This window comes from Arachis ipaensis, chromosome B5, assembly GCF_059453495.1.
Source record: "Arachis ipaensis isolate K30076 ecotype BB chromosome B5, ASM5945349v1, whole genome shotgun sequence".
Taxonomy (NCBI): Eukaryota; Viridiplantae; Streptophyta; class Magnoliopsida; order Fabales; family Fabaceae; genus Arachis; species Arachis ipaensis.
In genome coordinates, this window is record NC_142440.1 from 37,409,746 (window position 1) to 37,481,834 (window position 72,089).

At 40.0% G+C, this 72,089-nt stretch overlaps 2 non-coding genes across 2 annotated transcripts; one reads left to right on the forward strand and one right to left on the reverse strand.

The window, feature by feature from the left end:
* The first annotated feature begins 3,045 nt into the window (after nucleotides 1-3,045).
* LOC148563877 (small nucleolar RNA R71) lies at nucleotides 3,046-3,149 on the forward strand. The gene has a single exon (XR_015885384.1). It is a non-coding gene; the product is annotated as a small nucleolar RNA R71 (small nucleolar RNA).
* Nucleotides 3,150-28,903: 25,754 nt separating this feature from the next.
* On the reverse strand, nucleotides 28,904-29,011 carry LOC148563878 (small nucleolar RNA R71). The gene has a single exon (XR_015885066.1). It is a non-coding gene; the product is annotated as a small nucleolar RNA R71 (small nucleolar RNA).
* Between the last annotated feature and the right edge of the window lie 43,078 nt (nucleotides 29,012-72,089).

Genomic DNA, 72,089 nt, shown 5'->3' on the forward strand with positions numbered 1-72,089 from the left:
GAGTTGTGAAAAGTGTGATTCGCAATTTGTGCTACCAGGCCCCTTCCTCTTTTGCCTCTTTGAGCTTGATGATGCCATGACTTGAATTGTTGTTTGAGGGGGTTTGAGGCTTCGGATAGATGAAGAGAGGGTTGGTTAAAGCAATTTGTGATGAAGGGTTTAATGTGCCAATTGAAGTGTGGAGAGTGGGGATTTGAATGTGAGGAGTGAGCATGCACTACGGTTCACTTATATAAGAAAATCATGAGTGGATGAAGGGTGTGGATTGCATGAATGTTTACTAGATGAACGGATGGGGTTGTTTATGAAGGGAAGACAAGGATCATCACTTTAATGAGAGTGATTGGTTCGGTCTCCAAGGTTCTTCTTTCTCCAATGTTGCATGGCAGCGTTTCCCCATGCGTTCCCTCTTGAGACATGTGTGTAGTGCTCTTCATTAAGTGGCAAAATCTCCCTCATTTAATTGTCCAATCAATCCCTTTTCATGCTTCTTTTCTTTTCTTATAAAGATTTGAAATAAGGGAATTAATATATAAGAAAATTAAAACTCTACGGCTAGAATAAATTGAAAGAAAGGATTTGATTGTTTGTTTATGAATTTCAACTAACTAACTAACTATTGGTGGTTCCTTATATGCATTTTGGTGGCACCATGGGGTGACACCAAACTTAGTTTGAGGCACTGTGATGAAGGTTTTGTGTTCAAAGCTTCCAAGGCTAGCATGCAACTTGGTTTGCTTTGAACACCAAACTTGTTCCTCACTATATTCTGCATAAGAGGATTTTCACCAATTGTTTGTTAAGTTTGGATTGAAGCTCATAAAGATTGACTTATTCATTATCATCTGAAAGCATATAAAACATGGGTTGCCTCCCATGAAGCGCTTCTTTAGCGTCACTAGCTTGACGTTTTTCCTTCATCATGGTGGTTGGTAGTGCTTAAAGTCTTCCCCTCTTGCTGTGGACTTGTATCCATTGGTTGGATCAATGATCTCCATATGTTCCAGAGAAAGAACTCTGTTGATAGTGAAGACCTTGGGTAATTGAGATGGTACAGTAGGGAGATTAGGGGGAATATCTGGGAAGTAAGCTGAGACAACTCTATCCCCTGGAGAGAAATCTTCCGTAGGGATCTTCTTGTTCCTCCATCTCCTTGGTACCTTCTTTTTTTTTTCTTTTGAGGTTGCCTTCCCCTTGGTGACCTCTTTTCTCCAAGGAATTGTGATGCTGTCTTCACCTGCCTCTAGAGGTTTTGGTTCCTCCAACTTCTCCTTGAGCTGTGGCAATTGCTGTTTTCCTTGTTTGTCAGTTAAGGGGGTCTCAGAGTGAACTGACTGTGCTTCAGTGCTTGTTTCATCCTTCAGTGTCTCATTGTCATTTGTGCTTGGTTCCTTGTCCTCTTGGTCTGTTTCTTGTGAGAGTTTGAAAACATTGAAGCTGAGTCGTTCATCATGGATTCTCAATATTAGCTCCCCTTTCTCTACATCGATAAGTGCTCTGGCCGTAGCTAGAAATGGTCTTCCCAATATGATTGGGTGAGTGTGACTTTCTTCCATGTCCAGAATGACAAAGTCTGTTGGGAGAAAGTACTTCCCAACCTTTAGCAACACATTTTCTACCACTCCTATTGCTTGCTTTTGAGTTTTATCAGCCAGTCTGATAATGATATCTGTAGGCATTATCTCATTGATCTGCAGCCTCTTCACCAGGGATAAGGGCAGTAAGTTGATGCTGGCCCCTAGATCACATAGTGCTCTGTCGAACATAGTTTCACCTATGGCACAAGGGATATGAAAACTTCCTGGGTCTCTTCTTTTTGTAGGTAACTCAGGTTGAATAAGGGCACTACATTCCTTGTTCATCACTATAGTTTGCCCTCCCTTGAGTGAGCTTTTCCTGGGAAGAAGTTCCTTCATATATTTGATGAATGCAGGCATTTGTTGAATTGCCTTGATGAATGGTATGTTCACATGCAGAGATGCAAACAAGTCTAGGAACCTTGAGTATATTCTTTTTTCCACAGCACCATTGAGCAGTTGAGGGAATGGTGCATAGAGCTTCAGCAGCTCTTGTTGTGAGATTTCTGGTTCGTTGTGATCTCTATCCTCCTCCTTTGTTGAGTTGTCTTCAGGTTGTTTGCACATTTTGCCTCGCTTGTCTTCAATCTCTTGATCGCTTGTAGTGACCATTTTGCAATCTTCCCATCTTACTTTCTTTGCTTCTCCCTTGGGGTTTTTCTCAGTGTCACTTGGGAAGCTATCAGTAGGTTTGGGAATCTTCTCAGCTAAATATCCCACCTGGAATTCCATCTTCCTAATGGTTTCTCCCTGGTTCTTAATATTGGCTCGCACCTCCTCTTTGAACACCTTATTTTCTTGAATCTCTTGGCTTATTCCTTCAAGTAAGGCTTCAATCTTAGAGAGCCTGTCATCAATTGATGAGTGGTTCGGAGCTGATGTGCTGTTTTGGTTTTGATAAGTGTGTGGAGAGTTGTTGTTGTGGGGGTTTTGAGATGTCCTCTGGGTGAATTGTTGTTGAGCTGCATTGTTGTTGGAATTGTAACATCTCTGGTCTTGGTTTTGATCTTGCTCACTTCCCCACCCAAAGTTCGGGTGATTTCTCTATCCAGGGTTGTAAGTCTTGGAGTATGGATCATAGTTCTTCCTTGGTGAATTCCCAATGTAGTTGGCTTGCTCCTGACTCCCTTCTGCTTCTTGGTTTACTCCTTCTTGTGTTGTTGATGAAGTGGAGATTGCTGCTACTTGGTTCATCTCCATCTTCTTGGTGAGGTCAGCCAGCTGCTGAGTAATGAGCTTGTTTTGGGCCAACAGAGCATCTACATTGTTTAGCTCCATCACTCCCCTTGTGTTCCCTCTTTCGGAAGCATAGAAGTAGTCGTTTTCTACTACTGTTTCAATAACATCTATAGCTTCCTCAATGGTCTTCTTCTTGTTCAAAGACCCTCCAGATGAATGATCTACTGCCTTCTTTGACTCATAAGAGAGCCCTTCATAGAAAATGTGCAGCTGGACCCATTCGTTGAACATGTCAGGTGGACACCTCCTTGTTAAGTCTTTGAACCTCTCCCATGCTTCATACAGAGTCTCACCATCCTGTTGCCTGAAGGTTTGAACCTCAGCTCTCAGCCTATTGATTCGTTGAGGAGGGTAGAATCTTGCTAAGAATTTGTTCACCACATCCTCCCAAGTTGTCAAGCTCTCCCTTGGGAAGGATTCCAGCCACTTGGCTGCCTTGTCTCTGAGTGAGAAGGGAAATAAGAGCAATCTATAGGCGTCAGGATGAACACCATTAGATTTCATTGTGTCACATATTCTCAGGAAGGTGGTCAAATGTTGGTTGGGATCTTCTTGAACACCTCCTCCAAATGAACAGTTGTTCTAAACAAGGGTGATGAGCTGTGGTTTAAGTTCAAAGTTGTTGGCATGGATTGTGGGCTTTTGGATGCTACTTCCACAATTGCCTGGGTTTGGATTAATGTAAGAGCCCAAAACTCTTCTATCCTCCCCAGCATGATTTGTTCCACCTCCTCTGCCATGGTTGTGAGTCTCTTCTTCATGATGATTTTCCATGTTTTCTTCCACGTTTGGTTCAAAGTATTCCTCAAACTGTTCCTCCTCTTCTTCAGCACCAACTACTCGTTTTCCTCTTGCCTCCCTCCTTAGTCTAAGGAAGGTTCTCTCTGGTTCAGAATCAAAGGAAGTTGAAGCCCCGCTTCTTCTCCCTGTCATACAACCCACAAGTACAAGCAGAGAAGATAGGTGCAGACAGTATTTATGTCAGAATTGATGTTAGTTGTGGGTGATGCAATATATCAAACAGTTAGTGGGTTAGCAAACAGAATTGAAAATAACAAAGAAAAACAAAAGAGTAGATGGAGAAGGGAGGAAGTTTAACTAAAACAAAAAGCAAATCAATCAAACAGAAAATGAAATACACAAAATAAAATGCTCAATCTAGTGATCTTCCAATCTAATCATTGTTGATGCACAATCAATCTCCGGCAACGACGCCATAAACTTGATGCGTGGAAAACTTGTCTCTCAACAAATCTCCCTTCGGCAAGTGTACCGAAGTTGTCGTCAAGTAAAAACTCACAATAGAGTGAGGTCGAATCCCACAGGGATTGATTGATCAAGCAACTTTAATTAGAAGAATATTCTAGTTGAGCGAATCCAGAATTTGGGTTGAGAGTTGCAGAAAATAAAATGGTAGGAATGTAAATAACAGAAAAGTAAATGCTAGAATTAAAGGACTGGAAGTAAATGACTGAAAATAAATTGCAGAATTATAAATGGGAATGGGGGATTTGCTCATAAAAGTAAATCGCAGAAATTAAAGAGAATGGTTAAGATTAGAGATGGGGAGTTCATTGGGCTTAGGAGATGTTGCAATTCTCCGGATCAAGTTCATTTTCATCTCTTCCTCAATCAATGCACTCATTGATCTCCTTGGCAATCTTAAGTGATTGAATTACAATTCCTTGCAATTCAATCTCTCAAATCTTGATCAATAGCCAATTCCTTGGTCAATTGCTCATGAGAAGAGATGAAGTATGGTCACTGATTATACCACATGCATTTCCCAAACCGAGTATTGAGAGGGTTACAGTCACATACCCATCCAAATCCAATTTGGTCCAGCATGAGAAAGCATTTCTAGCTTGATCTCTTCATTCCTCTTCCAAGGTTCAAAAGAGATCCAAGTTTGAATAGCTTCTCTTCCAAGATAACTACTCAATTGGATGAAGATCGAAAGCTTTCAAGTAAAATCAAGAGGAAAGATAGAAGAAGAACAATGAAAATTAGTATTGATCCATCAAATTACAACAGAGCTCCCTAACCCAATGAAAGGGGTTTAGTTGTTCATAGCTCTTGAAAATGAAAACAAAGATGGAGAATACATCATAAAACTAGAAATTGCAAAGAAAGTAAATACAGAGAGTGGTTCTTCAGCCTCTAGAACTCCTTTACAATTCAAAGTTACTCCTATATATACTACTCTTCTCAGCTTCTAGTTTACTCTTCAAGTCTTGGGCCTTTGGATCTTGAGTTTGAAGCAGTTCTTTTCTTCATTTGGGCTTGGCTTTACTTGCAGAGAGAAAGTGCTAAGTGGGCAGAGACTTCAGCTCAGGATGTTAGGGGTGTTAATATTTAGTGAGAATATAAGTTCGAGAACGTTAGTGACACTTAACATTGTCACTAACGTTCCAGTGCACCCCTTTGCCTTACGTTAAAACCCACGTTAACTAGGTTAACGTGGCTTTTAACGTCGCCTTGTTAGTCCTTCGAGAACGTTAGTGACACTCAACATTGTCACTAATGTTCTAGTGTGCCCCTTCTTGTTTCACGTTAAAGCCCACGTTAACTAGGCTAATGTGGCTTCTAACGTGGTCCTTGCCAACCTTCGAGAATGTTAGTGACACTCAACATTGTCACTAATGTTCCAATGTGCCCCTGGGTCTCACGTTAGAGTCCACGTTAACTAGGTTAACGTGGCCATCTTTTAGCCATCCCAACGTTAGTGACAATGTTGAGTGTCACTAGCGTTGGCTCATCTTTCATTTCTCATCGTTAGCTTCCACGTTAACCAAGTTAACGTGGAGGTTAACGTGACTCTTGGGGGTTGTGTGGTTGCTTCAACGTTAGTGACAATGTTGAGTGTCACTAACGTTGTCGACAATTCTTCATCCTCTACGTTAATTCCCACGTTAACCAAGTTAACGTGGGAGTTAACGTGGTACTTAGCACCATAGGCCAACGTTAGTGACAATGTTGAGTGTCACTAACGTTGGCTTCTCTCCCTCCCCCTTAACGTTAGAGGCCACGTTAACGTTAACTAGGTTAACGTGGCTTCTAACGTGGCCACTTATGAGTGATTGCCAACGTTAGTGACAATGTTGAGTGTCACTAACGTTGGCTCATCTTCTCTTCTCCACGTTAGAGTTCACGTTAACTTGGTTAACGTGACTCTCTAACGTGGGCATTGATGGCTTTCTTTGAGAGTGTTATTGGCAATCACTTTTCTCATTAATCCTTGTAAGTTACCTCCCCTTTCTTGCTCCTTTTTGGTCCTGAAATCAAGCAACAAAGTGCATCAAAGCTCCAGTCCAAGTCATGAGTAATGCAACATAATATTTGTCACTAAACTTATGCAAAATCCTCATGAAATCATGTAAAATGCACAATGTGTGCTTGAGTCAAGGCATATGTGAATAATTACCCAAAACTAGCTTATTTCCTAAAGAAATGCATGAAACTAACCTAAAAATAGTAAAGAAAAGATCAGTGAAACTGGCTAAGATGCCCTCGCATCACAACACCAAACTTAAAGCTTGCTTGTCCCTAAGCAAGTACTAGAACAAGAGAATGATGAATGGAATATCCAGGGGAATGAGTCATTCTTGTGGAAGTCATATTACTGATTTTATTGTGGTTTCATGCATAGCAACTTAGGTTCATTCCATTACTGGCTTTCAGACCTTTATCATGTCCCTAAATACTTACTTTGTTTATATCTCATGAGACTTTTATTCATTGATCCTTTTATTGTTGTTTCAAGGGTTATTTGTGTTATTTAGGCTAAGTGCTCTGTAAGGGGGCAACTCTTTAAGATAAGCTTTCAGCCAACACTCCCGAACCAGTTGGTTCAAGGTGCTAGGTGTTGAAGCACCCCTAATGACTTACTCCCTCAAGTCTCTCCCCCATACATACACACCACAGGCATATAGTTTATTTATTTTCTTTTCTTGAGACCTTGGTGTCCAGCACCTCTTTGGGTTACTAAATGCTTTGTAGTGAGGGTGACTCTTGATAGTAGATTTTCAGCTGATAATCCCGGGTTAGTTAACCCAAGTTTCCAAGTGATAAAGCACCCCTAAGAGCTTATTCATCCAAGTAGATCCCTCACACAGGGGCACCACAGACACTTGCCTCAAGCTTAAAACCATTGATGCCTAGCCTTATTGCTTACTCTTTTTCTTTTGTTTTCCACTTCCATTGTTCTTTCCCTTTTCTTTTATTAGGATCTTGTTATTAACTTAGTCTCATGAGTGTATCCAAAGCAAAGTATTCATGATAGATAGTTGTCCTCCTAGCCTTGTGGTTGAACCAACTTAACTAACTTATGACTACCCCAAGGATTCATGAATGCACTTCCACAATATAAACTCCACTCTGGTCTTTTACAACTATACTCATTCTCTTTTTATTTGATTTAAAGGGACAAGCTTACAAGTAGGTTAAGTGATGGTGCAGTGACATTTAAACCAGAAATCATGGACCTCTTCAGAAGGAAAAACTTAAAAGACAGAATTAAAAACAAAATTTAAACATAACATGGAAGCATGTTCTATTTCATACAAGATCTTCCTTATTTAAAGCATAGAAAAGATGGACTAAAAAGAACTCCACCACCTTTCATTCATGTGGATGTCCATGCTCCCATCCTTGTTTATCCTCATTGTGTCTCTCTTGAGTACTTGTACTTCCACTTCCTTTGCCTTTTCCAAGCAGCTTTCTCTAGAAACCACTATCTTCCATCTTCTTCTTGAGTGCCTCCTTTTGTTGTTTCACTTTTCTCTCTTCTTGTTCTACAAATTCTTTTTGAACTTCATCATATGCAGGGATGGCATAGTGTAGATGATGCATATTACTGGTCATGTAGTTCAACTCGGCTTGAGTGTTTACATAGAACTCCTCCCTATGTAGCTGCCTTCCTTCATTGAGTACACTGAATTCATTGAAAGTTTTCATTTGGGCTATCTGCCGCTGGTTGAGCTCTTGCAAGTGCTTCTCTTGAAGCTCTTGTCTTTCATTCACTTGGTTGATGGCTTGAGTGAGCTGAGAGTAGTGTTCCTGCTGCTGCTCCATTTGTTGTTTTTGCCATGCTTCCTGTTGGTTTAGCCGGTTCAGTAATTGCTCTTGTCCTTCCATATGTCTCTGTCTTAAATCCTCAATGGCTCTTAGAAGGTGAGTCATATTCAAGTTGGCTGGGTCATGATACTCTTCTTGTTGATGTTCTTCCTGATGGTATTCCTCTTTATGAGCTTCTTCCTGGGTCCTTTGCCTTCCTATATGTGGCCTTCTTAGTTGCTGAGCCGGTGTGGTATAGACCATTCGCTCGAGTGTGACTGGCCTCCCTGGGTTTACCCAGTCTGGGCTGCTGTCCTCAAATACTACCTTGGCCACTTATGAGTGATTGCCAACGTTAGTGACAATGTTGAGTGTCACTAACGTTGGCTCATCTTCTCTTCTCCACGTTAGAGTTCACGTTAACTTGGTTAACGTGACTCTCTAACGTAGGCATTGATGGCTTTCTTTGAGAGTGTTATTGGCAATCACTTTTCTCATTAATCCTTGCAAGTTACCTCCCCTTTCTTGCTCCTTTTTGGTCCTGAAATCAAGCAACAAAGTGCATCAAAGCTCCAGTCCAAGTCATGAGTAATGCAACATAATATTTGTCACTAAACTTATGCAAAATCCTCATGAAATCATGTAAAATGCACAATGTGTGCTTGAGTCAAGGCATATGTGAATAATTACCCAAAACTAGCTTATTTCCTAAAGAAATGCATGAAACTAACCTAAAAATAGTAAAGAAAAGATCAGTGAAACTGGCTAAGATGCCCTGGCATCACAACACCAAACTTAAAGCTTGCTTGTCCCTAAGCAAGTACTAGAACAAGAGAATGATGAATGGAATATCCAGGGGAATGAGTCATTCTTGTGGAAGTCATATTACTGATTTTATTGTGGTTTCATGCACAGCAACTTAGGTTCATTCCATTACTGGCTTTCAGACCTTTATCATGTCCCTAAATACTTACTTTGTTTATATCTCATGAGACTTTTATTCATTGATCCTTTTATTGTTGTTTCAAGGGTTATTTGTGTTATTTAGGCTAAGTGCTCTGTAAGGGGGCAACTCTTTAAGATAAGCTTTCAGCCAACACTCCCGAACCAGTTGGTTCAAGGTGCTAGGTGTTGAAGCACCCCTAATGACTTACTCCCTCAAGTCTCTCCCCCATACATACACACCACAGGCATATAGTTTATTTATTTTCTTTTCTTGAGACCTTGGTGTCCAGCACCTCTTTGGGTTACTAAATGCTTTGTAGTGAGGGTGACTCTTGATAGTAGATTTTCAGCTGATAATCCCGGGTTAGTTAACCCAAGTTTCCAAGTGATAAAGCACCCCTAAGAGCTTATTCATCCAAGTAGATCCCTCACACAGGGGCACCACAGACACTTGCCTCAAGCTTAAAACCATTGATGCCTAGCCTTATTGCTTACTCTTTTTCTTTTGTTTTCCACTTCCATTGTTCTTTCCCTTTTCTTTTATTAGGATCTTGTTATTAACTTAGTCTCATGAGTGTATCCAAAGCAAAGTATTCATGATAGATAGTTGTCCTCCTAGCCTTGTGGTTGAACCAACTTAACTAACTTATGACTACCCCAAGGATTCATGAATGCACTTCCACAATATAAACTCCACTCTGGTCTTTTACAACTATACTCATTCTCTTTTTATTTGATTTAAAGGGACAAGCTTACAAGTAGGTTAAGTGATGGTGCAGTGACATTTAAACCAGAAATCATGGACCTCTTCAGAAGGAAAAACTTAAAAGACAGAATTAAAAACAAAATTTAAACATAACATGGAAGCATGTTCTATTTCATACAGGATCTTCCTTATTTAAAGCATAGAAAAGATGGACTAAAAAGAACTCCACCACCTTTCATTCATGTGGATGTCCATGCTCCCATCCTTGTTTATCCTCATTGTGTCTCTCTTGAGTACTTGTACTTCCACTTCCTTTGCCTTTTCCAAGCAGCTTTCTCTAGAAACCACTATCTTCCATCTTCTTCTTGAGTGCCTCCTTTTGTTGTTTCACTTTTCTCTCTTCTTGTTCTACAAATTCTTTTTGAACTTCATCATATGCAGGGATGGCATAGTGTAGATGATGCATATTACTGGTCATGTAGTTCAACTCGGCTTGAGTGTTTACATAGAACTCCTCCCTATGTAGCTGCCTTCCTTCATTGAGTACACTGAATTCATTGAAAGTTTTCATTTGGGCTATCTGCCGCTGGTTGAGCTCTTGCAAGTGCTTCTCTTGAAGCTCTTGTCTTTCATTCACTTGGTTGATGGCTTGAGTGAGCTGAGAGTAGTGTTCCTGCTGCTGCTCCATTTGTTGTTTTTGCCATGCTTCCTGTTGGTTTAGCCGGTTCAGTAATTGCTCTTGTCCTTCCATATGTCTCTGTCCTAAATCCTCAATGGCTCTTAGAAGGTGAGTCATATTCAAGTTGGCTGGGTCATGATACTCTTCTTGTTGATGTTCTTCCTGATGGTATTCCTCTTTATGAGCTTCTTCCTGGGTCCTTTGCCTTCCTATATGTGGCCTTCTTAGTTGCTGAGCCGGTGTGGTATAGACCATTCGCTCGAGTGTGACTGGCCTCCCTGGGTTTACCCAGTCTGGGCTGCTGTCCTCAAATACTACCTTGGCCACTTATGAGTGATTGCCAACGTTAGTGACAATGTTGAGTGTCACTAACGTTGGCTCATCTTCTCTTCTCCACGTTAGAGTTCACGTTAACTTGGTTAACGTGACTCTCTAACGTAGGCATTGATGGCTTTCTTTGAGAGTGTTATTGGCAATCACTTTTCTCATTAATCCTTGCAAGTTACCTCCCCTTTCTTGCTCCTTTTTGGTCCTGAAATCAAGCAACAAAGTGCATCAAAGCTCCAGTCCAAGTCATGAGTAATGCAACATAATATTTGTCACTAAACTTATGCAAAATCCTCATGAAATCATGTAAAATTCACAATGTGTGCTTGAGTCAAGGCATAAGTGAATAATTACCCAAAACTAGCTTATTTTCTAAAGAAATGCATGAAACTAACCTAAAAACAGTAAAGAAAAAGTCAGTGAAACTGGCCAAGATGCCCTGGCATCAGTCACCACGAAGCGCTCAAGGAATGCTCAATCACAAGGCATCAACGCTCAATTCCAAGGAGTGCTACGTTAACTTTGTTAACGTTTTCGTGGGCTTGGCACAAGAAAAAGTAAAGCACGACACTAAAAAAATGGGAGCAGCCATGTTCGAAACAGGAGCCTCAAGCCAAAAAGAAAGGCGCCACACCAAGAAATGAAGCAAGCAAGGATCGAACCCATGGACCAAGAGCACGCTACAAGAAATTGGCATGAGGAATGGGCACAAAATGCACTCACCAGGAGTCGAAAGTGGAGCTTCATTCTAAGGCAAGGGGCACTAAGTTAACTTGCCCAACTGAGTGCCACTTTGATGAAGAAATTGGCCAAATTGCAATGACTAAGGCTCGAAAGTGGGAACTCACTCAAAGCATGAAGCGCTGCGTGAACTTACTTAACTGAGCGCTACTTTGCTATGCAAATGGGCTTGGTTTGAAAGCCTGGGACAAGACACTGGGCGCTCAGTTACCTTACTTAACTGAGCGCTCCCCTTGGAGCCAGCACCATGATCCATTTTTCAAGCAAAGGGCGCTACGCTTCCTTTCTTAACTGAGCGCTCCCCTAGAAGGAGCCTTGGTCCATTTTCCAACTTCAATTGCCATTTTGGATCTAATTCTTCACCAACTTGAAAAGCCCACTCAAAAGTCTGAAGATCAAAAATTAGAAAGTGTATAAATATGAGTTAGTTTGATTTGTAGAGGACCCAAAAACCTTTACTTTCACTTTTGAACCATCTTTTATTTTTAGTTTTATTTTTGAGCTCACTTTCACATTTTAGCTTTGAATTGGGGAATTGGGATTGAGAGCTGAGTTCTCTCCTCCTTGTTCTTACTTTTGCATTACTTACTTTTTGTTTCTGAATTTTGGATTGAAATTGAAGGAAGTCTATTTCAATCTATGATCTGCAATTTATTTTGTTCTTCTTCTGCATAATCTTAGTGAATTGAAAATTGAATCTGAATTTCCTTTACTGCTTTCATCTTTTTTTCTTCTGCAAATTTTTCTCTGTTGGATCAAAGAAGGAATTGAGATCTAGACTTGTTTTTTAGTCTCATTGATCCCCTGAGATCTTGAATTTCTTTTCTAGATTTCACAATTGAGCTGAATTTACTTTCTGTTTTGTTCTTCACTGCAATTTTCCATTTCTGTTTAGATCTGCTGCACTTATTTCATCTTCTACTCCTCTGCTTGATTGCTCTTTACATTCTCTTACTTCATTTTAAATCCAAACTCCCCAAATCCCTTTAATCTTCAAGCAAGTTAAGTTTCTTAGCAATTTAGATTCAAGAAATTTACATTTTTTGTACTTTAAGTTTCAGCTATTTACGTTTCTTGCAATCTAAGTTTCAGTCATTTACATTACTTTCACTTTAAGTTTCATGCAAATTTACTCTTCTGCACTTTAATTTACTGTCAATTCTTCGTCTCCCTTTTAGTTTCATGCAATTTAGCTTCTGTTGGTTACAATTTACTCAAATCATCAACTATTTGCTTAACTAAACTAACCACCTAACTAAAATTGCTCAATCCTTCAATCCTGTGGGATCGACCTCACTCATGTGAGTTATTACTACTTGATGCGACCCAGTACACTTGCCGGTGAGTTTTGTGTTGGATCGTTTTCCACCCATCATGTTTTTGGCCCCGTTGCCAGGGATTGATCTAGATTGACAATGATTAAGTAAGGTGGTGGTCTAGATTAAGCATTTTTTTTCTTTTTACTAAGTATACTAACTATTTGAATTTTTGCTTAAGCTAACACTAACTTCACTCTAGCAGTAGAGTGTTTAATTCTGGTTTCTAGTTCTGTGTTTATGTCAGGAGGAAGAAGCGATGAATCCACACCTTTTGATCCTAAAACCCTTTGGAGGTTGAGAAGAGAACCAAGAAATGGAGAAAAATTCAACAAATCCACCAGTGAGAGTGGCCAACAACAATGGTCAGCCCTAGAGGAGAGTCTTGGCTTCTTACACGTTTGCTAATCCTAGGCATTGTGGGAGTAGCATCCTTACCCCAAATGTCAATGCAAACAACTTTGAATTGAAGCCCCAACTCATCACCTTGGTGCAGAACAACTGTTCTTAAGGAGGAGGCCCCTTGGAAGATCCAAACCAGCACCTATCCACCTTTCTAAGGATATGTGACACAGTGAAGACCAATGGTGTGCATCCCGATATTTACAAGCTGCTGCTATTTCCATTTTCCCTGAGAGACAAAGCTACCCAATGGTTGGAGGCATTTCCAAGAGAAAGCATCAACAATTGGGAGGATCTAGTGAACAAGTTCCTAGCCAAGTTCTATCCTTCCCAAAGGATCATCAAGCTGAAAACAGAAGTGCAAACATTCATTCAATTGGATGGAGAGTCACTGTATGATGCCTGGGAGAGATACAAAGCTTTAATCAGGAAGTGTCCACCAGAAATGTTTAATGAATGAGATAGACTCCAAAACTTCTATGAAGGATTGACACTGAGAGCTCAAGAGGCTCTTGACTATTCAGCAAGAGGCTCAATGCAACTCATGAAGACAGCTGAAGAAGCTCAGAACCTCATAGACATGATGGCAAACAATCAATACTTCTTTGCTCATCAAAGGCAACGCCAACCAACTCTCAAGAGAGGTGTCTTGGAGCTTGAAGGTGTTGACACTATCCTGGCACAACACAAACAGATGCACCAACAACTTCAGCAACAATTGGAGATTATGGCCAAGAAAATTGATGGACTACAAAGTGTTGCAGTAAACACACAAAGCCCATCTCAAACCGTACATGGGTGGAATCAATCTGAAGAAAGTTTTGGAACATTCAATTATGAGCAACAAAGCCCTGAGCAGGTGTAATACATGAACAACACCTCAAGTTCATTCCAACACAACTTCCATGGTGATGCACACAAGACACCCTGGAGGACTCATTCTAATTTAAGGTGGGGTGAGCATCAGAATCAAGGACAAAGAGACTTCAACTCTGGCAGCTGATGAGCGGATAATTTATATGCTTTTTGACATTGTTTTTAGTATGTTTTTAGTAGGATCTAGTTACTTTTAGGGATGTTTTTAATAGATTTTGTGTTAAATTCACATTTCTGGACTTTACTATGAGTTTGTGTGTTTTTCTGTGATTTCAGGTATTTTCTGGCTGAAATTGAGGGACTTGAGCAGAAATCAGATTCAGAGGTTGAAAAAGGACTGCTGATGCTGTTGGATTCTGACCTCCCTGCACTCAAAGTGGATTTTCTGGAGATACAGAACTCGAAATGGCGCGCTTCCAATTGCGTTGGAAAGTAGACATCCAGGGCTTTCCAGCAATATATAATAGTCCATACTTTGGCCAAGCATTGACGACGTAAACTGGCGTTCAACGCCAGCCTTCTGCCCAAATCTGGCGTCCAGCGCCAGAAAAGGATCCAAAACCAGAGTTGAACGCCCAAACTGGCACAGAAACTGGCGTTCAACTCCACAAATGGCCTCTGCACGTGCAACACTTAAGCTCAGCCCAAACACACACCAAGTGGGCCCCGGAAGTGGATTTATACATCAAATACTTACTCATGTAAACCCTAGTAGCTAGTTTATTATAAATAGGACCTCTTACTATTGTATTAGGCATCTTTGGTCTCAGTTTTAATCCATTGTTCATCTTAGGAGACTATTGATCTCGTTTAGGGGTCTGGCCATCTCGGCCATGCCTGGACCTTCACTTATGTATTTTCAACGGTAGAGTTTCTACACTCCATAGATTAAGGTGTGGAGCTCTGCTGTTCCTCAAAGATTAATGCAAGTACTACTGTTTTCTATTCAATTCATCTTATTTCGCTTCTAAGATATCCATTCGCACCCAAGAACGTGATGAAGGTGATGATTATGTGTGACGCTCATCACCATCTCCCCTATGAACGCGTGCCTGACAAACACTTCTGTTCTACATGAATTAAGCTAGAATGAATATCTCTTAGATCTCCTAACAGGAATCTTCGTGGCATAAGCTAGAATGATGGCGGCATTCAAGAGAATCCGGAAGGTCTAAACCTTGTCTGTGGTATTCTGAGTAGGATTCAATGATTGAATGACTGTGACGAGCTTCAAACTCGCGAGTGCTGGGCGTTAGTGACAGACGTAAAAGGAGGGTGAATCCTATTCCAGCATGATCGGGAACCGACAGATGAATAGCCGTGCCGTGACAGGGTGCGTGAGCATATTATTCACTGAGAGGAGGGGATGTAGCCACTGACAACGGTGATGCCCTTGCATAAAGCCAGCCATGGAAAGGAGTAAGACTGATTGGATGAAGATAGCAAGAAAGCAGAGGTTTAGAGGAACGAAAAGCATCTCCATTCGCTTATCTGAAATTCCTATCAATGATTTACATAAGTACCTCTATCCCTATCTTACTATATAATATTCGAAAACACCATTATCACTTTATATCTGCCTGACTGAGATTTACAAGGTGACCATAGCTTGCTTCAAGCCAACAATCTCTGTGGGATCGACCCTTACTCACGTAAGGTTTATTACTTGGACGACCCAGTACACTTGCTGGTTAGTTGAACGGAGTTGTGTCCACACATAGTAAAGAGCCATAATAATGATTCCATACAATAACAAAGAGTACTACATTAATGTGATCACAATTTCGTGCACCAAGTTTTTGGCGCCGTTGCCGGGGATTGTTCATGTTTGAACAACTGACGGATTATTCTGTTGCTTAGATTAGGAAAAATCTTTCTTTTTTTGGTTTAGAGTCTTTTATTATTTATCCCTTATTAAAATATTTTAAACTTATAGCTCAGTTATTTAGAACGTGGTGTTTATGTTCATGATAATTGGCTATCATAATTTTTAAAACCTTTTTCAAAAAATAATTTTTCTATTAAATCCTGGGCCAAACTTTAAGTTTGGTGTTTTCAAAAATAATCTTTCTAAAAAAAATTTTTTTTTTTAAAGTCCCATAACTCATTTGGCTAGAGCGTTAATCTGTGTTCTTGGTAATTGGGTTAGAATCTTTTATACTCTTTTCAAAACCTTCTTTTTCAAAAAATATGTTTTCTATTAAATCCTGTGCCAAACTTTAAGTTTGGTGTTTTCTTGTTGATTTCCCTTTGATTTTCGAAAATTTTGGTTTGGTTTTCTAAAAATTTTAAGTTTGGTGTTCTTCCTTCATGTTCTTGTGTTCTTGTGAGTCTTCAAAGTGTTCTTGAGTTTTCCTTGTGTCTTGATCTTAAAATTTTTAAGTTTGGTGTTCCTTGGTGTTTTCCCTCCAAATTTTTCGAAAACAAGGAGCATTAGATCTAAAAATTTTAAATCTTGTACTATCTTATTGTTTTTCTCTCTCCTCACTAAATTCAAAAATATCTTTTCAAAATATCTCTTCTAACTTCCTAACTTCTTATCTTTTCAAAATTTGTTTCAACTAACCAACTAACTTTTTGTTTGTTTCTTAACTTTTTCAAAACTACCTAACTAACTCTCTCTCTCTCTAATTTTCGAAAATATCTCCCCTCTTTTTCAAAAATTTCTTTTCTAACTTCCTAACTTCTTATCTTTTCAAAATCTGTTTTAACTAACCAACTAACTTTTTGTTTGTTTCTTAACTTTTTCAAAACCACCTAATTAACTCTCTCTCTCTAATTTTCGAAAATATCTCCCCTCTTTTTCAAAAATTTCTTTTTTTAACTAATTATTTTTAATTTTTTTTACGAAAAAAAAAATTTTAATTTCAAAATTCAAATTCTTTTTAGTTATTTTATTTTATTTAAGTGTTTACTTCTTATAAAATAAAATAAATAAAAAGATAAATCAGTCCAAGTTATATCCATAGATCCATCATGGACATAAGTAGAAATGAACAGTCCAGGAGGACTCTGGGGTCATATTCTAACCCCTCTACTGCTTCATATGGGAGTAGCATATGCATACCCTCCATTGGAGTTAGTAGCTTTGAGTTGAATCCTCAGCTCATTATCATGGTGCAGCAAAGCTGCCAGTATTCCGGTCTTCCACAGGAAGAACCTACAGAGTTTCTGGCACAATTTTTACAAATTGCTGACACAGTACATGATAAGGAAATAGATCAGGATGTCTACAGACTATTACTGTTTCCATTTGCTGTAAAAGATCAAGCTATGAGGTGGTTAAATAACCAACCTAAGGCCAGCATAAGAACATGGAAACAGCTGACAGAAAAATTCCTGAATCAGTATTTCCCTCCAAAAAGGATGACACAGCTAAGGCTGGACATCCAAGGCTTTAAGCAAGGAGATAATGAATCTCTTTATGATGCCTGGGAGAGATACAGAGAGATGCTACGAAAATGCCCCTCTGAAATGTTTTCAGAGTGGGTTCAGTTAGACATCTTCTACTATGGGCTTGCAGAAGGAGCTCAGATGTCTTTAGATTACTCAGCTGGTGGATCTATCCATATGAGAAAGACAATTGAAGAAGCTCAAGAGCTCATTGATACAGTTGCCAGGAATCAGCATCTGTATCTAAGCAGCAACCCTTCCATGAATGAAGAGGTTAAAACAGTAACTGCTGAATTCAGTACTGTAAAACAAGCTGCTGAATTCAATCAGCAATTAGATTTTCTAACAAAGCAGCTAGCTGAATTCAAAGACAGGTTACAGGAAACAAGGATAGCTAATATACATATGGACGAACAGTTTAAGCAAACAAAGCAGCAGCTATCAAAGCAAATAGCAGAAGAATGCCAAGCAGTTCAATTAAGAAGTGGGAAAACATTAAATACCCCACCTCAAGGCATCAAAAATTCAAGAAATGAGCAACCCACCAAAGATTCCCCTGAGGACAGTAAGAGCCCAGGGAAAAATAATTATGGCACTAAAACGCCAGAAAATGGGTGGAAGGCTGGCGCTGAACGCCCAGACCATGCCCAAAACTGGCGTTCAGCGCCAGAAACAAGGCAGGATTGGCGTTCAATGCCAGAAATGGGCAAGAATCTGGCGTTGGACGCCCAAATGGGGCAGAATCTAGCGTTGAACGCCCAACAGGGGCACATTTCTGGCGTTCAAGCGCCAGGAACAGACAGTGAGCTGGCGTCTAACGTCACTCCAGCTTCTGACTCTGGCACTCAATCGCCAGTGAGGGATCAGACACACACAAGTGCTGATAACAACCCCTCTAAAAAGGCTTCTTTAACCACTAAGGTTGAGGAATATAAAGCCAAGATACCTTATCCTCAAAAACTCCGGAAAGAGGAGCAGGATAAGCAATTTGCTCGCTTTGCAGATTATCTAAGGACTCTTGAAATAAAGATTCCTTTTGCAGAGGCACTTGAGCAAATACCTTCTTATGCCAAGTTCATGAAAGAGATCTTGAGTCATAAAAAGGAGTGGAGAGAAACAGAAAGAGTTCTCCTCACTGAAGAATGCAGTGCAGTCATTCTGAAAAGCTTTCCTGAAAAGCTTAAAGACCCTGGGAGTTTTCTGATACCATGCATATTAGAAGGTGATTGCACCAAGACAGCTTTATGCGATCTTGGGGCAAGCATCAACCTGATACCTGCATCCACTATCAGGAAGCTTGGCTTAACTGAAGAAGTTAAACCAACCCGGATATGTCTCCAACTTGCTGATGGTTCCACTAAATACCCATCAGGCGTGATTGAGGACATGATTGTCAGAGTTGGGCCATTCGCCTTTCCCACTGACTTTGTTGTGCTGGAAATGGAGGAGCACAAGAGTGCTACTCTCATTCTAGGAAGACCCTTCCTAGCAACTGGACGATCCCTCATTGACGTCCAACAGGGGGAAATAACCCTGAGAGTCAACGATGACGAGTTCAAGTTGAACGCTGTCAAAGCCATGCAGCATCCAGACACATCAACAGACTGCATGAAAGTTGACCTTATTGACTCTTTGGTAGAAGAGATCAACATGGCTGAGAGTCTCGAATCAGAGTTGGAAGACATCTTTAAAGATGTTCAGCCTGATTTGGAGGATTCAGGGGACATGAAAGAGCCTCTGAACTTTCTTCTGAAAGAGGAAAAACCTCCTAAACCAGAGCTCAAGCCACTGCCACCATCCTTGAAATATGCATTTCTAGGAGAAGGTGACACCTTTCCAGTGATCATAAGCTCTGCTTTAAATTCACAGGAAGAGGAAGCACTTATTCAAGTGCTAAGGACACACAAGACAGCTCTTGGGTGGTCCATAGGTGACCTTAAGGGCATAAGCCCAGCTAGATGCATGCACAAAATCCTACTGGAGGATAATGCCAAACCAGTGGTTCAACCACAGAGGCGGCTGAATCCAGCCATGAAGGAAGTGGTGCAGAAAGAGGTCACCAAATTACTAGAGGCTGGGATTATTTATCCCATTTCTTATAGCCCCTGGGTGAGCCCTGTTCAAGTCGTCCCAAAAAAGGGAGGCATGACAGTGATTCATAATGAAAAAAATGAACTGGTTCCTACAAGAACAGTTACAGGGTGGCGCATGTGTATTGACTACAGAAGGCTCAATACAGCCACCAGAAAGGATCATTTTCCTTTACCATTCATAGACCAGATGCTAGAGAGACTAGCAGGTCATGATTATTACTGCTTTTTGGATGGCTACTCAGGCATAACCAGATTGCAGTAGATCCCCAGGATCAAGAGAAAACAGCATTCACATGTCCATCCGGAGTGTTTGCTTATAGAAGGATGCCGTTTGGGCTATGCAATGCACCTGCAACCTTCCAGAGATGCATGCTCTCTATTTTCTCTGATATGGTGGAAAAATTTCTGGAAGTCTTCATGGATGACTTCTCAGTATATGGAGACTCATTCAACTCCTGTCTTGATCACCTGAAACTTGTTCTGAAAAGATGCCAAGAAACCAACCTAGTTTTAAACTGGGAAAAGTGTCACTTCATGGTGACTGAAGGAATTGTTCTTGGGCATAAAATCTCAAACAAGGGAATAGAGGTGGATCAAGCAAAAATAGAGGTAATTGAAAAATTACCACCACCTGCCAATGTTAAGGCAATCAGAAGCTTTCTGGGGCATGCAGGATTCTATAGGAGGTTTATAAAGGATTTTTCAAAAATCGCAAAACCTCTAAGCAATCTGCTAGCTGCTGACACGCCATTTGTGTTTGACACAGCATGCCTGCAGGCGTTTGAAACGCTGAAAGCTAAGCTGGTCACAGCACCAGTCATTTCTGCACCAGACTGGACATTGCCATTTGAGTTAATGTGTGATGCCAGTGATCATGCCATTGGTGCAGTATTAGGACAGAGGCATGACAAGCTTCTGCATGTCATTTATTATGCCAGTCGCGTTCTAAATGATGCCCAGAAAAATTACACAACCACAGAAAAAGAACTACTTGCAGTGGTTTACGCCATTGACAAGTTCAGATCATACTTAGTAGGATCAAAAGTGATTGTGTATACTGACCATGCTGCTCTTAAATATCTACTCACAAAGCAGGATTCAAAACCCAGGCTCATCAGATGGGTATTGCTTCTGCAAGAGTTTGATATAGAAATAAGAGACAGAAAAGGGACAGAGAACCAAGTGGCTGATCATCTGTCCCGGATAGAGCCAGCGGAAGGGACGTCCCTCCCCTTTCTTGAGTTCTCTGAGACGTTCCCTGATGAGCATCTATTTGCCATTCAGGAAGCACCATGGTTTGCCGATATTGCAAACTATAAAGCTGCAAGGTTCATACCCAAGGAGTACAATAGAATACAAAAGAAGAAATTAGTTACTGATGCAAAGTACTACTTGTGGGATGAACCCTATCTCTTTAAGAGATGTGCAGACGGAATTATCCGTAGGTGTGTCCCCAGAGAGGAAGCACAGAGAATCCTATGGCATTGCCACGGATCTCAATATGGAGGCCATTTCGGAGGTGAGCGAACAGCCACCAAGGTCCTCCAATGTGGCTTCTATTGGCCCACACTCTATAAAGATTCCCGAGAGTTTGTACGTAATTGTGACAGTTGCCAAAGAGCTGGTAACCTGCCTCATGGTTACGCCATGCCTCAACAAGGGATCTTGGAAATAGAGTTGTTTGATGTATGGGGAATTGACTTCATGGGACCTTTCCCACCATCATACTCAAACACTTATATTCTGGTGGCAGTTGACTATGTATCAAAATGGGTTGAGGCTATCGCCACACCCTCCAATGATACTAAAACAGTGCTGAAATTCCTCCAGAAACATATCTTTAGCAGGTTTGGTGTCCCTAGAGTGTTAATCAGCGATGGGGGCACTCACTTCTGCAATAAACAGCTTTACTCTGCCATGGTTCGGTATGGAATTCGCCACAAAGTGGCCACTCCATATCATCCACAAACCAACGGGCAAGCTGAAGTCTCTAACAGAGAATTAAAGAGAATCCTGGAACGGACAGTAAATACCCGTAGAAAGGATTGGGCAAGGAGCTTGGATGATGCTCTGTGGGCTTACAGAACAGCATTCAAGACCCCTATAGGGACCTCTCCATACCAACTCGTGTATGGTAAGGCATGTCACTTGCCCGTGGAACTGGAACATAAGGCCTACTGGGCAACCAGATTCCTAAACCTAGATGCCAAATTAGCAGGAGAAAAATGATTGCTCCAGCTAAATGAGCTAGAGGAATTCAGATTCACAGCTTTCGAAAATGCCAAGCTTTATAAAGAAAAATCAAAAAAATGGCATGACAGAAAGCTGTCATCTAGAATCTTTGAACCAGGACAAAAAGTCCTGTTGTTTAACTCTAGACTCAGGCTATTCCCCGGGAAACTGAAATCCCGGTGGAGGGGACCATACGTGATTACAAGTGTGTCACCATATGGTTATGTGGAGCTTCAAGATATTGATTCTGATAAGAAGTTCATTGTCAATGGACAGAGAATCAAGCATTATCTTGAAGGCAACATTGAGCAAGAATGCTCAAGGCTGAAGCTAGATTAAAAGCTCAGCAAGGTCCAGCTAAAGACAATAAAGAAGCGCTTGCTGAGAGGCAACCCAGCCATGGGGCAACAATCCTCTAAGCATTTTTGCCCTATTTCTATCTTTATTTTTTTATATAGAGTTCATTGACAACAAGGTAAATAATCATTTACAGAAGACCTCGGCACACAAAACAGAGTAAAAGAGCTCAATGGCAAGAAAACGCCAGTAAAGGGGCATTTTGGGCGTTCAGCGCCCAAAATGGGCATCCACTGGGCGCTGAACGCCAGTAATGGCAGCATTTGGGCGTTCAACGCCAGAAATGGCCACCCACTGGGCGTTGAACGCCAGGAATGGCAGCAACTGGGCGCTGAACGCCCAGGAGATCAGCATTTGGGCGCTGAACGCCCAAAACAGGCAGTGTTTGGGCGTTCAAATGCCAGGAGGACAGAGAGGAGCCAAATCCAGTAATCCCACACGTATTTCCATTCTAATTTATAATTTTATGATTCAATACATGATTTTATTTACATAAACATGTCAAGAACCCTGATTTCTAAAAATCCTACCCTCAAAATATCAAATGTATCTTAATTCATAAGCACACACCCTCTTTGCAAAATCAATCCAACTCTTTTCAAATCTTTTCCAAAAACAAATCTATCTTTTTCACTCTAAAATCTTTTCAATATCTTTTTCATATTATCTTTTTCAAAAACCCAGATTTATCTTTTTCAAAAATCTATCCTATCTTTTCAAAATCAAACTATATCTTCTATCTTATCTTTTTCAACTCAATCTTTTTATCTTATCTCTACCAACTTTTCAAAAATCCACCCCCACCCCTTTAAATTGGGTTCGCCCCCCCCCCCTCCTCCATCAACAAGTGCACCTCGATCTCCTTCTACCCCTCTCCTTTCTTTTCTTTTGCTTGAGGACAAGCAAACCTCTAAGTTTGGTGTGTTTTTCCGAAATCACTAAGATCATGGCTCCCAAAGGGAAACAATACACTCCTAGAGGCAAGAAAGAGAGCGTTCCAAAACCACTTTGGAATCAAGGGAAGTTCTTATCTAAAGAACATTCAGACCATTATCTTAAAGTAATGGGTCTGAGATCAGTGATCCCGGAAGTTAGATTCGATCTGAAAGAAGATGAATATCCAGAGATCCAGGAGCAAATTCGAATCAGGAACTGGGAAGTCCTAGCTAATCCTGAAACGAAAGTAGGAAGGAACATGGTCCAGGAGTTCTATGCTAATATGTGGCAGACTGACAAGCAAAGACTATCTGGAACAGCCTGCTACGAATTTCGGACCATGGTCAGGGGAAAGATTGTTCATACCACCCCTGACAAGATCAGAGAGATATTAAAGCTACCTCAGCTAAAGGATGATCCAGACTCCTTCAACAGGAGGATGATGAGAGTAGACATTGGCCTGGATAAGATTCTAGAGGACATCTGTATCCCTGAAGCCAGGTGGACCACCAACACAAAGGGCGTTCCAAATCAACTCAAGAGGGAGGATCTCAAACCAGTTGCCAGAGGATGGCTGGACTTTATTGGGCGTTCTCTGTTGCCCACCAGCAACCGTTCTGAAGTCACAGTTAAAAGAGCAGTGATGATTCATTGCATCATGATGGGAAAGGAAGTGGAGGTTCATCAGCTGATTTCAACAGAGCTCTATAAGATCGCTAACAAAAATTCAAGAGAGGCCAGGTTGGCTTATCCAAGCGTGATTTATCTGCTCTGCAAGGACGCTGGAGTCAAGATGGGAATAACTAAATATATCCTAATGGAAAAGTCAATCACCAAAGCATCAATGGAGAGACAACAAGCACAGGAGGATCCTATCAAGAAGAGAGCACAGGAATTCCTCCCAGAGATTCCTCAAGCAGAATATTGGGAATATCTTGAGACGTCTGTCACCAAGATACAGGAAGCTATGGAGCAAATAATAAAACAACAGAAGGAACACAGTCAAATGCTGACCCATATGCTTAAAGAACAAGAGGAGCAGGGACGTGACTTACGGGAACTGAAGCGCCAAAAATCTTCTGTGATACCAAGCCTCCCAAGGATCAGAGGAACCCCCATACCCCCATAATAAAGGTTGTTAATTTCCAATTTCTGCCTTAACTCTGTGACAGTGTCCTTATAAAAAAAAAGTACCTTAGAAGTCATATAGTAGTAATTAGTATCTATTTTGATTTTATCTCCAATTAAGCTATAGTTTATTTTTCTCATCATCATTAAACATGAATAAAATAGTAGATCTTTTGAATAAGAAGCAATAAAATTTCGAGTTTAAATAAAACAAATTCTAATTGGTTAAATGTGGTGGCAATGCTTTCTGTCTTCTGAATGAATGCTTGAACAGTGCATATGTCTTTTGAATTTGTTGTTTAAGACTGTTAAATATGTTGGCTCTTGAAAGAATAATGAACATGAGACATGTTATTGATAATCTGAAAAATCATAAAAATGATTCTTGAAGCAAGAAAAAGCAGCAAAGAACAAAGCTTGCAAAAAAAAAAAAAAAAGCAGCAAGCAGAAAAAGCCAATAACCCTTAAAACCAAAAGGCAAGGGCAATTAAAAAGGATCCCAAGGCTTTGAGCATCAGTGGATAGGAGGGCCTAAAGGACTGAAATCCTGGTCTAAGCGGCTAAACCAAGCTGTCCCTAACCATGTGCTTGTGGCGTGCAGGTGTCAAGTGAAAACTTGAGACTGAGCGGTTAAAGTCAAGGTCCAAAGCAAAAAGAAGAGTGTGCTTAAGAACTCTGGACACCTCTAATTGGGGACTTTAGCAAAGCTGAGTCACAATCTGAAAAGGTTCACCCAGTTATGTGTCTGTGGCATTTATGTATCCGGTAGTAATACTGGAAAACAAAGTGCTTAGGGCCACGGCCAAGACTCATAAAGAAGCGGTGTTCAAGAATCATCACACTGAACTAAGAGAATCAATAACACTATCTGAATTCTGAGTTCCTATAGATGCCAATCACTCTGAGCTTCAATGGATAAAGTGAGATGCCAAAACTGTTCAGAAGCAAAAAGCTACTAGTCCCGCTCATCTAATTAGAATCTGAGCTTCAATCAAAAACTCTGAGATATCATTGCTTCTCAACCTATTAGTCTTCTATTTTATTTGTCTAGTTGCTTGAGGACAAGCAACAGTTTAAGTTTGGTGTTGTGATGAGCGGATATTTTATACGCTTTTTGGGGATAATTTCATATAGTTTAGAGTATGTTTTAGTTAGTTTTTAGTCTATTTCTAGTAGTTTTTAGGAAAAATTCATATTTCTGGACTTTACTATGAGTTGTGTGTTTTTCTGTAATTTCAGGTATTTTTCTGGCTGAAATTGAAGGAGCTGAGCAAAAATCTGATTCAGGCTGAAAAAGGACTGCTAATGCTGTTGGATTCTGACCTCCCTGCACTCAAATTGGATTTTCTGGAGCTACAGAACTCTAAATGGCATGCTTCCAATTTCATTGGAAAGTAGACATCCAGGGCTTTCCAGCAATATATAATAGTCCATACTTTGCACAAGGATAGACGACGTAAACTGGCGTTCAACGCCAGTTCTCTGCCCAATTCTGGCGTCCAGCGCCAGAAAAGGATCAAAAACTGGAGTTGAACGCCCAAACTGGCATAAAAACTGGCGTTCAACTCCACAAATGGCCTCTGCACGTGACTCACTTAAATCTCAGCCCCAGCACACACCAAGTGGGCCCCAGAAGTGGACCTCTGCATCATCCATCATAGTCCACTCATATTTTGTAACCCTAGGCTACTAGTTTAGTATTTAAACAACTTTTAGAGACTTATTTTGTATCTCATGACATTTCAGATCAAAACTTTGTATTCTCTGACGGCATGAGTCTCTAAACCCCATTGTTGGAGGTGAGGAGCTCTGCTGTGTCTCGATGAATTAATGCAAGTATTTCTGTTTTCCATTCAAACACGCATGTTCCTATCTAAGATGTTCATTCGCGCTTAACTGTGATGGAGGTGATGATCCGTGACATTCATCACCTTCCCCAAACCATGAACGCGTGCCTGACAACCACCTCCGTTCTATATACGATTGAATGAGTATCTCTTAGATTCCTTAATCAGAATCTTCGTGGTATAAGCTAGAACTGATGGCAGCATTCATGAGAATCCGGAAAGTCTAAACCTTGTCTGTGGTATTCCGAGTAGGATTCAAGGATTGAATGACTGTGACGAGCTTCAAACTCCTGAAGGCTGGGCGTTAGTGACAGGCGCAAAAGGATAGTAAATCCTATTCCAACCGGATCGAGAACCAACCGGTGATTAGCCGTGCTGTGACAGAGCACGTGAGCGTAGTCTTCACTGGAAGGATGGAAGGTAGCCATTGACAACGGTGATCCACCAACACACAGCTTGCCATAGGGGGACGTGCGTGCGTGAACAAGAAGACAGAGGAAAGCAGAGATTCAGAAGACAAATCATCTCCAAAACTCCAACATATTCTCCATTACTGCACAACAAGTAACTTTTAATTTATGCTCTACTGGTTACTCACAATTCAATTGATAACATAATTGACTTCCTGAATAAGATTTACAAGATAACCATAGATTGCTTCAAACCAACAATCTCCGTGGGATTCGACCCTTACTCACGTAAGGTATTACTTGGATGACCCAGTGCACTTGCTGGTTAGTGGTACGAGTTGTGAAAAGTGTGATTCACAATTCGTGCACCAAGTTTTTGGCGCCGTTGCCGGGGATTGTTCGAGTTTGGACAACTGACGGTTCATCTTGTTGCTCATATTATGTAATTTTCTTTTTGTTTTGTTTTCAAAAATTTTTCAAAAATATTTCAAAATTTTCTCCTTTGTTTTCGAAAAAAAAAATGTTTTCAAAAAAATATATTTTTCCTCAGGATTTTTAAGAATGAATTCTAGTGTTTCATGAAACATGTTGAATCCTATCTGGCTGTAAAGCCATACCCAAACTGCTTTGGGATTGGTATTTAACTAATCACTCCAGTCCATGTAATTATATGTTGAAGCTTGGCTGGCTATTAAGCCATGCCTGACCCTTTGATTGGAGCTTTAAGACTAACATGGCAAGATTCCTAGAATTCATATTAAAAATTTTGGAATCCTTATTTTTTAATTTTCACAATAATTTTCGAAAAAAAAAAACAATAAATAAAAATACAAAAAAATTAGAAAATCATAAAAATCAAAAATAATTTTGTATTTCTTGTTTGAGTCATGAGTCATGTTAAAAGTTTGGTGTCATTTGCATGTGCATCTTGCATTTTTCGAAAATTCATGCATTCATAGTGTTCTTCATGATCTTCAAGTTGTTCTTGGTAAGTCTTCTTGTTTGATCTTAATGATTTTTTGTTTTGTGTCTTTTCATGTTCATCATATGCATTTTTGAATTCTTAGTGCCTAAGCATTAAAGAATTCTAAGTTTGGTGTCTTGCATGTTTTCTTTGCATTAAAAATTTTTTCAAAAATATGTTCTTGATGTTCATCATGACATTCATAGTGTTCTTGGTGTTCATCTTGACATTCATAGCATTCTTGCATGCATTCATTGTTTTGATCTAAAAATTTCATGCATTGCATCCTTTTAGTGTTTTTCTCTTGCATCATAAAAATTCAAAAATAAAAAAAAATATCTTTCCTTTTTCTCTCCTCAAATTCGAAAATTTGGATTGACTTTTTCAAAAATTTTTAAAATCAAATTGTTTCTTATGAGTCAAATCAAATTTTCAATTTGAAAATCTTATCTTTTTCAAAAATCAAATCTTTTTCAAAATCCATAGTTATTTTCGAAAATTCCAAAAATATTTTTCAAAAAATCTTTTTCTTATTTTTATACCAAATTTTCGAAAATAACATAAACAATTAATGTTTGGATTCAAAAATTTGAAGTTTGTTACTTGCTTGTTAAGAAAGATTCAAACTTTAAGTTCTAGAATCATATCTTGTGATTTCTTATGAATCAAGTCATTAATTGTGATTTTAAAAATCAAATCTTTTTCAAAACTAATTTCAATCATATCTTTTCAAAAATATCTACTTATCTTATCTTTTTCAAAAAATATCTTCTCAAAATATCTTTTCTAACTTCCTAACTTCTTATCTTTTCAAAATTTGTTTCAACTAACTAACTAACTTTTTGTTTGTTCCTTAACTTTTTCAAAACTACCTAACTAATTCTCTCTCTCTCATTTTTCGAAAATATCTTCCCCCTTTTTCAAAATTTCTTTTTAATTTATTAATTATTTTAATTTTTAAATCTTAATTTTCAAAAATTACTAACATTTTTCAAAAACTATTTTCAAAAATCACTAACTCTTTTTCAAAAATTATTTTCGAAAATTCTCTTCTCTCTCATCTCCTTCTATTTTTTTATTTTATTCATCTACTAACATCTCTCCCTCATTCAAAAAAAAAAAAAGGATCTCTATTATTATTATTTTTCTGTGCCTTCTTCTTTGTCATATGAGCAGGAGCAAGGACAAGAATATTCTTGTTGAAGCAGATCCAGAACCTGAAAGGACTCTGAATTACAACTAACCAGTAAGCACCTGTTAGGAATTTTCAAACAAGAAGAGGAGATGGCAGCCGAAAATAATAATAATGCAAGGAGGATCCTTGGTGACTTTACTGCACCTAATTCCAATTTACATGGAAGAAGCATCTCCATTCCTGCCATTGGAGCAAACAAATTTGAGCTGAAACCTCAATTAGTTTCTCTGATGCAGCAGAACTGCAAGTTTCATGGACTTCCATCTGAAGATCCTTTTCAGTTCTTAACTGAATTCTTGCAGATATGTGATACTGTTAAGACTAATGGAGTAGATCCTGAAGTCTACAGGCTCATGCTTTTCCCTTTTGCTGTAAGAGACAGAGCTAGATTATGGTTGGATTCTCAACCCAAAGACAGCCTGAACTCTTGGGATAAGCTGGTCACGGCTTTCTTAACCAAGTACTTTCCTCCTCAAAAGCTGAGCAAGCTTAGAGCTGATGTTCAAACCTTCAGACAGAAAGAAGGTGAATCTCTCTATGAAGCTTGGGAAAGATACAAACAGTTGACCAAAAAGTGTCCTTCTGACATGCTTTCAGAATGGACCATCCTGGATATATTCTATGATGGTTTATCTGAGCTATCAAAGATGTCACTGGACACTTCTGCAGGTGGATCCATTCACCTAAAGAAAACGCCTGCAGAAGCTCAAGAACTCATTGACATGGTTGCTAATAACCAGTTCATGTACACTTCTGAAAGGAATCCTGTGAATAATGGGACGCCTATAAAGAAGGGAGTTCTTGAAGTTGATACTCTGAATGCCATATTGGCTCAGAATAAAATATTGACTCAGCAAGTCAATATGATTTCTCAGAGTCTGCATGGAATGCAAGCTGCATCCAACAGTACTCAAGAGGCATCTTCTGAAGAAGAAGCTTATGATCCTGAGAACCCTGCAATAGCAGAGGTAAATTACTTAGGTGAACCTTATGGAAACACCTATAACTCAACATGGAGAAATCATCCAAATTTCTCATGGAAGGATCAAGAGCCCCAACAAGGCTTTAATAATGGTGGAAGAAACAGGTTTAGCAATAGCAAGCCTTTTCCATCATCAACTTAGCAACAGACAGAGAACTCTGAACAAAATGCCTCTAATTTAGCAAATCTAGTCTCTGATCTATCTAAGGCCACTGTAAGTTTCATGAATGAAACAAGGTCTTCCATTAGAAATCTGGAAGCACAAGTGGGCCAGCTGAGTAAAAGGATCACTGAAATCCCTCCTAGTACTCTCCCAAGCAATACAGAAGAGAATCCAAAAGGAGAGTGCAAGGCCATTGACATAAGCGCCATGGCCGAACCTATAAGGGAAGGAGAGGACGTGAATTCCAAGGAGGAAGACCTCCTGGGACGTCTAGTGATCAATAAGGAGCTTCCCTCTGAGGAACCAAAGGACTCTGAGGCTCATCTAGAGACCATAGAGATTCCATTGAACCTCCTTATGCCCTTCATGAGCTCTGATGAGTATTCCTCTTCTGAAGAGAATGAGGATGTTACTGAAGAGCAAACTGCCAAGTTTCTTGGTGCAATCATGAAGCTGAATGCCAAATTATTTGGCATTGATGCTTGGGAAGTTGAACCTCCCTTGTTCATCAATGAACTAAGCGATCTGGATCAACTGACATTGCCTCAGAAGAGACAGGATCCTGGAAAGTTCATAATACCCTGTACCATAGGCACCATGATCTTTAAGGCTCTGTGTGACCTTGGTTCAGGAATAAACCTCATGCCCCTCTCTGTAATAGAGAAACTGGGAATCTATGGGGTGCAAGCTGCTAAAATCTCACTAGAGATGGCAGACAGCTCAAGAAAACAGGCTTATGGACAAGTAGAGGATGTATTAGTAAAGGTTGAGGGCCTTTACATCCCTGCTGATTTCATAGTCCTGGATACTGGAAAGGAAGAGGATGAATCCATCATCCTAGGAAGACCTTTCCTGGCCACAGGAAGAGCTGTGATTGATGTTGACAGAGGTGAAATAGTTCTTCAATGGAATGAGAACTCCCTTGTGTTTAAAACTCAAGGATCTCCCTCTGCAACCATGGAGAGGAAGCAGAAAAAGCTTCTCTCAAAGCAGAGTCAACCAGAGCCCCCACAGTCAAACTCTAAGTTTGGTGTTGGGAGGCCACATCCAAACTCTAAGTTTGGTGTTGGAGAGTCTCAACAAAGCTCTGCACATCTGTGAGGCTCCATGAGAGCTCACTGTCAAGCTATTGACATTAAAGAAGCGCTTGTTGGGAGGCAACCCAATGTTTATCTAATTCTTATTTTTATTGTTTTTCATGTTTTCTTAGGTTCATGATCATGTGGAGTCACAAAATAAACAAAAAAAAATCAAAAACGGAATCAAAAACAGCAGAAGAAAAATCACACCCTGGAGGAGCATCTGTCTGGCGTTCAAACGCCAGAGCATAGTTCTGGCGCTGAACGCCCAGAATGGGAGCATCCTGGCGCTGAACGCCCAGAACAAGCATGGTTCTGGCGTTCAACGCCAGAAATGGCAGCAAAGGGGCGTTGAACGCCCAAAATAGGCACCAACCTGGCGCTGAACGCCCAGAGTTGTGTGCAAGGGCATTTTACATGCCTAAATTGGTGCAGGGATGTAAATGTCTTGACACCTCAGGATCTGTGGACCCCACAGGATCATCTCAGGATCTGTGGACCCCACAGGATCCCCACCAACCTCATCATCTCTCTTTCCATTCATGATCATCCCTTCTTTTTTCCATTTACCACTCACATCCATACACCCACTACCTTCAAAAATTCAACATCTCTCTCCCACCCAATCCCACCCATATGGCCGAATACACACTCCCATCCATCTCCTCCATATCTTCTTCTTATTCTTCTATTCTTTCTTCTTTTGCTCGAGGGTGAGCAACATTCTAAGTTTGGTGTGGTAAAAGCATAGCTTTTTTGTTTTTTTTTCCATAACCATTGATGGCACCTAAGGCCAGAGAAACCTCTAGAAAGAGGAAAGGGAAGACAAAAGCTTCTATCAAGGGTCTATAGCTCAGTGGTAGAACATTTGACTGCAAATCAAGAGATCCCTGAGATACCTCAGGGGATACATTTTCTTCCACACAATTATTGGAAGCAACTAAGGGTGGAACATCAAGAGCACTCCATCATGCTCCATGAAATAAGAGAAGATCTAAAAGCAATGAAGGAGGAGCAACAAAGACAAGGAAGAGACATAGAAGAGCTCAAGGACATCATTGGTTCCTCAAGAAGGAAACGCCACCATCACTAAGGTGGACTCATTCCTTGTTCTTACTTTCTCTGTTTTTCGTTTTCTATGTTATATGCTTATCTATGTTTGTGTCTTCATTACATGATCATTAGTAGTTAGTAACTTTGTCTTAAAGTTATAAATGTCCTATGAATCCATCACCTCTCTTAAATGAAAAATGTTTTAATTCAAAAGAACAAGAAGTACATGAGTTTCGAATTTATCCTTGAACTTAGTTTAATTATATTGATGTGGTGACAATGCTTCTTGTTTTCTGAATGTATGCTTGAACAGTGCATATGTCTTTTGAAGTTGTTGTTTAAGAATGTTAAATATGTTGGCTCTTGAAAGAATGATGACTAGGAGACATGTTATTTGATAATCTGAAAAATCATAAAAATGATTCTTGAAGCAAGAAAAAGCAGCAAAGAACAAAGCTTGTAGAAAAAAAAAAGGCGAAAAAAAAATATAGAAAGAAAAAGAAAAAGCAAGCAGAAAAAGCCAAAAGCTCTTAAAACCAAGAGGCAAGAGCAAAAAGCCAATAACCCTTAAAACCAAAAGGCAAGGGAAAATAAAAAGGATCCCAAGGCTTTGAGCATCAGTGGATAGGAGGGCCTAAAGGAATAAAATCCTGGTCTAAGCGGCTAAACCAAGCTGTCCCTAACCATGTGCTTGTGGCGTGTAGGTGTCAAGTGAAAACTTGAGACTGAGCGGTTAAAGTCAAGGTCCAAAGCAAAAAAAGAGTGTGCTTAAGAACCCTGGACACCTCTAATTGGGGACTTTAGCAAAGCTGAGTCACAATTTGAAAAGGTTCACCCAATTATGCGTCTGTGGCATTTATGTATCCGGTGGTAATACTGGAAAACAAAGTGCTTAGGGCCACGGCCAAGACTCATAAAATAGCTGTGTTCAAGAATCATCATACTGAACTAAGAGAGTCAATAACACTATTCGAAATCTGAAGTTCCTATAGATGCCAATCATTCTGAACCTCAATGGATAAAGTGAGATGCCAAAACTATTCAAGAGGCAAAAAGCTATAAGTCCCGCTCATATGATTGGAGCTATGTTTCATTGATAGTTTGGAATTTATAGTATATTCTATTCTTTTTATCCTATTTTGATTTTCAGTTGCTTGGGGACAAGCAACAATTTAAGTTTGGTGTTGTGATGAGCGGATAATTTATATGCTTTTTGACATTGTTTTTAGTATGTTTTTAGTAGGATCTAGTTACTTTTAGGGATGTTTTTAATAGATTTTGTGTTAAATTCACATTTCTGGACTTTACTATGAGTTTTTGTGTTTTTCTGTGATTTCAGGTATTTTCTGGCTGAAATTGAGGGACTTGAGCAGAAATCAGATTCAGAGGTTGAAAAAGGACTGCTGATGCTGTTGGATTCTGACCTCTCTGCACTCAAAGTGGATTTTCTGGAGCTACAGAACTCGAAATGGCGCGCATCCAATTGCGTTGGAAAGTAGACATCCAGGGCTTTCCAGCAATATATAATAGTCCATACTTTGGCCAAGAATTGACGACGTAAACTGGCGTTCAACGCCAGCCTTCTGCCCAAATCTGGCGTCCAGCGCCAGAAAAGGATCCAAAACCAGAGTTGAACGCCCAAACTGGCACAGAAACTGGCGTTCAACTCCACAAATGGCCTCTGCACGTGCAACACTTAAGCTCAGCCCAAACACACACCAAGTGGGCCCCGGAAGTGGATTTATACATCAAATACTTACTCATGTAAACCCTAGTAGCTAGTTTATTATAAATAGGACCTCTTACTATTGTATTAGGCATCTTTGGTCTCAGTTTTAATCCATTGTTCATCTTAGGAGACTATTGATCTCGTTTAGGGGGCTGGCCATCTCGGCCATGCCTGGACCTTCACTTATGTATTTTCAACGGTAGAGTTTCTACACTCCATAGATTAAGGTGTGGAGCTCTGCTGTTCCTCAAAGATTAATGCAAGTACTACTGTTTTCTATTCAATTCATCTTATTTCGCTTCTAAGATATCCATTCGCACCCAAGAACGTGATGAAGGTGATGATTATGTGTGACGCTCATCACCATCTCCCCTATGAACGCGTGCCTGACAAACACTTCTGTTCTACATGAATTAAGCTAGAATGAATATCTCTTAGATCTCCTAACAGGAATCTTCGTGGCATAAGCTAGAATGATGGCGGCATTCAAGAGAATCCGGAAGGTCTAAACCTTGTCTGTGGTATTCTGAGTAGGATTCAATGATTGAATGACTGTGACGAGCTTCAAACTCGCGAGTGCTGGGCGTTAGTGACAGACGCAAAAGGAGGGTGAATCCTATTCCAGCATGATCGGGAACCGACAGATGAATAGCCGTGCCGTGACAGGGTGCGTGAGCATATTATTCACTGAGAGGAGGGGATGTAGCCACTGACAACGGTGATGCCCTTGCATAAAGCCAGCCATGGAAAGGAGTAAGACTGATTGGATGAAGATAGCAAGAAAGCAGAGGTTTAGAGGAACGAAAAGCATCTCCATTCGCTTATCTGAAATTCCTATCAATGATTTACATAAGTACCTCTATCCCTATCTTACTATATAATATTCGAAAACACCATTATCACTTTATATCTGCCTGACTGAGATTTACAAGGTGACCATAGCTTGCTTCAAGCCAACAATCTCTGTGGGATCGACCCTTACTCACGTAAGGTTTATTACTTGGATGACCCAGTACACTTGCTGGTTAGTTGAACGGAGTTGTGTCCACACATAGTAAAGAGCCATAATAATGATTCCATACAATAACAAAGAGTACTACATTAATGTGATCACAATTTCGTGCACCAGCAGCCTCAGCAACACAAACAACCAAAGCCATTCATCTAATAATACTAACCAATTCAAAAACCCACAAAACACATATCACCAACCCCATAACAACTCACAAAACCACCAGAATAACCTTTCCACATCCACATTCTACCCACAAAATATCCCCGTAGATAGTTCAAACAACTTCCAGCAACAACCATCTCATTTTACACAACCACAGCCAAATCCAGACTCCCAAAGAATCTCTAGTCTAGAGATAATGATGGAGAAACTCATGAAAAATCAAGAGATGGCAAGACAAGATCAGGAAGCAGCAAGAAAAGATCAAGCCATAATAAGTTAAAACCAAGGAGCTTCAATCAGAAATCTTGAGATGCATTTGGAACAAATAGCTAAACAAATTGCAGAGATGGATGAGAAGCAACCAAATGCATCCCCTAGTGCCACTCAAGACCACCCAAGGGACAAAGGAAAAGCTACAAAGTGGGAGGAGTGCAAAGCAATCATATTGGGAAGTGAAAAGACTGGGGAGAAGGAAGCCATCAATCAGGAAGAACACAACAGACAAGTTCCAAGACAGAAGAGAGAAGTGAAGAGGATAGAAAGACCAAGAATGCAAAAAGCTCAAAGAGAGATAAGGACATCATTGAAACACAACTACAAGAGAAGAAGGAAGGGGTGAAGCCATATATCCCCAAACTTCCATATCCTCAAAGATTCAAGAAAGAGAACGAGGATAAGCAATATTTAAAATTCCTGGACATATTCAAAACACTCAGCATCAATATTCCCTTCTTAGAAGCACTTGAACAGATGCCATTATATACCAAATTTATGAAAGAAGTGCTAACAAAGAAAAGACCCTTGAAGGAAGGACAGATTGTTGAAATGACAATGGAGTGTAGTGCTATTCTCCAAAGAGGTCTACCAGAGAAGAAAGATGATCCTGAAAGGTTTTATATACCTTGTACCATAGGAAACATAACTATTGAGAAATCATTCTGTGACCTTGGTACAAGCATAAACTTGATGCCTCTATCTCTTATGAGGAAGCTTCAAATTTTTGAGCTGAAACCCACTCGAATAGCTCTTCAAATGGCTGACAAATCCATTTAGCAAGCACTCAGAGTTGTAGAGAATGTACTGATAAAAGTGGGAAAATTCCTTCTCCCAGCTGATTTTGTCATCCTGGATATGGAGGAAGACCCTAACACTCCCATCATCCTGGGGAGGCCTTTTCTGGCTACGGGCAGAGCATTGATAGATGTTGAAAAAGGGAAATTGTTGCTGAGAGTGCATGATGAGCACCTAGCATTCTATGTTTTTAAAACCCTGCATGAGCCCACTCAAGAAGAAGATTGTATGAAGAATAAAGCCAGAGATCAAAGCTTGAAGGAGGCAGTCAATGAGTTAACTCCAATACTTCTAAATCCATGCTTGAAAGAAGTAGAGATAGTGCAACAGACCAAAGAAATTAAGGAGGAACTAGATCCAAAACCCCCATATGAGAACCTCAACACTCCAGATAAAGAACCACCAAGGCATGAATTATCTCATGAGAAAGAAGAGAAGAAGAAGAGGCCAAAAGGGTGGAGAAACAAGAAAATCCCCACTGAAGGCTTCTCACCAGGGGATAAAGTGATGTTAAACACCCAACCAATGAAGGTGTCTCCACAATTATCTGAGTATTATACTGTGAACCGGATCCTTTCACTTGAACACCTAGAGATCATCAAAGAGGAGACCGGAAGAAAGTTCATAGTAAGAGGAGAAAAGCTAAGGCACTATGATTTTCAGCCTCCATGATCAAAGAACAAGATGTCAAGCTAGTGACAATAAAGAAGCGCTTGTTGGGAGGCAACCCAACCAAAGGTAATTTCCTTTTCCCAACTATTTCAATAAACAAGGCTGAGTAGCTTTATCTGTATTGCAAGGAGCTTAGTTTGATGTTGCACACCAAAACAATATAAGGGAGAATGAAGGATGCTAAGTTTGGTGTTCCTCCAAAAATCTCATTGAAAAACACATTTTCACCTTCTGCATAGAGGGTTGCTAGCTCCAAGCAATCAGAGAAACTACTTAACCAGTGTCTGTTTTCTAGTTTTTAGTTTTATTGCCTTTAGCAAAGACAAAAGGGTTCTGCATCATCATCCAAAGGAGGAACAACAGAGAGAAATAATGACGACAGAAGGAAAAAGCGGAGAGACATTCCCAACAGGTTGTATTGATATTTAATCCTTGTTGCTTTGAAGTATTTTAACTTGGGATTCCTATATGTCTCGCTGAAGTGTTCAATTAGGTGCAAGTGTAAATGTTTGCTAAAAACGCTAGCCTGCATTATGTTTGTCATAACTCATTTGCTTGAATTCTGTTTTATTTCCCTTCTGCATAAATAAAAGAAAGATGTTTGAAACAAGAAAGTGATTGTCCAATGTTGTAGAAATTAGAATGAGAATTCAGTGGTGGTATTTATTTGATTTAATGGTTAGATCAAATAACAAAGGCTACATAATAACATATTCTTTGAAGTGTGAATTAGTTTGCTGCTATAAAGTCTGTTATCAATGAATATCCTTTGAGAATAAAGCAAAACAAGAAAGGAAGATAAAAAGAAAATCCAAGAATGGGCAAAGAAACAAACAATAAGGCTAGACACCAATAGCTTGGACCTTAGGACATATGCCTGTGGTGTTTTGTACTAGGATATGCTTGGACAAGTAGGTTCTGAGGAGTATTTTGAAACTTGGCCACTTGGATCAACTGATCTAGGATTGCCAACCGAAAATCCACTATCAAGAGCAACCTAGCTACAAAGCATTTAGTGATCCAAAGAGATGCTGGGCATCAATGTTCCTAGGAAGAAATTGTGAGCCATGTGTCTGTGGTGAAGAAGTGTTGAGAAAAATTTAGCCAAAAGGCTGCTGCAACACTTGCCACCAAGCCTTCATTAATAAATAAGCCTTCTAAAGCAAAAGAAAGAAAGAAAAAGCTCACAGGGATCAATCAAAAAGCAAGACAATATAGCAGCAACTCTAGTGAACCTTTAAGGAAACATTTCATATCTATCAGCAAAGAATAAATGAGCTACATTTGTCTGCATAAAACCCCATGAACCAAGTTCAATTATCTACTAAATAAGGATATGAATGCTCCTCTGTTTCATTTCATTTCTTCTTATGTTTAATGCTTGCTTGGGGACAAGCAAGATTTAAGTTTAGTATTGTGATGACAAGTCATCTTATACTAGCTTTTCAAGCATTTTTCACTTGTTTCATTAGGTTTTATGCACTTTCTTGCATTATAAGTAAGTGATTTGGAGTGGATTTGCATGGCTATGTCAATTTAATCAACCATCAATTATTTGCCACAAAATCATGAGGTTTAAGCTAGAATTAGTTGGTTTTTGAATGATTTAGAAACCTTGTGAATTTGGAGATGCTTTGATTGGTTGTTTTGATTACTTGTAGGTGAAGAAATGGTGAAAAAAGGAATTTTGGGCACGCTTTGAAGATTAAGCACGCTTTGGAACCTTAGGCCACGCTTTTAAAAGCGTGGCCCATGACCATGGAGTCGTGGCATTTAATGATGCCTCATGCATGCATTATTAATAATGAAAGCATGCATGAAGTGGCAACAGCATTACTTTGATTTCTAATCCAATTGGCAATGAAAACAAGCTTTACATTAATTGGCATTATGGATTAATAAAGCCAATGAAATGTATACATGATGCATTTAATTATTATGCCAATGGAGAATGAATGAATGCAACGTTAATGCATTAGTATTATTATTAAAACCATGGAAGCATGCATATAATACTAAGTTATTAATGGAAGCACTTATTAGTAATGCCATGAACACAGGACCAATGGCGCTACGTTGATTGTCACCACGAAGCGCTCAAGGAATGCTCAATCACAAGGCATCAACGCTCAATTCCAAGGAGTGCTACGTTAACTTTGTTAACGTTTTCATGGGCTTGGCACAAGAAAAAGTAAAGCGCGACACTAAAAAAATGGGAGTAGCCAGGATCGAACAGGAGCCTCAAGCCAAAAAGAAAGGCGCCACACAAGCAATGAAGCAAGCAAGGATCGAACCCATGGACCAAGAGCACGCCACAAGCAATTGGCATGAGGAATGGGCACAAAATGCACTCACCAGGATTCGAAAGTGGAGCTTCATTCTAAGGCAAGGGGTGCTAAGTTAACTTGCCCAACTGAGCGCCACTTTGATGAAGAAATTGGCCAAATTGCAATGACTAAGGCTCGAAAGTGGGAGCTCACTCAAAGCATGAAGCGCTGCGTGAACTTACTTAACTGAGCGCTACTTTGCTATGCAAATGGGCTTGGTTCGAAAGCTTGGGACAAGACATTGGGTGCTCAGTTACCTTACTTAACTGAGCACTCCCTTGGAGCCAGCACCATGATCGATTTTTCAAGCAAAGGGCGCTACGCTTCCTTTCTTAACTGAGCGCTCCCCTGGAAGGTGCCTTGATCCATTTTCCAACTTTAATTGCAATTTTGGATCCAATTCTTCACCAACTTGAAAAGCCCACTCTAAAGTCTGAAGATCAAAATTAGAAAGTGTATAAATAGGAGTTAGTTTGATTTGTAGAGGACCCAAAAACCTTTACTTTCACTTTTGAACCTTCTTTTATTTTTAGTTTTATTTTTTAGCTCACTTTTACATTTTAGCTTTGAATTGGGGAATTGGGATTGAGAGCTGAGTTCTCTCCTCCTTGTTCTTACTTTTGCATTACTTACTTTCTGTTTCTGAATTTTGGATTGAAATTGAAGGAATTCTGTTTCAATCTATGATCTGCAATTCATTTTGTTCTTCTTCTGCATAATCTTAGTGAATTCATGGAAGGAATTGAGATCTAGACTTGTTTTCTAGTCTCATTGATCCCCTGAGATCTTGAATTTCTTTTCTAGCTTTCACAATTGAGCTGAATTTACTTTCTGTTTTATTCTTCACTGCAATTTTCCATTTCTGTTTAGATCTGCTGCACTTATTTCATCTTCTACTCCACTGCTTGATTGCTCTTTACATTCTCTTGCTTCATTTTAAATCCAAACTCCCCAAATCCCTTTAATCTTCAAGCAATTTAAGTTTCTCAGCAATTTAGATTCAAGAAATTTACATTTCTTGCACTTTAAGTTTTAGCTATTTACATTTCTTGCAATCTAAATTTCAGTTATTTACATTACTTGCACTTTAAGTTTCATGCAAATTTACTCTTCTGCATTGTAATTTACTGTCAATTCTCTATCTCCCTTTTAGTTTCATGCAATTTAGCTTCTGTTGGTTACAATTCACTCAAATCATCAACTATTTGCTTAACTAAACTAACCACCTAACTAAAATTGCTCAATTCTTCAATCCCTGTGGGATCGACCTCACTCATGTGAGTTATTACTACTTGATGCGACCCGGTACACTTGCCGGTGAGTTTTGTGTTGGATCGTTTTCCACCCATCAGTGCTTAGGGTCACGGTCAACACTCAAAAAGCTGTGTTCAAGAATAAAAAAGAACTGAACTAGGAGAGTCAATAATATCATCTAGATTCTAAGTTCGTAAAAATGCCAACCAATCTAACTTTTTGATGAGCGGATATTTTATACCCTTTTTGGCACTGTTTTTACATAGTTTTTATTATATTTTAGTTAGTTTTTAGTATATTTTTATTAGTTTTAAAAAAAAATCGCATTTCTAGACTTTACTATGAGTTTGTATGTTTTTCTGTGATTTCAGGTATTTTTTGGCTGAAATTGAGGGACCTGAGCAAAAATCTGATTCAGAGGCTGAAAAAGGACTACAGATGTTGTTGGATTCTGACCTCCCTGCACTCGAAATGGATTTTCTGGAGCTACAGATAACCAATTGGCGTGCTCTCAATTGCGTTGGAAAGTAGACATCTTGGGATTTCCAATAATATATAATAGTCCATACTTTGCCCGAGTTTTGATAACGTAAACTGGCGTCTAAACTCCAACTTTTTACCCTTTTCTGGCGTTAAACGGCAGAACTGGCATAAAAGTTGGAGTTAAATGCCCAAACTGGCACAAAAGCTGGATTTTAACGCCAGGAATAGCCTATGCACGTGAAAGCTTCAATGCTCAGCCCAAACACACACCAAGTGGGCCCCGGAAGTGGATTTCTGCACTATCTATCTTAGCTTATTCATTTTTTGTAAACCTAGGTCACCAATTTAGTATAAAAAACACTTTTAGAGATTCATTTTGTACCTCATGACATTTTACATTAGAACTTGTATTTCCTACGGCATGAGTCTCTAAACTCCATGGTTGGGGGTAAGGAGCTCTGCTGTGTCTAGATGGATTAATGCAATTACTACTGTTTTCCATTCAATCACGCTTGTTTCTATTCTAAGATATTCACTCGCACTTCAACATGATGAATGTGATGATCCGTGACACTCATCACCATTCTCAACCTATGAACGCGTGCCTGATAACCACTTCCGTTCTACCTTAGATTGAGTGTGTATCTCTTTGGTTCCTGGTTCACGAGTTTGATTGCCTCTCCTGACAACAGAGCATTCAAATCTATGAGATCAGAGTCTTTGTGGTATAAGCTAGAATCAATTGGTAGAATTCTTGAGATTCGGAAAATCTAAACCTTGTCTGTGGTATTCTGAGTAGGATCCGGGAAGAGATGACTGTGACGAGCTTCAAACTGACAAATATTGGGCGCAGTGACAGTGTGCAAAAGGATCAATGGATCTTATTCCAACAATAGTGAGAACCGACAGATGATTAGCCCTACGAAACCTGTAGCTGCACCATTTTCACTGAGAGGACGGATGGTAGCCATTGACAACGGTGATCCACCAACATACAGCTTGCCATGGAAGGAGCCTTGCGTGCGTGAAGAAGAAGACAGTAGAAAAGCAGAGATTCAGAAGACAGAGCATCTCCAAAACCTCAACCTGTTCTCCATCACTGCATAACAAGTATTATTTATTCCATGTTCTTTTACTTTTTACAATTAAAACTAAGAATTATTACTGATATCCTGACTAAGAGTTACAAGATAACCATAGCTTGCTTCAAGCCGACAATCTTCGTGGGATCGACCCTTACTCACGTAAGGTATTACTTGGACGACCCAGTGCACTTGCTAGTTAGTTGTGCGGAATTGTAAAAGTGTGATTGCAATTTCGTGCACCAAGTTTTTGGCGCCGTTGCCAGGAATTGTTCGAGTTTGGACAACTGACGGTTTATCTTGTTGCTTAGATTAGGAAGAATTTACCTTTTTGGTTGGTTTAAAGTCATTAAATTTGAGTCTTTTATTTTCTTTTCAAAAATCTTTCAAAAATTTTTATTTTTCTTTATTAATCTTTGATTTTTCTTTGAGTCTTTTATTATTATTCTTGTTTAATTTTTTTTTTTAAATTCGTGTTTTCCTTTTTAGATTATTTTCGAAAATTTTAATAAAAACCAATAACCTCTTAATTTAGTCTTCTATTTGAGTTTAGTTTCATGTTTTAAGTTTGGTGTCAATTGCATGTTTTTTATTTTGTTCTTCATATTTTCGAATTACATGTTCCTTGTTCTTTCTTGATCTTTAAGTTGTTCTTGTTTATTTTCCTTGTTTGATCTTTAATTTTTCTTGTTTTGTGTCTTTCCTTGTTTTTCTTGTGCATTTTCGAATTATTAGTAGCCAAAGTATAAAAATTTTTAAGTTTGGTGTCCTTTGTGTTTTTAATTCCTTAAAAATTTTTCAAAAATTTGTCCTTGGTGTTCATCTTGATCTTCAAAGTGTTCTTGGTGTTCATCTTGACATTCAAAGTTTTCTTATTTATTTTCTTTGTTTTGATCTAAAAATTTTAAGTTTGGTGTCATTTTATTGTTTTTCTTTTTCCTCATTAAATTCAAAAATATCTTTTCTCTTTAATTTTAATTGATTTTCGAAATTTAACTTTAAAAAATTCAGATTTTTAATTTAAAATTTTTATCTTATCTTATCTTAGTTTTAAATTCAAAAAAAAAAACTCAAATCTTTTCAAAATTTAAATCTTTTTCAAATGTTTATCTTATATTGCTGACTTTTTCAAAATTCAAAATTCAAAAATTTAAAATTCAAATTTCAAATTTCAAATTTCAAAATTTCAAAATTCAAAATTTAAAATTTAATTTTCAAATTTAAAATTTAAATTTCAAAACTTTTTAATTTAAAATTCCTTATCTTCTCTTACCAATCTTATCTTATCTTTTCCAATCTCAAATTTTACAATCATATCTTTTTCAATTCTCTTCTTTTATTTATTTTCTTACAAATATCTTTAATTTTAAGACATATCTTTTTCAAAACATCCTAACCACTTTTTCTCTCTCTCTCTCCAAATTTTCGAAAATGATATCCCAAATTTTTTCAAATCTTTTTAATTAATTCATCATTTTAGTATTCGAATTTCTTTTATTTCTTTTTTCTAGTTTTCGAAAATTTATATTTTGTTTTATTCTCCAATTATTTCATTTTATTTCCTTTTAATTCAGTTTATCTTTCATTAAATAAAATAAAAACAAAAATATATTCTATTTGCAATCCACATCATCTCCCTTTCTCCATCATGGACCTAAGTGGAAATGAACAGTCCAGAAGAACTCTGGGGTCATATGCTAACCCCACTACTGCTGTATATGGGAGTAGTATCTATATACCCCCCATAAGAGCCAGCAATTTTGAGCTAAACCCTCAGCTCATTATCATGGTGCAGCAAAATTTTCAGTATTTCGGTCTTTCACAGGAAGAACCTACTGAGTTTCTGGCACAATTCTTACAAATTGCTGACACAGTACGTGATAAGGAAGTAGATCAGGATGTCTACAGATTATTACTGTTTCCATTTGCTGTAAAAGATCAAGCTAAGAAGTGGTTAAATAACCAACCCACAGCAAGCATAAGAACTTGGAAACAGTTGTTAGACAAATTCCTGAATCAATATTTCCCTCCAAAAAGGATGACACAGCTAAGGCTGGACATCCAAGGCTTTAAACAAGAGGATAATGAATCTCTTTATAATGCCTGGGAGAGGTACGAGGGATGCTAAGGAAATGCCCCTCTGAAATGTTTTCAGAATGGGTGCAGTTAGACATCTTCTATTACGGGCTTACTGAAAAGGCCCAGACATCTCTAGACCACTCAGCTGGTGGATCTGTACACATGAGAAAGACAATTGAGGAGGCTCAAGAACTCATCGATACACTTGCTAGAAATCAGCATCTGTACTTAAGAAGTGAGTCCTCCATGAAAGAAGATGCTAAAGCAATATCCACTAAACCTAGTCCTCAAGAACAAGTTGCTGAACTCAATCAGCAATTGCTCATCATAACAAAATAGTTTGAAGAATTCAAAGAGATGCTCCAAGACACTAAAAATGCTAACAAGAATATGGAAGCACAATTGAATCAGACAAGACAACAGCTATCTAAACAGATAACAGAAGAATGCCAAGCTGTTCAATCAAGGAGTGGGAAGACATTGAATAATTCAGCTCAAGGTAACAGAAAGCCAAAAAAGGAACAACTGACAGAGGATGATCAAACCACTGCCCAAAATCCCTCTGAGGACAGTAAGAGCCCAGAGAGGAATAATTCTGGCGTTCAAACGCCAGAAAAGGGTGAAAAATTGGCGTTAAACGCCCAGTGGATGCCCACTTCTGGCGTTCAAATGCTAGAAAAGGGTGAAAAACTGGCGTTAAACGCCCATTCCATGCCCAGTTCTGGTGTTCAAACGCCAGAAAAGGGTGAAAAATTGGCGTTAAATGCCCATCCAACCCCTAATCCTGGCGTTCAAACGCCAATGAGGGATCAGACACCTGCAAGTGCTGATTGTAACCCTCCTAAGAAGGCTTCTCTAACCACCTCTGTAGGAAATAAACCTGTAGCAACTAAGGTTGAGGAATACAAAGCCAAGATGCCTTATCCTCAGAAACTCCGCCAAGCAGAACAGGATAAACAATTTGCCCGCTTTGCAGACTATCTCAGAACTCTAGAAATAAAGATCTCGTTTGCAAAGGCACTTGAGCAAATACCCTCTTATGCTAAGTTCATGAAAGAGATCTTAAGTCATAAGAAGGATTGGAGAGAAATTGAAAAAGTTTTCCTCACTAAAAAATGCAGTGCAGTCATTCTGAAAAGCTTACCAGAGAAGCTTAAAGATCCCGGAAGCTTTATGATACCATGCACATTAGAGAGTGCTTGTACCAAGACAGCTCTATGTGACCTTGGGACAAGTATCAACCTAATACCTGCATCCACTATCAGAAAGCTTGGCTTGACTGAAGAAGTCAAACCAACCCGAATATGCCTCCAACTTGTTGATGGCCCCATTAAATATCCATCAGGCATAATTGAGGACATGATTGTCAAGGTTGGGCCATTTGCCTTTTCCACTGACTTTGTAGGAAATGGAGGAGCACAAAAGTGCAACTCTCATTCTAGGAAGACCCTTCCTAGCAACTGGACGAACAATCATTGATGTACAAAAAGGGGAAGTGACCCTGAGAGTCAATGAGGATGAGTTCAAGTTAAATGCTGTCAAAGCTATGCAGCATCCAGATACATCAAATGACTGCATGAGCGGTGATATTATTGACTCCTTGGTGTAAGAGATCAATATGACTGAGAGTCTTGAATCAGAGTAAGAGTCTCAACCCTCGCGGACGCACGCTGTACGCGTCCACGCCGCCCCCTATTCCTTCATACACGCGTTGGCGTACTTCACGCCCCCGCGCCCATTCCATAGGCTCATACCATCCACGCGAACGCGCAAGGTGCGCGCGCGCGTCGATGTGTTTTCGCATCACTCAGGCCAAAGGACCCGAGAGTTGTGCCAACTCTGGGCCTCTTTTGTGCCTCTGGACCAGCATACCCGCGCGGACGCGCACAGTACGCGACCGCGCCAACCCTTAACTCGCCCATATACGCGTAGGCGCATGTGGCGCTTCCGCGCCATCTCCCTATTTTCATCACCCACGCGGACGCACAAGGTGCGCGACCGTGTGGATTCAAAAAACCCATTTAACCAGGGACGCGAAGCCCTAGTGCATTCGCGCAAAGCCCCCCTTTCGTCCCCAACGTTACATTTCTCTCCCACCACCACTTCTTCTCTCTGTTCATCAACCATGGGGCACGAATTGTGAATCACACTTTTCACAACTCGTACCACTGACCAGCAAGTGCATTGGGTCGTCCAAGTAATACCTCACGTGAGTAAGGGTCGAATCCCACAGAGATTGTTGGTTTGAAGCAATCTATGGTTATCTTGTAAATCTTAGTCAGGAAGTCAATTATGTTTATCAGTTGAATTGCAAATAAACAATAGAGCATGGATTAAAGGTTACTTGTTATGCAGTAATGGAGAATATGTTGGAGTTTTGGAGATGCTTTGTCTTCTGAATCTCTGCTTTCCTCTGTCTTCTTGTTCACGCACGTACGTCCTCCTATGGCAAGCTGTGTGTTGGTGGATCACCGTTGTCAATGGCTACCTTCCATCCTTCCAGTGAAAACTACGCTCACGCGCTCTGTCACAGCACGGCTAATCACCGGTTGGTTCTCGATCCGGTTGGAATAGGATTTACTATCCTTTTGCGTCTGTCACTAACGCCCAGCCTTCAGGAGTTTGAAGCTCGTCACAGTCATTCAATCCTTGAATCCTACTCGGAATACCACAGACAAGGTTTAGACTTTCCGGATTCTCATGAATGTCGTCATCAGTTCTAGCTTATACCATGGAGATTCTGATTAAGGAATCTAAGAGATACTCATTCAATCGTATATAGAACGGAGGTGGTTGTCAGGCACACGTTCATGATTTGAGGAAGGTGATGAGTGTCACAGATCATCACCTCCATCACAGTTAAGCGCGAATGAACATCTTAGATAGGAACAAGCGTGTTTGAATGGAAAACAAAAATACTTGCATTAATTCATCGAGACACAGCAGAGCTCCTCACCCCCAACAATAGGGTTTAGAGACTCATGCCCTCAGAGAATACAAAGTTTAGATCTAAAAATGTCATGAGGTACAAAATAAGTCTCTAAAAGTTGTTTAAATACTAAACTAGTAGCCTAGGTTTACAAAAAATGAGTAGACTATGATAGATGATGCAGAGATCCACTTCTGGGGCCCACTTGGTGTGTGCTGGGACTGAGGTTTAAGCAAGTCACGTGCAGAGGCCATTTGTGGAGTTGAACGCCAGTTTTTGTGCCAGTTTGGGCGTTCAACTCCAGCTTTTGATCCTTTTCTGGCGCTGGACGCCAGAATTGGGCAGAGAACTAGCGTTGAACGCCAGTTTATGTCGTCTATCCTTGTGCAAAGTATGGACTATTATATATTGCTGGAAAGCCCTGGATGTCTACTTTCTAACGCAATTGGAAGCATGCCATGTCGAGTTCTGTAGCTCCAGAAAATCCACTTTGAGTGCAGGGAGGTCAGAATCCAACAGCATCAGCAGTCATTTTTTAGCCTGAATCAGATTTTTGCTCAGCTTCCTCAATTTCAGCCAGAAAAATACCTGAAATTACAGAAAAACACACAACTCATAGTAAAGTCCAGAAATATGAATTTTTCCTAAAAACTAATGAAAATAGACTAAAAACTAACTAAAACATACTCAAAACTATATGAAATTAACCCCAAAAAGCGTATAAAATATCCGCTCATCACAACACCAAACTTAAATTGTTGCTTGTCCTCAAGCAACTAGACAAATAAAATAGAAGACTAATAGGTTGAGAAGCAATAATATCTCAGAGTTTTTGATTGAAGCTCAGATTCTAATTAGATGAGGGGGACTAGTAGCTTTTTGCTTCTGAACAGTTTTGGCATCTCACTTTATCCATTGAAGCTCAGAGTGATTGGCATCTATAGGAACTTAGAATTTAGATAGTGTTATTGATTCTCTTAGTTCAGTGTGATGATTCTTGAACACAGCTTCTTTATGAGTCTTGGCCGTGGCCCTAAGCACTTTGTTTTCCAGTATTACCACCGGATACATAAATGCCACAGACACATAATTGGGTGAACCTTTTTCAGATTGTGACTCAGCTTTGCTAAAGTTCCTAATTAGAGGTGTCCAGAGTTCTTAAGCACACTCTTCTTTTAGCTTTTGGATCTTGACTTTAACCGCTCAGTCTCAAGTTTTCACTTGACACCTTCACGCCACAAGCACATGGTTAGGGACAGCTTAGTTTAGCCGCTTAGACCAGGATTTTATTCCTTTAGACCCTCCTATCCACTGATGCTCAAAGCCTTGGGATCCCTTTTATTTGCCCTTGCCTTTTGGTTTTAAGGGTTATTGGCTTTTTCTGCTTGCTTTTTCTTTTTTTTCTTTCTCTCTTTTTTTTTCTTCTTTTTTTTTTCTGCAAGCTTTGTTCTTTGCTGCTTTTTCTTGCTTCAAGAATCATTTTTATGATTTTTCAGATTATCAATAACATGTCTCATGTTCATCATTCTTTCAAGAGCCAACATATTTAACAGTCTTAAACAACAAATTCAGAAGACATATGCACTGTTCAAGCATTCATTCAGAAGACAGAAAGCATTGCCACCACATTTAATTAATTAGAATTTCTCTTATTAAAACTCGAAATTTTATTGCCTCTTATTCAAAAGATCTACTACTTTATTCATGTTTGCTGATGATGAGAAAAATAAACTATAGCTTAATTGGAGATAAAATCAAAATAGATACTAATTACTACTATATGACTCCTAAGGTAAAATTTTATAAGGACACTGTCACAGAGTTAAGGCAGAAATTGGAAATTAACAACCTTTATTCTGGGGGCACGGGGGTTCCTCTGATCCTTGGGGTGCTCGGTCCTACAAGAGAGGACTTTTGGCGCTTCAATTCCCTTAAGTCACGCCCTTGCTCCTCTTGTTCTTTAAACATATAGGTCAGCATTTGACTGTGTTCCTTTTCTTCTTTTATTATTTGCTCCATAGCTTCCCGTATCTTGGTAACAGACGTCTCAAGATACTCCCAGTATTCAGATTGAGGGATCTCTGAGAGGAATTCCTGTGCTCTCTTCTTGATGGGATCATCCTGTGCTTGTTGTTTTTCCATTGATGCTTTGGTGATTGGCTTTTCAATTAGGATATACTCAATTATTCCCATCCTTACTCCAGCGTCCTTGCAGAGCAGAGAAATCACGCTTGGATAAGCCAACCTGGCCTCTTTTGAATTTTTGTTAGCAATTTTGTAGAGTTCAGTTGAAATCAGCTGATGAACCTCCACTTCCTTTCCCATCATGATGCAATGGATCATCACTGCTCTTTTAACTGTGACTTCAGAACGGTTGCTAGTAGGCAACAGAGAACACCCAATGAAGTCCAGCCATCCTCTGGCGACTGGTTTGAGATCCTCCCTCTTGAGTTGATTTGGGACACCCTTTGTGTTGGTGGTCCACCTGGCTCCAGGGATACATATGTCCTCTAGAATCTTATCCAGGTCAATGTCTGCTCTCATCATCCTCCTGTTGAAAGAGTCTGGATCATCCTTTAGCTGAGGTAGCTTTAAGATCTCCCTGATCTTGTCAGGGGTGGTATGAACAATCCTCTGACCATGGTCCGAAATTCATAGAATGCAGTTCCAGATAGTTTTTGCTTGTCAGTTTGCCACATATTAGCATAGAACTCCTGGACCATGTTCCTTCCCACTTTCGTTTCAGGATTAGCTAGGACTTCCCAGTTCCTGATTCGAATTTGCTCCTGGATCTCCGGATATTTATCTTCTTTCAGATCGAATCTAACTTCCGGGATCACTGATCTCAGACCCATTACTTTAAGATAATGGTCTGAATGATCTTTAGATAAGAACTTCCCTTGATTCCAAAGTGGTTTTGGAACGCTCTCTTTCTTGCCTCTTGGAGTGGGTTGTTTTCCTTTAGGAGCCATGATCTTAGTGATCTCGGATAAACACACCAAACTTAGAGGTTTGCTTGTCCTCAAGTAAAAGAAAAGAAAGGAGAGGGATAGAAGGAGAGCTAGGTGCAATTGTTAATGGAGGAAGAGGGAGGCCGAACCCAAATTTAAAGGGATGGGGGGGTGGGTTTTCGAAAAATTGGAAAAGATAAGATAAGAAGATTGAGTTGAAAAAGATAAGATAGAAGATATAGTTTAATTTTGAAAAGATATGATAGATTTTTGAAAAAGATAAATCTGAATTTTGAAAAAGATAATATGGAGATTTGAAAAAGATATGGATTAGTTGAAAAGATTTTTGAGTGAAAAAGATAGATTTGTTTTCAGAAAAGTTTTGAAAAGAGTTTGGATTGAATTTGGAAAGAGGGATTTTTAGAAATTAAGGATTTTAGAAATCAAGGTTCTTGACATGTTCATGTAAAAATCATGCATTGAAACATAAAATTTGAAATTAAAATGGAAATACGTGTGGAAAAATGAATTTGGCTCCTCCCTGCTGTCCTGGCGTTTGAACGCCCAAACACTGCCTGTTTTGGGCGTTCAGCGCCCAAATGCTGCTCTCCTGGGCGTTCAACGCCCAGCTGCTACCATTACTGGCGTTCAACACCCAGTGGGTGCCCCTTTCTGGCGTTGAACGCCCAGATTGTTACTATTACTGGCGTTCAACGCCCAGTGGATGCCCATTTTGGGCGTTGAACGCCCAAAATATACTTTTACTGGCGTTTTCTTGCCAGTGAGCTCTTTTTCTCTATTTTGTGTGCCGAGGTCTTCTGTAAATGATTATTTACCTTGTTGCCAATGAACTCTATATAAACAAATAAGAATAAAAATAGAAATGGGGAAAATGCTTAGAGGATTGTTGCCCCATGGCTGGGTTGCCTCCCAGCACGCGCTTCTTTATTGTCTTTAGCTGGACCTTGCTGAGCTTTTAATCTAGCTTCAGCCTTGAGCATTCTTGCTCAATGTTGCCTTCAAGATAATGCTTGATAATCTGTCCATTGACAGTGAACTTCTTGTCAGAATCAATATCTTGAAGCTCCATATAACCATATGGTGATACACTTGTAATCACGTATGGTCCCCTCCACCGGGATTTTAGTTTCCCGGGGAATAGCCTGAGTCTAGAGTTAAACAACAGGACTTTCTGTCCTGGTTCAAAGATTCTAGATGACAGCTTTCTGTCATGCCATTTTTTTTATTTTTCTTTATAAAGCTTGGCATTTTCGAAAGCTGTGAATCTGAATTCCTCTAGCTCATTTAGCTGGAGCAATCGTTTTTCTCCTGCTAATTTGGCATCCAAGTTTAGGAATCTGGTTGCCCAGTAGGCCTTATGTTCCAGTTCCACGGGTAGGTGACATGCCTTACCATACACGAGTTGGTATGGAGAGGTCCCTATAGGGGTCTTGAATGCTGTTCTGTAAGCCCACAGAGCATCATCCAAGCTCCGTGCCCAATCCTTTCTACGGGTATTTACTGTCCGTTCCAGGATTCTCTTTAATTCTCTGTTAGAAACTTCAGCTTTCCCATTGGTTTGTGGATGATATGGAGTGGCCACCTTGTGGCGAATTCCATACCGAACCATGGCAGAGTAAAGCTGTTTATTGCAGAAGTGAGTGCCCTCATCACTGATTAGTACTCTAGGGACACCAAACCTACTAAAGATATGTTTCTGGAGGAACTTCAGCACTGTTTTAGTATCATTGGTGGGTGTGGCAATAGCCTCAACCCATTTTGATACATAGTCAACTGCCACCAGAATATAAGTGTTTGAGTATGATGGTGGGAAAGGTCCCATGAAGTCAATTCCCCATACGTCAAACAACTCACCATGAGGCATATTACCAGCTCTTTGGCAACTGTCACAATTACGTACAAACTCTCGGGAATCTTTATAGAGTGTGGGCCAATAGAAGCCACATTGGAGGACCTTGGTGGCTGTTCGCTCACCTCCGAAATGGCCTCCATATTGAGATCCGTGGCAATGCCACAGGATCCTCTGTGCTTCTTCTCTAGGCACACACCTACGGATAATTCCGTCTGCACATCTCTTAAAGAGATAAGGTTCATCCCACAAGTAGTACTTTGCATCAGTAATTAATTTCTTCTTTTGTATCCTGTTGTACTCCTTGGGTATGAACCTTGCAGCTTTATAGTTTGCAATATCGGCAAACCATGGTGCTTCCTGAATGGCGAATAAATGCTCATCAGGAAACGTCTCAGAGATCTCAAGAAAGGGGAGGGACGTCCCTTCTACTGGCTCTATCCGGGACAGATGATCAGCCACTTGGTTCTCTGTCCCTTTTCTGTCTCTTATTTCTATATCAAACTCTTGCAGAAGCAATACCCATCTGATGAGCCTGGGTTTTGAATCCTGCTTTGTGAGTAGATATTTAAGAGCAGCATGGTCAGTATACACAATCACTTTTGATCCTACTAAGTATGATCTGAACTTGTCAATGGCATAAACCACTGCAAGTAATTCTTTTTCTATGGTTGTGTAATTTTTCTGGGCATCATTTAGAACGCGACTGGCATAATAAATGACATGCAGAAGCTTGTCATGCCTCTATCCCAATACTGCACCAATGGCATGATCACTGGCATCACACATTAGCTCAAATGGTAACGTCCAGTCTGGTGTAGAAATGACTGGTGCTGTGACCAGCTTAGCTTTCAGCGTTTCAAACGCCTGTAGGCACTCTGTGTCAAACACAAATGGCGTGTCAGCAGCTAGCAGATTGCTTAGAGGTTTTACGATTTTTGAAAAATCCTTTATAAACCTCCTATAAAATCCTGCATGCCCCAGAAAGCTTCTGATTGCCTTAACATTGGCAGGTGGTGGTAATTTTTCAATTACCTCTATTTTTGCTTGATCCACCTCTATTCCCTTGTTTGAGATTTTATGCCCAAGAACAATTCCTTCAGTCACCATGAAGTGACACTTTTTCCAGTTTAAAACTAGGTTGGTCTCTTGGCATCTTTTCAGAACAAGTTTCAGGTGATCAAGACAGGAGCTGAATGAGTCTCCATATACTGAGAAGTCATCCATGAAGACTTCCAGAAATTTTTCCACCATATCAGAGAAAATAGAGAGCATGCATCTCTGGAAGGTTGCAGGCGCATTACATAGCCCAAATGGCATCCTTCTATAAGCAAACACTCCAGATGGACATGTGAATGCTGTTTTCTCTTGATCTTGGGGATCTACTGCAATCTGGTTATAGCCTGAGTAGCCATCCAAAAAGCAGTAATAATCATGACTTGCTAGTCTTTCTAGCATCTGGTCTATGAATGGCAAAGGAAAATGATCCTTTCTGGTGGCTGTATTGAGCCTTCTGTAGTCAATACACATGCGCCACCCCGTAACTGTTATTGTAGGAACCAGTTCATTTTTTTCATTATGAATCACTGTCATGCCTCCCTTTTTTGGGACGACTTGGACAGGGCTCACCCAGGGGCTATCAGAAATAGGATGAATAATCCCAGCCTCTAGTAATTTGGTGACCTCTTTCTGCACCACTTCCTTCATGGCTGGATTTAGCCGCCTCTGTGGTTGAACCACTGGTTTGGCATTATCCTCCAATAGGATTTTGTGCATGCATCTAGCTGGGCTTATGCCCTTAAGGTCACCTATGGACCACCCAAGAGCTGTCTTGTGTGTCCTTAGCACTTGAATAAGTGCTTCCTCTTCCTGTGAATTTAAAGCAGAGCTTATGATCACTGGAAAAGTGTCACCTTCTCCCAGAAATGCATATTTCAAGGATGGTGGTAATGGCTTGAGCTCGGATTTAGGAGGTTTTTCCTCTTTCAGAAGAAAGTCCAGAGGCTCTTTCATGTCCCCTGAATCCTCCAAATCAGGCTGAACATCTTTAAAGATGTCTTCCAACTCTGATTCGAGACTCTCAGCCATGTTGATCTCTTCTACCAAAGAGTCAATAAGATCAACTTTCATGCAGTCTGTTGATGTGTCTGGATGCTGCATGGCTTTGACAGCGTTCAACTTGAACTCATCATCGTTGACTCTCAGGGTTATTTCCCACTGTTGGACGTCAATGAGGGATTGTCCAGTTGCTAGGAAGGGTCTTCCTAAAATGAGAGTAGCACTCTTGTGATCCTCCATTTCCAGCACAACAAAGTCAGTGGGAAAGGCGAATGGCCCAACTCTGACAATCATGTCCTCAATCACGCCTGATGGGTATTTAGTGGAACCATCAGCAAGTTGGAGACATATCCGGGTTGGTTTAACTTCTTCAGTTAAGCCAAGCTTCCTGATAGTGGATGCAGGTATTAGGTTGATGCTTGCCCCAAGATCGCATAAAGCTGTCTTGGTGCAATTATCTTCTAATATGCATGGTATCAGAAAGCTCCCAGGGTCTTTAAGCTTTTCAGGAAAGCTCTTCAGAATGACTGCACTGCATTCTTCAGTGAGGAGAACTCTTTCAGTTTCTCTCCAATCCTTTTTATGACTCAAGATCTCTTTCATGAACTTGGCATAAGAAGGTATTTGCTCAAGTGCTTCTGCAAATGGAATCTTTATTTCAAGAGTCCTGAGATAATCTACAAAGCGAGCAAATTGCTTATCCTGCTCCTCTTTCCGGAGTTTTTGAGGATAAGGTATCTTGGCTTTATATTCTTCAACCTTAGTTGCTGTAGGTTTATTGCCTACAGAAGTGGTTGAAGAAGCCTTTTTAGAGGGGTTGTTATCATTATTTGTGTGTGTCTGATCCCTCACTGGCAATTGAGTGCCAGAGTTAGAAGATGGAGTGAAACTGGACGCCAGCTCCTTGTCTGCTTCTGGCGTCTGAACGCCAGAACTGTGCCCATTTTGGGCGTTCAGCGCCAGATCCTGCCCATTTTGGGCGTTCAATGCCAGATCCTTGCCCATTTCTGGCGTTGAACGCCAGTCCTGCTGTATTTCTGGCGTTGAACGCCAGTTTTGGCCATGGTCTGGGCGTTCAGCGCCAGCCTTCCACCAATTTTCTGGCGCTTTAGCGCCAGAATTATTTTTCCCTGGGCTCTTACTGTCCTCAGGTGAATTTTGGGTGGTTTGCTCATTTCTTAGCTTTTTGCTGCCTTGAGGTGGGGTATTTAATGTTTTTCCACTTCTTAGTTGAACTGCTTGGCATTCTTCTGCTATTTGCCTTGACAGCTGCTGCTTTGTTTGCTTAAACTGTTCGTCCATATGTATATTAGCCATCCTTGTCTCTTGTAACCTGTCTTTAAATTCGGCTAACTGCTTTGTTAGAAAGTCCAATTGCTGATTGAATTCAGCAGCTTGTTTTACAGGATTGAGTTCAGCAGTTACTGTTTTAACCTCTTCATTCATGGAAGGGTTGTTGCTTAGGTACAGATGCTGATTCCTGGCAACTGTATCAATGAGCTCTTGAGCCTCTTCAATTGTCTTTCTCATGTGGATAGATCCACCAGCTGAGTAATCTAGAGACATCTGAGCTCCTTCTGCAAGCCCATAATAGAAGATGTCTAATTGAACCCACTCTGAAAACATTTCAAAGGGGCATTTTCGTAGCATCTCTCTGTATCTCTCCCAAGCATCATAAAGAGATTCATTATCTCCTTTTTTAAAGCCTTGGATGTCCAGCCTTAGCTGTGTCATCCTTTTTGGAGGGAAATATTGATTCAGGAACTTTTCTGCCAGCTGTTTCCATGTCCTTATGCTGGCCTTAGGTTGGTTATTCAACCACCTCTTAGCTTGATCTTTTACAGCAAATGGAAACAGTAATAGTCTGTAGACATCCTGATCTATTTCTTCATCATGTACTGTGTCAGCAATCTGTAGAAACTGTGCCAGAAACTCTGTAGGTTCTTCCTGTGGAAGACCGGAATACTGGCAATTTTGCTGCACCATGATAATGAGCTGAGGATTCAACTCAAAGCTACTGACTCCAATGGAGGGTATGCAGATGTTACTCCCATATGAAGCAGTAGAGGGGTTAGAATATGACCCCAGAGTCCTCCTGGACTGTTCATTTCCGCTTAGGTCCATGATGGAGAAAAGGAGATGATGTAAAATAGAAAAAATATTTTTATTTATTTATTTATATATTTATTTCGAAAATGAAATAAATTGAAATAAAATAAATAAAAATTGGGTGAAGATTTTCGAAAAACTGAGGAGAGAGAAAGTGGTTAGGAAGTTTTGAAAAGGATATGATGATTTTGAAAAAAAAAAGTTTTAAATTTTGAAACAAAAATCTAAATTTTAGAAATATATTTCGAAAATTTGTTTTTAAAATAGAGAGAAAAGATATTTTTGATTTTTAAGAGGAAAGAGAAAAACAATAAGATAGCACAAGATTTAAAATTTTTAGATCTAATGCTCCCTATTTTTGAAAATTTTGGAGGGAAAACACCAAGGAACACCAAACTTAAAAATTTTAAGATCAAGTCACAAGGAAAACTCAAGAACACGAAGAAAGAACACCAAACTTAAAATTTTTAGAAAACTAAAATAAATTTTCGAAAAACACAGAAAAATCAACAAGAAAACACCAAACTTAAAGTTTGGCACAGGATTTAATAGAAAAATTATTTTTGAAAAAGATTTTAAAAAGAGTGTACCAAACTGCCATGGGCTTAGACTAACGCTCTAGCCAATTGGGCAGTAAATGTAACACTTGTTTTAAAGAAGGATATTTTTAACCAAGAACAATAATAAGAGATTCTAAACCAAAAAAGAAAAATTTTCCTAATCTAAGCAATAAAATAAACCGTCAGTTGTCCAAACACGAACAATCCCCGGCAACGGTGCCAAAAACTTGGTGCACGAATTGTGAATCACACTTTTCACAACTCGTACCACTGACCAGCAAGTGCACTGGGTCGTCCAAGTAATACCTCACGTGAGTAAGGGTCGAATCCCACGGAGATTGTTGGTTTGAAGCAATCTATGGTTATCTTGTAAATCTTAGTCAGGAAGTCAATTATGTTTATCAGTTGAATTGCAAATAAACAATAGAGCATGGATTAAAGGTTACTTGTTATGCAGTAATGGAGAATATGTTGGAGTTTTGGAGATGCTTTGTCTTCTGAATCTCTGCTTTCCTCTGTCTTCTTGTTCACGCACGCATGTCCTCCTATGGCAAGCTGTGTGTTGGTGGATCACCGTTGTCAATGGCTACCTTCCATCCTTCTAGTGAAAACTACGCTCACACGCTCTGTCACAGCACGGCTAATCACCGGTTGGTTCTCGATCCGGTTGGAATAGGATTTACTATCCTTTTGCGTCTGTCACTAATGCCCAGCCTTCAGGAGTTTGAAGCTCGTCACAGTCATTCAATCCTTGAATCCTACTCGGAATACCACAGACAAGGTTTAGACTTTCCAGATTCTCATGAATGCCGCCATCAGTTCTAGCTTATACCACGGAGATTCTGATTAAGGAATCTAAGAGATACTCATTCAATCGTATATAGAATGGAGGTGGTTGTCAGGCACACGTTCATGATTTGAGGAAGGTGATGAGTGTCACAGATCATCACCTCCATCACAGTTAAGCGCGAATGAACATCTTAGATAGGAACAAGCGTGTTTGAATGGAAAACAGAAATACTTGCATTAATTCATCGAGACATAGCAGAGCTCCTCACCCCCCCAACAATAGGGTTTAGAGACTCATGCCGTCAGAGAATACAAAGTTTAGATCTAAAAATGTCATGAGGTACAAAATAAGTCTATAAAAGTTGTTTAAATACTAAACTAGTAGCCTAGGTTTACAAAAAATGAGTAGACTATGATAGATGATGCAGAGATCCACTTCTGGGGCCCACTTGGTGTGTGCTGGGGCTGAGGTTTAAGCAAGTCACGTGCAGAGGCCATTTGTGGAGTTGAACGCCAGTTTTTGTGCCAGTTTGGGCGTTCAACTCCAGCTTTTGATCCTTTTCTGGCGCTGGACCCCAGAATTGGGCAGAGAACTGGCGTTGAACGCCAGTTTATGTCATCTATTCTTGTGCAAAGTATGGACTATTATATATTGATGGAAAGTCCTGGATGTCTACTTTCTAACGCAATTAGAAGCATGCCCTTTCGAGTTCTGTAGCTCCAGAAAATCCACTTTGAGTGCAGGGAGGTCAGAATCCAACAGCATCAGCAGTCCTTTTTCAGCCTGAATCAGATTTTTGCTCAGCTCCCTCAATTTCAGCCAGAAAAATATCTGAAATTACAGAAAAACACACAACTCATAGTAAAGTCTAGAAATATGAATTTTTCCTAAAAACTAATGAAAATAGACTAAAAACTAACTAAAACATACTCAAAACTATATGAAATTAACCCCAAAAAGCGTATAAAATATCCGCTCATCAAACCACCAAAACTCTGGCGAGCGACCGAGACCACCGCCGCCATCACCGTGCACACCCTCATCTCTCTCTCTTGCTCTCTCACGCCTCTGCCCCCTCCTCTCTGTCTCAGCTCTCTCCCTCTCTCGACAGCAAACCTTCGCGCCATCCCCAGCGCCACCGCGACCGCCATTATCGCCGGCGCGAACTCAACTGTCACGACGAGCCACCACTCTACTTCACCTCCCCTTTCCCCCCTTCAGCCTCTGCCCCCAGGTTCTTGCTTCCCCTGTCCCTCATTCTTTTACTGCTTACTGTAATTCATTTAGCTTAGTTAGGATTAGTTTAGTTAGTTAGTTTAGTTTGATTTAGGTGGTTAGCAAATCTGGGCTGAGTAGTGGATTTAGGTTTGTTTGAACTTTTGCTGCTCTGTGGTATTGCTCTATTTCTGATTTGTTCTGCGCTCAAGTGATATATGGTGCTGTAGTGTAAGCCATGATTTTCTTTTATCATTGTTTCGAGGAAGAATGCTTGCTGGCTGAGTCAACTATACTGTCTACTACTATTTGTGCTGCTTGTTGGCTTACATGCCCTCTTCTTATGAATTCACATTTGGCTTTTGTCTGTAAATGTTACTGAATTCATGTGAGAATTGATTTAATTGTTTAAATTTGGGAATTGGCCAATTTGCTGCTGAAATGCTACCAGATTTGCCTAACCATGTTCCTTGAATTAACAACGTTTTAATTGGTTTAACAAGCTTCTAGTTGATGATTTCTGTGTCAATTAGAACTTTGTTGCTAAAAGGGTTTTGGAAATCCTCAAGGGCATGTTTACATGTTGTTGGTCATGTTTCTAATATTCTCTGCTTGCTCGCAATGCTAACTAGCATATATGCATTGCGTAGTCGAGTAAGTTTTTAATTCAACTATAACCTGAAACTCCTTTGAATTCTTGCGCCTCTTTTGCGTAACCACACAAGTTTGACTACTCTCATCTATGTGACCAACTAGTTCGTTATATTCGTACGTTATCTCATTGAGTTGCATAGACCATGATATTTCCAATTAACATTTGAACTTGTGACTAGTGTGCATTGTTAGCATTGGTGTTAAATGTGCTTGGTTTACTTGTCTCTCAAGATTTTAACTTCACCAACATTGCTAGTGATCCTTGCATTGATTGATGGTTTGTTTCACATTGACTGCTTTCTAGCTGCATCATATTTCATCATCAATGACTTGTTGAAATTCATGATTGTGAATATGCTTGCATCCCTGTTTGTACATTTCTTTCGAGTTGAGTCAGTAATCGCCATATCACTAATTTTCAAACTGATTTCTGACTTTAACCTGTTTAACCGCCTGACTTCTTTTGGTTTTCAACTTAACTCTTTATATCATTCTTTTAGATATGGTGCTTTCTAAGCTCAATGAACAAACAATGTGCAAAAATATGGCTTGAATTCTTGGTTTGAAGTTTGGTTTAAAATCTGAACTCTATTTGCTTGCATTCCAAGAAATCTCATTTCTTCTTTCACTTCATGAGTTTGCTTTGCTCTGAGTGCTTTATGTTTCATTGGCTATCTGCTTATATTATATTATCACTGTTTTTCAGGATGTCAGATAAAGGAAAAGCCATATCCACCACTTCCAAAAAGAGGAAGCGCTCCAAGACCTCTACCCCCTCACTGTATGCTAACTATGCAAAGAACCCGCTGAATGATGAAGATATAGAAAATCAGTCACTTCCATCCACTGATTCAATCAAATTCCCCAACCTCTACTGCGAGCTACGCTTCTCCCGTTATACAAAGAAAAACCTGAACATTGAGAAGAAGCTGAATCTTCCCAATGACGTGAGGCGTGCCATAAACGCCCGTATTTCAGAGTTGGGGTTGGATTTCGTTGATAGGGACCTAGGAAGGATTAACGTTTCGTGGGTTAAAGAGTTTTATTGTAACTTCTTCCGAGTGAACTTGGAATCAGTGCACGTAAGGGGTAAAGAAATTATGATCACTGAAGAGGCTATAGCGGATGCACTGCTTTGCAGAGTTGGTACTCCTGAGACTTGTGCCTATCAGCAGGTAGATGTGGCTATCCTTTCGATGACCTTTGACTATGAGGCGCTTAATGATGACAAGTCATCTTAGCCTAGTTTCACTAGTCTTTTTCCTTTGTTTTCATTTAGTTTTATGCACTTTCTTAAACCACAAGTAAGCCAATTGGGTGGAATTTCATGTTTCCTTAGATTCAATCAACTATGGATGAATTGATGCATTTTCATGAGTTTTATGCCATAATTGCTTATATGACAAGAAAAAGAATAACTCTCATGATTAGAGCATAGCTTTGATGCAATTTTTGGTTGATGATAGGTAGAAGAAAGCTTGGAAGAAGGTTGAGGAAAAGGGTGATAGCAAGAGGCAAGAGGAAGGACTCACGTTTGAGCCAAAGTTTGCCTCAAACTTGGGCTCAAACGTGAGGAAGAGTGCAACCACACCCTGGAGAAGAGCCAACGTTTGCGCCAACGTTTGCCTCAAACGTTGAGACAAATGTTGGCTGAAGAAGGAGCAAGGGAGGGCAACGTTTGCGCCAACGTTTGCCTCAAATGTGAGGTCAAACGTTGGCGCCAAAAAGAAGAGAAAGAGCACTCCTGGGCATGGCAACGTTTGAGCCAACGTTTGCCTCAAACATGAGGTCAAACGTTGGCTACATTTTGGCAAGGAAGAGCAAGCAAAAGCACCCCTGAAGCAAGCCAACATTTGCGCCAACGTTTGCCTCAAACGTGAGGTCAAACATTGGCGCCATTTTAACATGAAGAAGAGTCCATGATTTATGAGTAATTGAGCCACGTTTGCACCAACATTTGCCTCAAACGTTGGGCCAAACGTTGGCCAAAAAGAGAGCATGAGGAGATCCACGTTTGAGCTCACGTTTGACCTCAAATGTTGAGCCAAACGTGGATGACAGCATCTTGACCTAGCTGCATAATTTTACACAAGTGACGTTTGAGTCAACGTTTGCCTCAAACGTTGACTCAAACGTGAATGGTTCATGGCCCGGTTCACTAATGGATTTCTTCCCAACACCAAGAGCAATCAACGGAGGCTACTATCAACCCAATTCCATCAAGACTAAAGGCCCAATTCAAGGCTTAATGATCATTTGAAGAAAGTGTATAAATAGCTTAGGATTTGAAGTTTTAGAGAGCTTTTTCTTTTAGAGTTTTCTTTAAGAATTTTCATAGTATTCACAGTAGAGAACTTTTGGGTTTTGAGCTATTTGGAGATTTAGAGTCTTGGGTGTTGAAGAATTGAGGAAATTCTGTCTCAATCTCACCTTGAGATCTCTTTCTGTTTCTTTCACTGCACCATTGGAGAATTGAGATTTGAATCCAAGTTTTCTTCTGTTTTGATTTCTAATCTCTTGCAATTGAATTCTAAATTTAGATCTAAGAAGGCAGTGAGATCTAGACTTGGTTATCTAGTCTCTTGATTCCTGAGATCTACATCTTTCAATTTCAATTTCCTTGCTACATTGCTACACCAAGTTTATTTTCATTTGCATTTAAGATCCTGTTTAATTGAATCTATCTTCTACGTTTCTGTTTGTTGAGATTTACTGTTTTCTTGTTTAATTTTTGCAATCCCACATCCCTGACCCATTTACAATTCAAGCCATTTACGTTTCTTGCACTCTAAGATTCTGCAATTTACATTTCTTGCGTACTAACTTTCTGCCATTTAATTTCTTGTTCTTTAAGTTTCAGCACTTTTATTTTCTGTTCTCTTTAATTTCTTGCAATTTACCCCTCTCCCTTTATTTTTCATGTAATTTAATTTCTGTTAATCACAAATTACTCAACCAACACTTGATCCGCTTGACTAAATCAACCACTAAACTAAAATTGCTCAATCCTTCAATCCTTGTGGGATCGACCTCACTCCCGTGAGTTTTATTACTTGATGCGACCCGGTACACTTGCCGGTGAGTTTTATGTCGGATCGTTTTCCGCACATCAAGTTTTTAGCGCTGTTGCCGGGGATTGAATAGATTGACAATGATTAAGTGAGGTGGTAGTTTAGATCAAGCACTTTTTCTTTTCTGTTTCTCTAATTTTTGACTGACACACTAACTGTTTGAAATTTTGCTTAAACTAAACTTCATTCTAGCAATAGATTGAAGTGTTACTGGTGGTGTTTCTTTTGTTTTGTTTGCATGTCAGGTACAGGGAGATCCATTCCTGTTTTATCTGAAACTGACCAGAGAACTCTTAGAAGGTTAAGAAGAGCTGAAAGAGGGAAAAATATTGTTGGAGAGGAAGAATCTGAGGAAAAATATCACGAGATGGAAGGAGATCCATCTAATCCAGGAGGAGGGGTTAACAATAACCCACAGCAGAGGAGAGTACTGGCCTCCTATACCTTTGCAAATGCTAGACACTGTGGAAGCAGCATTCTCACCCCTAATGTCAATGCAAATAACTTTGAGCTGAAGCCACAACTCATCACATTGGTCCAAAACAACTGCTCATTTGGGGGAGGACCATTGGAGGATCCAAATCAACATCTATCTACCTTCTTAAGGATTTGTGACACTGTCAAATCCAATGGCGTGAATCCTGAAACCTACAAGCTTCTGCTGTTCCCGTTCTCATTAAGGGACAAGGCCGCACAATGGCTTGAAACTTTTTCCCAAGGAAGTATCACTAGTTGGGATGACTTGGTGACTAAATTTCTAGCCAAATTCTATCCACCCCAAAGAGTCATCAGGCTGAAAACCGAGGTGCAGACATTTACACAATTAGATGCCGAATCCTTGTATGAAGCATGGGAGAGGTACAAAGCCTTAATCAGAAAGTGTCCTCCAGAGATGTTCAATGAATGGGACGTGCTGCAAAATTTCTATGAAGGCCTGACATTGAAATCTCAAGAGGCATTAGATCATTCTGCTGGAGGTTCACTACAACTGATGAAAACTGCTGAGGAAGCCCAGAATCTTGTGGACATGGTGGCCAACAATCAATATTTCTTTGCTCATCAAAGAAACCGCCAACCATCACAAAGGAGAGGAGTAATGGAGCTAGAAGGAGTAGACTCAATCTTGGCTCAAAACAAGATGATGCAGCAGCAAATTCAACAACAATTTGAGCAAATGGCCAAGAGGATTGATAGCCTCCAAGTTGCAGCAGTTAACACAAGCCAACCATCATCCACATGGGTGCAAAATGAAGAAACTCAAGAGGAGCAGCAGCAAGAACAAGTCCAGTACATGCACAACCAAAATTCTGGACAGAATGAAGTGTATGGTGACACATACAATCCATCCTGGAAGAACCACCCAAACCTCAGATGGGGAGATAATCACAACCAGAACCAACAACCATGGCAGAGGAACTCAAACCAAAACACTTCAAGAAACAACCAAAACCACACCCAGCAGCAAACTAACCAAAACCCTTACAGAAAATCTCAAAACAACTACTCCAACCCCAGCCATTATCAATCCAATAACCAACCCACCAACCAAAATGTCTACCATCCACCATCCATACCTCACAACCCACCACAAGCATCACCAGAATCTCAAAGAATCACTAACTTGGAAACCTTGATGGACAAGATGTGGAAACACCAAGAAATGACAACCAAGAACCATGAAGCTTCCATGAAGAGCTTAGAGAGGCAGATTGGGCAAATCTCTAAACAGATTTCTATTGAGAAACCTTCAAGCTCACTTTTGAGTGACACCATTCCTAATCCAAAAGAAGAGTACAAAGCTATACAATTACAGAGTGGAAAAACATTGATAGACAACAACAAGGAGGTAACCAAGAAGCCTTTGGATAGCAACAAAGAACCATCAGAGAAAGGGGAAGCTAGCAATGAGGACATGACAACAAGAAGAAATGTCCCAGAGAAACTCAAAGAGAAAGACAACCAGCCACATAGTTCAAAGGAAGTAATTCAAGGACAGCAGCAAGGGGTAAAGATCAGTACACCTCCACTACCATACCCTCAGAGGTTCAACAAAGAAACCAAGGATCAACACTTCCGCAAGTTCTTGGAAACTTTCAAGAAGCTGGAAATCAACATTCCCTTGGCTGAAGCATTGGAACAGATGCCCTTATATGCCAAGTTCTTGAAGGAACTCATTAACAAGAAAAGAAGTTGGCTGGAGAAGGAAACTATACTTCTCACTGAAGAATGTAGCGCGGTGCTTCAAAAGGGAATCCCACCGAAGCTTAAAGATCCAGGAAGTTTTGTAGTTGCTTGCACCATAGGCAACATGACATTAGACAAGGCTCTTTGTGATCTCAGAGCTAGCATCAACCTAATGCCCCTGTCTATGATGAGGAAGCTTGCTATAGAAGAACTCAAACCCACCAGGATGTTACTAGTCATGGCTGACAGATCGATCAAGACACCCAATGGAATTGTGGAAAACCTGCTGGTGAAGGTTGGGGAGTTTATTTTTCCAGCAGATTTTGTAATTTTGGATACTGAGGAGGAAGGAAACAATTCAATCATTTTGGGAAGGCCATTTCTAGCCACAACAAGAGCCATCATTGATGTAGAAAAAGGAGAGATGATCTTCAGGGTCCACAATGAACAAATGGTCATAAACGTTTTCAAGTCAATGCAACACATCCCTGAGCAAGAGAATTACATGAGAGTGGATATGATAGAGAGTTTGGTGGAAGAAATGTTGGAAGATAATCCTCAAGAGCAAGAAGAAAATCAAGAGACAACAGAGGAACAAGTAGCCGAGATGTCTACTGAGCAAGAGGAAAAACAAGACAAGAAGGAAGAAGTACGAAAACAAGAACTAAAGCCACTACCCAACCATCTCAAATATGCATTCCTGGGTGCATCAGAGAGCTTCCCAGTGATCATCAATTCGTCATTAACAAAAAAGGAAGAAGGAGAACTTCTTGATGTACTCAAAGCTCACAAAGACACTTTAGGATGGACCATTGACGACCTGAGAGGCATCAGCCCTGCAGTATGTATGCATAAGATCCTCTTGGAAGATAACTCCAAGCCAGTAGTTCAACCTCAAAGGAGGCTAAATCCCACGATGAAGGAAGTTGTCCAGAAGGAAGTAATGAAGTTGTGGAATGCGGGGATAATCTTCCCAATATCCGACAGCTCATGGGTAAGCCCAGTCCAAGTTGTACCAAAGAAAGGAGGAATGACGGTCATCACCAATGAGAAGAATGAGTTAATCCCTACTAGAACAGTGACTGGGTGGAGGATGTGCATAGACTATAGAAGATTGAATGACGCCACCAGAAAAGATCATTTTCCTCTCCCATTCATTGATCAGATGCTGGAAAGATTGGCCGGCCATGCCTATTATTGCTTCTTGGACGGATATTCTGGGTATAATCAGATCGTGGTGGACCCCAAGGATCAAGAGAAGACTGCCTTTACATGCCCATTTGGAGTCTTTGCATACATGAGGATGTCCTTTGGGCTTTGTAACGCCCCAGCCACATTTCAAAGGTGTATGCTCTCCATCTTCTCTGATATGGTCGAAAAGTTTCTAGAGGTCTTCATGGACGACTTCTCTATTTTTGGTGACAATTTCAATACTTGCCTGAAACATCTAACTCTCGTCTTGAAACGGTGCCAAGAAACTAATTTGGTTTTGAACTGGGAGAAATGCCATTTCATGGTGCCCGAAGGGATTGTTCTTGGTCACAAAGTTTCAAGAAAAGGGATAGAAGTTGACAAGGCAAAAGTGGAAATCATAGAGAAACTCCCTCCACCAACTAATGTGAAATCTGTTAGAAGTTTCTTGGGGCATGCAGGATTTTATAGAAGGTTTATCAAGGATTTTTCTAAAATAGCTAAACCTTTGAGTAATCTACTTATGATTGATATTCCTTTTGTTTTTGATGAAAAGCCAGCATGCCTTTGAAACTTTAAAAAACAGGCTCACAACAGCACCAATCATCACACCCCCAAATTGGGAACTACCTTTTGAACTCATGTGTGATGCAAGTGACATTGCAATTGGTGCTGTGCTTGGACAAAAGAAGGGAAACTTGCATCACGTCATATATTATGCAAGTAAAGTATTGAATGAAGCTCAAAAAAATTACACCACAACAGAGAAGGAATTGTTGGCTGTGGTTTATGCATTTGATAAGTTCAGATCATACTTGATAGGATCCAAAATTGTGGTTTATACTGATCACGCTTCCATTAAGTACTTAATGTCAAAACAGGATGCTAAGCCAAGACTTATCAGGTGGATATTACTCTTACAAGAATTTGATATTGAAATAAAGGACAGGAAGGGCACTGAAAACCAAGTTGCCGATCATTTATCAAGACTACCACAAGAAACAATCCAAGAAGCCTCACAGCCTGTGAATGAAAGCTTCCCAGATGAACATTTGCTGCAGATTCAACAAGCACCTTGGTTTGCTGACATAGCAAACTACAAAGTAGGAAGGAAGATACCTCAAGAATTATCTAAGCAACAAGTGAAGAAGTTAATCAAAGAAGCAAGAAAGTTCTTGTGGGATGAACCTTTCCTGTTCAAGACATGCTCTGATGGAGTAATTAGGAGATGTGTTCCTGAGAGTGAAATAAGAAATATACTGTGGCATTGTCATGGCTCAGCCTATGGTGGACATTTTGGGCTAGAAAGAACAGCTGCAAAGATACTACAGAGCGGGTTCTATTGGCCAACTATCTTCAAAGATGCTAGAGAATTCGTTCACCAATGCAACGAATGCCAGAGAACAGGAGGCCTGACAAGAAGGAATGAGATGCCTCAAAACTTCATTCTGGAAGTGGAATTATTTGATTTATGGGGTATTGATTTCATGGGACCTTTCCCCCCTTCCTATTCTTTCAGATATATTTTGGTGGCAATAGAATACGTCTCAAAGTGGGTGGAAGCCATAGCCACAACCACCTGTGATGCACAAATTGTCCTTCAATTCCTTAAGAAGCACATTTTCACAAGATATGGGGTTCCCAAGGGTCTTGTGAGTGACGGTGGTAGCCATTTTTGCAACAAACAGATGGAGAAGCTCCTCCATAAATATGGGGTGATTCATAAAGTAGCCACGCCATATCACCCCCAGACCAATGGACAGGCTGAATTGGCAAATCGGGAACTGAAGAAGATTCTGGAAAAGACAGTAGGAAGTTCAAGAAAAGATTGGGCTTGAAAGCTGGAGGATGCACTCTGGGCATACAGGACAGCTTTCAAAACTCCCATCGAGAAGTCACCCTTTTAGCTATTATATGGCAAATCATGTCACCTCCCTGTGGAGCTTGAACACAAAGCTTTTTGGGCTACTAAACTCCTAAACCTTGACTCTGAAGCAGCAGGAGAGAAAAGGTTGTTGCAGCTAAATGAGCTGGATGAATTTAGGCTAGAAGCCTATGAAAGTGCCAAGATATATAAGGAAAAAGCTAAGAGGTGGCATGACAAGAAGGTCATGAAGAAAGAATTCAAACCAGGGCAGCAAGTACTTTTGTACAACTCACGGCTCAAGATATTCCCTGGCAAGCTCAAATCTAAGTGGACTGGTCCATATTTGATAACCAAGGTTTTTCCCTATGGAAGTATTGAATTACTAGATGAAGCAACAAAGAGTCAATTCACAGCAAATGGTCACAGAGCAAAACTGTACTTAGGAGGACATTGGGACAAGGAAAAAGAGGTCCAGAGCTTACAACATCCTTGAAGCAAAAATTGAAGAATGTCAAGCTAGTGACATTAAAAGAGCGCTTGTTGGGAGGCAACCCAACCTGAGGTAGTCATTTTCTTTTAATAATAGTTCAATAAAAAGATTAAGTGGATTCACCTGCAGTGCAACGAGCTAAGTTTGGTGTCACACATCAAAACAATTTAAAGGAGAATGAAAGATTTTAAGTTTGGTGTTCCACCAAAAATCTAGTTTAAAAACACATTCTCACTTTCTGCATGAAGGGCTGCTAGTTCCAAGCAATCAGATGAATCATTTAATCATTGTTTATTTCTACTTTGTAGTTTTATTATTTTTAGCTAAGACACTAGGAATTCACATATGATCAACTCGATGCATCAAAGGTAGTGGCAAGGGACTAAGTTTGGTGTTCACACACACCAAAGTAAGTTCAAAAGCCCACAAGAAGGTCCTGCACACTAACTAGTTATCTAAGGGCTTGAGAAACAAGTAACTTCCCTTTAATTCTGCAGGGATTCAAACACTTTCTCGGGAGGACTTCACACCATCAGTTGAGAGTAAGAAGAAGAAGCCACCAAAAGGTTGTATTGACACTTAACTCCATCAACATGCAATTTTTCAAAATTTAAAGTTTGAATATGCCTATCTTAGCAGTAACTGTTAGTTCAGTAGTTGTGCATCTTGAATATTATTGTCAATAAGTAAGCTAGTCTAAATGTGTGCTTGTGTGTTTACTTTCACTTAACTAATGCATGCTTTGTCCCCTGCATCTTTTCAATTCAATAAAAGAAATGTTTGAAGCATGAAGTAAGATGGTTCATTGTTAGCTAAGTCAAATAATAGTAAGTGGTGGCATGTATGTGTGATTGTGTGGCAACTTATTATTAGTGAATAAAAGGAATAGATTGTTCTCCTTTTAAGAAGAAAGTAGTTCACTGTCTATGAATCTCAACAAAATAAAAGTCCTTGGGTGAAAAGAAAAACAAAAAGAGAAGAGAAAAAGCCAAAAGTGGCAACAGAATAAAAGAAAAATAAAGAGAAACAAAGCTAGACACCAATAGTTTGAACATCAGAATATATGCCTGTGGTGTCTTTGTACTAGGATCTGCTTGGATTATTAAGTTCTTTGGAGTGCATTAACACTTGGTAACTTGGGTTGACTAACCCGGGATTATCAACTGAAAGTCCACTATCAAGAGCAACCTAGCTACAAGACATTTAGTAACCCAAAGAGGTGCTGGGCATCAATGTTCTAAGAAGGGATGTGAGCCAAGTGTCTAAAGTGAATAATGTGTCAAGCATAAACAAAGAAAAGAGCTTGTTACACATGACACTGAACTAAAGCTTATAAAGTAAAAATTCAGTAAACAGGGACACGGGAATAATGAGAGGTCATAGCAGTGTCTTGCTTGATGCTTAGAGAGAACTTTCTAGGCCTACTTGTCAATAAGAAGTGAGTAGTTACATATCTGCATAAAACCCCATGAGCTACCAATAATACTCTGCTAACATGAGCATTCTCTTTTGTTTTCATTCTTTCTTCTTAATAATTCTTTTCTTGCTTGGGGACAAGCAAGTTTTAAGTTTGGTGTTGTGATGACAAGTCATCTTAGCCTAGTTTCACTAGTCTTTTTCCTTTGTTTTCATTTAGTTTTATGCACTTTCTTAAGCCACAAGTAAGCCAATTGGGTGGAATTTCATGTTTCCTTAGATTCAATCAACTATGGATGAATTGATGCATTTTCATGAGTTTTATGCCATAATTGCTTATATGACAAGAAAAAGAATAACTCTCATGATTAGAGCATAGCTTTGATGCAATTGTTGGTTGATGATAGGTAGAAGAAAGCTTGGAAGAAGGTTAAGGAAAAGGGTGATAGCAAGAGGCAAGAGGAAGGACTCACGTTTGAGCCAAAGTTTGCCTCAAACTTGGGCTCAAACGTGAGGAAGAGTGCAACCACACCCTGGAGAAGAGCCAATGTTTGCGCCAACGTTTGCCTCAAATGTTGAGGCAAACGTTGGCTGAAGAAGGAGCAAGGGAGGGCAACGTTTGCGCCAACGTTTGCCTCAAACGTGAGGTCAAACGTTGGCGCCAAAAAGAAGAGAAAGAGCACTCCTGGGCATGGCAACGTTTGAGCCAATGTTTGCCTCAAACGTGAGGTCAAATGTTGGCTACATTTTGGCAAGGAAGAGCAAGCAAAAGCACCCCTGAAGCAAGCCAACGTTTGTGCCAACATTTGCCTCAAACGTGAGGTCAAACGTTAGCGCCATTTTAGCATGAAGAAGAGTCCATGATTTATGAGTAATTGAGCCACGTTTGCGCCAACGTTTGCCTCAAACGTTGGGCCAAACGTTGGCCAAAAAGAGAGCATGAGGAGATCCACGTTTGAGCTCACGTTTGACGTCAAACGTTGAGCCAAACGTGGATGACAGCATCTTGGCCTAGCTGCATAATTTTACACAAGTGACGTTTGAGTCAATGTTTGCCTCAAACGTTGACTCAAACGTGAATAGTTCATGGCCCGGTTCACTAACAGATTTCTTCCCAACACCAAGAGCAATCAACGGAGGCTACTATCAACCCAATTCCATCAAGACTAAAGGCCCAATTCAAGGCTTAATGATCATTTGAAGAAAGTGTATAAATAGCTTAGGATTTGAAGTTTTAGAGAGCTTTTTCTTTTAGAGTTTTCTTTAAGAATTTTCATAGTATTCACAGTAGAGAACTTTTATGTTTTGAGCTATTTGGAGATTTAGAGTCTTGGGTGTTGAAGAATTGAGGAAATTCTGTCTCAATCTCACCTTGAGATCTCTTTCTGTTTCTTTCACTGCAGCATTGGAGAATTGAGATTTGAATCCAAGTTTTCTTCTGTTTTGATTTCTAATCTCTTGCAATTGAATTCTAAATTTGGATTTAAGAAGGCAGTGAGATCTAGACTTGGTTATCTAGTCTCTTGAGTCCTGAGATCTACATCTTTCAATTTCAATTTCCTTGCTACATTGCTACACCAAGTTTATTTTCATTTGCATTTAAGATCCTGTTTAATTGAATCCATCTTCTACATTTCTGTTTGTTGAGATTTACTGTTTTCTTGTTTAATTTTTGCAATCCCACATCCCTGACCCATTTACAATTCAAGCCATTTACGTTTCTTGCACTCTAAGATTCTGCAATTTACATTTCTTGCGTACTAAGTTTCTGCCATTTAATTTCTTGTTCTTTAAGATTCAGCACTTTTATTTTCTGTTCTCTTTAATTTCCTGCAATTTACCCCTCTCCCTTTATTTTTCATGCAATTTAATTTCTGTTAATCACAAATCACTCAACCAACACTTGATCCGCTTGACTAAATCAACCACTAAACTAAAATTGCTCAATCCTTCAATCCTTGTGGGATCGACCTCACTCCCGTGAGTTTTATTACTTGATGCGACCCGGTACACTTGCCGGTGAGTTTTGTGTCGGATCGTTTTCCGCACATCACTTAAGCGCGTGATTGCTACACTAGATGCTCCTTGGGTGATGGATGCGAACAACAAGAAGCCCAAAGGGATGCTATCTGCATATCTATCTAGAGAGGCTAGGACCTGGCAGCAGATCTTCGCCCACTACGTCCTGCCTACCACTCACTTCTCAGAGATCCCGATGGATATGATGACTCTGATTGGGTGTGTCATGGAAAGGAAAGAAGTGTATTTCCCACGGCTGATTAGGCATAGCATGTGGAGAGCTCATATCCGTGGCTTGCTACCGTTTCCTACGCTGGTTACCAGCTTGGCTGAGCTGGCTGATGTCCCGTGGGAGGACGATGACGCGACACCACCACCCCCAGTGATGATGAAAAGTAAGTTACTATTCCATGGGGTGGATGGGTGCACGAGAAGCCCTCGACTAGACGTCGCTCTTGGGCTAGAGTGGCAGTTGAGGTAGCCGGACCTTCTTCCTCCACATCAGCAGCATTCTTACCACCACCACCACCAGTACCTGAGCCAACTTATCTGTTGGTGCGGCACATGCTTCGCTTCATGGTGCGCTTCGAGCGTCGTGTCATGCGACGTCTTGATCGCCTAGACCAGGTGTTTGCGTCACAGGGCATTGAGCTTCCTCCACTCCCAGACTCTCCCGCCTCTGACGAGCAGGACCAGGAAGAGGAGCATACTGAGGAGCTAGTACATCAGGAGGCACCACCAGAGACACAGACCACCGCTGAGGTCCAGCAGCCTCCTGAGGTCCAGCATGACATTCCTGAGCCACAGCCAGTGCCACCTCCAATTCCACAGCCCGAGCCTGAGCATGAGCCACAGCCTGGTGCGATTGTTGACCCCCATCCCGAGTTTCAGGAGTAGCATCGAGGATGATACTTAATTCTAAAGTGTGGGGAGGTCACCGCTCGTGACCGGTGTTTGCATTCATGTGGTGAATTTTCAGATTTTTATTTCTACTCGCTACTACTTTATTTTGTTTTATTCCGCACTTTATGTTTTAGATCATTTTGGGATTACTGTACATATTTGTGCCATTGTAGATACTCTTATTTTGGTTGTTGCACACTCTTAGTATATATATATTTTGCATCTTGGTTGTGTTTTGCATCC